A 54311-nucleotide genomic window follows, 5' to 3' on the forward strand; every position below is an offset into this window, starting at 1 on the left:
GACTCCCGCGCCACACCCTCGAGGGAGAGGTTCGCCAACGACCCCCCTGCGGCCCTCGGCTCCTCTGGCGCCACGGTCGCTTCCTCTTCTTCGTCCCACAGGTAGAATGGTGGGGGGCTCGCGCCCTCCCCGTCCCCCCTCGGAACGTGGTCCTCGGCGTCCGAGGCCTCCTCCTCATCCTCCTCCGAGGACTCGGGTGTGGCGGGCTGTGCCTTCCCCTCCGCGCGAGCAAGCTTGCACGCCTTGTCGTGCCCCGCCTTTCTCTTCCTTTTCCTTTCAACCTTCGCCTCCGCCGCGTCCTTCCGCCTCTTCATCTTCTCCGCGTGGAGGCGATTGATCAGGCGCTGCTCTGGGACCGGGGGCCTCGAGGCGCCGCACCTCAACCCCTGTAAAACACGCCCGAAGAGGGGGTCAGGAAAAAGGGAACTACACGACGCACGACGAGTTCGAAGCCAAAACTTACCAAGGAAATATACCCCGGCTCGGGGCGCATCTTGATCCTCCAAAGATCCGCGGGATCTTGGGGAAACTCCGCCACCGCGTACTTAGCCCTCCGGGCGGCGTTGGTGTGGGAGAGAAGCTTGCTCGACGTCCTTGAGCCTTCGACCTTGCTCCCGGGGGTGAGCTCGTAAATCGGCAGGGCCCTCTCCACGAGGGGGATCACCCTCTGCCGGTGAAAATTCGCGATAACGGCCGCCGCTGTCAGCCCCTTCCTCGCCAAGCGCGCCAGCGCGTCGGTAAGGACCTCGAGCCTGGCTTGTTGCGCTGGAGGCGACACCCCCCAGTCCCACTTCGGCGGTCGCTCCCGGAGAACTTTGTTGGTGAACTCCGGAAGCGCGCCCTTGTGGTTCCGGAGGTAGAACCACCCTCGGCTCCACCCGGAGTTGTTCGTCGTCATCTTGCTTGTGATATAAAAGTTCCTCCGGGTCGGGCGGATGTGGAACGTCAGGCCGCCGGCGCGCGCGTACCGCCTCGGCTGGTTCCGCGCGTTCTCGACGAAGAGCTCGCCGCGGAACAGATGAATCCAGAGGTCCCAGTGGACCTCGATGCCGAGGTACCCCTCGCAAACGGCGACGAAGACCGCCGCCTGCGAGATGGCATTCGGGCTGAAATTATGCAGCTCCACCTCGTAGTAGTCGCATAAGGCCCGCATGAACCTGCTGGCGGGAACGCCGAAGCCTCGCTCGTGGAGGCGCACGAAGCTCACGACATAGCCTTGCGGGGGCTTCGGCTCGGTCTCGTCCGGGCGCGGGGAAATCCACGCCGGCGCCCCCAAGTCCGGGTTCCGTGGCAACAGCCTGTCGGCGACCAGCTGCTCCAACACGGCCACGGTGGCGGAGGACTTCCCCCATGGCAAGGGCTCCTGGATGTCCGACATCTCCGAAAGTCAAGGGGGGATGGGAAAAGGAAGGCTCCGAAGTGGCTAAGTCTCTCTCTCCCTCTTTCCCCTTTCTCCTTCTCGCTCTTGGCTACGGGTTCAGGAAGCAACGGAGGCGGAGAAGGCGAAGGCGAAGGCGAAGCTGGATGGAGGCAAGTGGACAGGTGAACCCAAAACGCCCCCTTTCTCTTCATATTTATTTACCACGGGGGGCGCACCCACCGCCACGGCCTAAATCTACCGCATTCAGTGCGGTAGATTTTGCTATCACTGACGGGTGGGCCCCACGGCCGCGGAGTCTCCCACGCGCGCACGCAGCAATAAATGCGGCACGGTAACCGGCGGGCGCGGCGCGACTATTGCGCTATCCCATCCGTCAGCCGCCGCCCACGCCGCTTCGTCTGCCCGAGGCTGTCGCCTGAAAAGGCGCGCCCACACCGTGCCGCACAAATCGGGCCACGCCGCCCGCTACCGGCGGAAAACCCGCGCACACGCGTGGCTCAGGACTCTGCGACGTTTTCAGATCACGACAGAATATTCCTCCATGGGGTCTCTTTACCCTCGAAGGAATCGCATTTCGAGGCCTTACTGATCAGGGGGTCGAAGCCTGGCCCTTCAGGGGGTTCGACAGGCGCCCCAGATCACCAGAGTCAGGGACTGCTGGGGTGTGCCGTACAAGCTACCCTCGAACGCGGAGTTCGAGACATCCTACACAGTGTTCAAGGCCAGTCGAGGGTGCCTAGAAGGGGGATCCCATCGAGGGAGAGCATCGAGCCCTCGAACCCTACCAAATGGGTTCGAGCCCCGCCTAGCGAACCCTCGCGAGCGCTTTATGAGATGTGTCTACGGACCACGAGCCGACCCCTATCGAACGGGGCACGGACGTCCGCTTGAACAACCCGCTAATAGCTCACTGAAGCAGCCATAGCTCGCGGCCCGGGCATGGGTAGCATGGTGCGCTTCACCCCTCCTCCCTGCGAAAGGGCGACGAGGGTCGTAATCGAAGTCAAGGGTTCCCCCGAACGCCTTCACACGGGCCTGGGCTCGGGGGCTCCTCGCACACCCTGGTACAAAACCACACCTTCGAATAAATCGACAACCGTCACTTACAAAGATCCACGTGTAAGCCGAACCCGCTGCTATTAGCGTACGTTCCCTTGAACGGCTAAGCTGAACGCCGGGTCGCTGTACCAGCACTAAGAATGCCGATGCCGGCTGAAAAAAAATGCCGATGCCGGCTGAAAAAGACGCTGGACGGCCATCCCAGTAAAGCTACCAGCGGGACAACGTTTCTAGCCCTTGGATGATCACAATCTCTCCTCCAAGGCCTCGGGGGCTACACCCGCGGGTGCGCTGACGCGCCCCCGCGAAGATGACTTCACACATATTCGAGGGTCGAGACTCTATGTACACCCCTATACCCTCGGGGATCCACCCCGCAGAGAAGAAAGGGAACTTTATTGCTCAATGCCGATAAAGGTTACAAAGGGTCACCGGCGCGGAGCCATCGAAAGATACAAACACGTTGCCACCTACGTGGCAATTTTCCCTGTCTTGGGGAAAAACGCACGATGAAGAAAGGCACCGAGCCCCTAGCTGACGCAACAGCGAGGCTGCTAGGGATGCGAGGACCAGCCCCCAGACCACGCGGGTCCAACGGGATGCTTTCCTCGCAAGCCTTCTTCTAGCGTCTTCTCCACCAAAGACCACGCGGGGTGTCGAGCTGGCGGACAGCACCCTCCGCACCATCTCCCCGAGAGCAACCTTGTCGCCTGGGGGACGATGCGAAAGACGACTGCCAGACCTGGCACCAGCGCCACGGGCAGGCGCCTCCATCCCCCTTCAGGCTAGGGGACATCGCAGAAGCATGACCCCACGGGCCCAATGCTCTTCTGCTGATCCCACTGAGCCTGGGGGATGGAGCGCACGCCCACTCCGGTCTTCCCCTGCCGCTCGCAAGCATTCTTCTAGCACCAAAGGTCTAAAAAAACCAGGCCACCCCATCTGGGGGTCGGTCACGAAAAGGCAAAGGAAACATTACAAATTTTAGGCAATACTGGAAGAAAGAGTTAGGAGGCTGGAGAAGAAGGGGAAACCCCACGACCTCTATTTATAGCTGTGCCGGGCACCAAGCCCCAAGCTTGTCGGAAAGCAGAGGCTTGTGTCGCCCGTGACGACACGGCACTCCACGAGCAAAAGATACCCTCGGTCACCACGCCGAGACGCGACCGGACGAAATAAAGCGGAGCTGAGCCCCTGGACGCTGAGCGGCGCAGCATCGGCTCAGGCCGACCGCCCTCGAACGGCGCGCCACAAAGCAGCCAGGGAAGCCAGGGCCTCTGCCCTGAAGCGCGGGACAGCACAACAAAAGCACCAGCTGCCGAGCAGCAGGCGCCATCGTCGCCCTGGCCCCCATCAGCGCGCAGACACGTCTTGTCCTTCAAACAAACAAACAAAGAGGCGCGCGCCTCGAAGTACACCCCCCACGGGTGTACTATCCCGACCGACGTGTTGTCACACCTGCCGGGCCCGCGCTCAGGCACGCCCAGTGGGTGCACGACTTTGACTAGACACGTCAAGGGAGAAACTGCCGAATTACCCTTTGGACGAATCCCATGACTCGACCAAAGCCTCGGGGGCTACTATCGGGTGCCACAATTAGGGACACCCTAATTGGGGTACAAAAAACCACTTTCAAAAACACAAACACATGTTAAAGCAACTGGGCCCACGAAGGCCCCCGGTCTCCTTCCAAATCCGGAAGAAAGGGAAGGACTTAAAGAAGCCCAGCATGTGGCCCATTCGCACCCCTCTCAGGCCCACCGAACAATCTCCGCCTCGCTCGAGGGTAGCGGATCTACCCTCGAGCGGGTCACTCATCTCCGCCTCGCTCGAGGGCTCCCCCCGGGACCCTCGACCGCGTAAACACATCTCCGCCTCGCTCGAGGACAGCGGACCTGCCCTCGAGCGGGTGGCCAATCTCCGCCTCGCTCGAGGACAGCGGACCTGCCCTCGAGCGGGTGGCCAATCTCCGCCTCGCTCGAGGACAGCGGACCTGCCCTCGAGCGGGTGGCCAATCTCCGCCTCGCTCGAGGCCCTCTCTCGGCACAAGGGACAAACGGCCCCGCCGCCCAACCGACCGCCGTACGAAGGCATTAAAAGCCAGCCACTCCACCACGGCTCAAAGGGCAGGCAGCGTCAGACTGCCACTCCCGCAGTGGATGTGACCGGCGTCCCGTCCACCGACCCCGGTCACCGCTCTGCCACCCCAGTCGCTGTAGCAGTACTGTGGGCATTCAATGCGGCACAAGGCAAGTTGGCGCCGCCCCCGTTACTGTTCTGCCGACACACCCCATCCAGACCATCTCCCACCGAGGAAGGGGTCTGGCGATGTCACGTGCCCTTCCAAGAGGAGCACTCTGCATGCGCGGGCGGGACCCCGGACCTCCCTCTCGTGGGATCCGGGACTTCCACGCGTTCCCGGACCTTCTAATGTGCACGCTCGCACCCCGACCAGGGGGTCCGGGACCGTCCCACGCCATTACTGCCACCGGGACGCTGCAAGACGGCCGCCGCCATCTCCACGGGACCAAGGACGAAAATCCAGGATGACAGCGACGTGCGCCGCCTTCCCACAGTACACTTCCTACAGTGTTCAACCACTGTACCCGCGATTCAAGGGAGAACGACGACTTCCACGCCCCTACACTCATGTACACCGCCCCTCCTTACAACTATAAAAGGAGAGGGTGGGCTTCCTTTTGTAAGGGCGGACGGATCTCTCCAATCGAAGGGTGGAAGCAGGCTCCCTGAACTTCCCCTTTCAGAACTTTCAGCACGATTGAGTACTCATCTCAACTAACTCCACTTCTAGCAGAGACTTGGGAGCTTTCCTCCCACTCTCGCCCCGCTTGTATCCCCTACTGCAAGCACCCCGGGTGCAAGATAATACAGTGCCCTCGCACACCCCCTTTGCTGGACGTACGGCCCCACGGCCGGAACCAGGATAAACTGTGCGTTATTGTGATTGCCTCTTGCACCATCATCTGGGACGAGGAAACACGCAGCATTTACTAGTTGGGATCCAGGCCCCCGGGTCGGGACACCGACACCTGGGCACCGCGTCATGCCACATTCCGTTTGAAAGCGACACTTGCGCTGTGCACATTGACGTCGTATACTGATGTTGCTCTCTCGTTCCTGCTGTTGTATATCGTGTGGAATAAACGCCATTCGGTTGGGACTTGGAAGATGCCATGGAGAGCTCGCCGGTCGATGTTGGCCCTCCGCTACAGCGCGCGCAGCAACCATCTGCGGATGGGTGCTGGTGACTTGGTCACCGGAATAAGGGGGAAACAACTAGGAATTGCGTAGAAATGAGTTAGCGTTCATTCGTGACTCAATTTTGTGCTGACCCGGATTACTAATAATCTGCTAAGATTCTATCAATTACCCTCGTGCTCCGATCTAGCAGGTGAAGCATACGGCAAAGATGTGATCAGTGTTTGAGCTTCCCCGAACATGCTGGCAGAACATAGAAAACCACAAAAAGTAATGAAAATACCGAGTGCATCTGACATCAAATGTACAAGAAAATGATTTGGGCCAAACCAACTCCACATAATTTGATTGTTTGGGTATGGTACAAACATCAATATATCATGGGCACCCTTATTACCATCCATGGGAAAACATCTGCCGGATGAAGCTGCAAAAACCCCACTTCTGTCGGCTGTTTCCAACTTTTCTGCTCGAAATGCTGTATAGACAATCCGAAAGGTCTTCCATGGCATAATCAATGAAAAACCACGTCGAAGACTACAGTGAAGCCTGATTGCCAAAACTCAGGGGGGAAAAAGCTGATACATAATCTTTTCACCATCCTATGTACTTTATGCTCACACCTGCAAGATTAACCCACCTTTCCAGACCACCTAACTGCCAAAAAGTTTTGAACCAAATGCATCAATAGAAAAGGGATTTACATGAGAGGAAGGTATGCACCCCCATGGCCCTTCCTTAGGATCAGCGGGCCAGCATTCTCTGGGACTTTGTCTAAAACTCTATTGCATATATCAAGGACGTCAAGAAAGCCTGTCGCCAGGGTTGCTAACTGCAGCCTCAGCCTCATGTCCCTCGTTCTACGCAGCAGGCTCCTGAATGATCTGCCAAGATGTTTCACCCACTCTGCAGGCAAGCCTCCAGGTGAAAGCCATACAGAGAAGTGTGACTGCTCCCCCCTAGCAGCAACCTCTGCCCTGTAAAACCTTGCAAGCTCCACAAACATTGGTGGCTGCAGGGGCAGCACTGATACAAACTCAGCCACGAATTGCTCAATTAGATCCGGTTTCAGCATTTGATTCCAAAAGACTGGAGCCCATTCCATAGGCTGATTTATATTGTACGCTTCAGCAACAATAAGGGCTTCCTGAAATCTAGATTGTTCCACAAAAATCCGCCGGGCATTTGTTTCCGAAAGACCAATCCACATAAGATCAGGTATCCGAATCTGAAGTGACAGAAGAGAAGCACGGGCACAAGCACGATGTGTTCTTTGGCCGGCATCAATCGTTGAAAGAACCTCAGCTGTCTCTACAAGGTGACGCATAGCCTCAAGGAGTTCATCATTTCGCCGCTCCTTGTCGAATCGCGATAACCAGCTGTTCATGTATTGCTCGGCACACAACTCAAGGAGAGAAGCAGCCTCATGCTTCATGTCAAAGTGCCTATATACCTGAATCGGACACAGATGTTGTAGAGCACAAGGAGACAGAAGGTTAACATTCATAGTGGTAATAACCAAGCAGTAAAATTGTCAATAAATAAAAAAGGTATGAAGTAAACAAAAATCTCTAGTTATCACTTTTTCTTATTCTTTATGCAAGATTCCTTTGTAGCCAAAACAGGCTAATATTTTGATTAGTACATCTTCTATCAGTATGAATGCAAAACTTGCATGGCATGTGCTCAATCAGCAGAATAATTGCTCCAGAGCAGCATTAGGCCCTGAAATAATTTTTCTTTAACTTTACTAAATGTTTGATTATTTTCAACACCCATAATTGTGACAGAGGACCATTTAGTAGGCACCAGGCAAGAAATGCAAAAGTGCTCCTCTTTACTCGCTTAGTGTTTATAGTGATGGTCCCCTGGTCAATTTCGTTTGGTGACGTGCTAAACCTGCTCTTGGGCCTACTTTGGGTTGTTGGATAGTAAATAGATATGTAGTGTTCAAAGATTTTTGGGTAGTAAGTAGTAACAGAGGTGAGGGATGGGAGATACCATTGAGAGAGCGTCGTCGTCATTCGGATTAAACTGTTTCAGGGATGTAATAACAGCCATCCTAAATCCTCGAACCGATGCAAGCGTCCCAGTAGCTGTGTCAGTGGCAGAATACTTTTGAAGTAGCAACTCCAACTGGCCATTCTCTACAAGGATGGAAAGAATGAAGCTCAAGGAATGGAAATTGCTCACTCCAGTGATCAAGCGAGCTAAACAAGAAAAATCCCCCTCTAGAACATATGAGTCCACTCTATTTGCTGCAAATGTGACGAGAACATCCACTCCATCAAGGCAAGAAGATGACATGTAGAAGTGGTGAGACAATATTAGGAGTTCAACCTGCAATGACATTTTAAGATAACAACTTAGAGGCGGCAAAAGAACAACATAAATCAAAGCTTGATATTCTCTGTTGAAGTTTCTGTAAAACTACGTGAACAATAACACTGCAGGTTTGATGAGCATGCAAATCACTCCTCTGAAAAAACATACATCTGGGTATTCCATAACCAACTTCAGCAACTTTCACTTGTAAGTCAGTTCAATCAGAGAAAGAATGCGGGCAGTGATACATAAGTTACAATGAGTCCTGAGGCCAGCAACTTAAATTCGCAACCAGCAGGGAACTAGCCAGTACTGGCAATTTGTAGTAATCCTTGCTGTATTAGCAATATTCCACTTTCCTACCGCATTTATATGGTGCGTAGCAAAGTAAATAGAGATGCAAGAACGATGGGTACTTGTCAGTATGTAATGTTTTACAACTAGAACGAGCAGTTTCTGCTTATTTTAGGGACATACAGATCCATGTGGGATTGAAAATAGAAAATACAACCACTTTAGGGCTTCAGCTGAACTCCATCCATCCAGGTTGAATATTATATTGGTGCTTGTTAGGTATGATCCAGTAAAAAAATACAAAATATTTGGTTTCCCCCATCTTAGACTACCCATAGTTTGTAGTTGCTGTTCTGTGCTGCATAGCCTTTATCAATACCAATAGGAAGTTTCTCACTAAATTCTAGAAAGATGCTTCTAAAAAGCCACTGCAGTGCCAAACAAATCCTTAACCTAGACGCATCCATTAGCAAATTACCTTGTCTGATCCTAATAAAACCATCTTTTACAGAACCACCAAACATAATAAAGCACTCTTTCTGTAGTAAAGCATATGCTTAAATTCTGCTTCTAATTGTGGCGCAAGGTTCCCCTACTCGAGTCAAAAGGTGCTATCAGTTTACAGTCAAATCAAATGATCAAACAAATATATTTTCTGGTGCCTCTTAGCCAGCTCCAGCTGTTAAAATCCAGTGCAATTAAGGAAAATATGAATACTTGCAAATAGAAAAGAATATTCAAAAGCAAAACAAGAATCAGAAGACAACCTCACAAGCATGTGGTACTTCATGTCCAGTCATTACCAAACGCATTAAAGCATGGCCAATTTCTGGTTCTGATGGACATAGTTTTGCCCACTTTAAGAAGTCACTTGATCTCCACAAAAGAGGTGCAGGACCTTCTTCCTTTTGGGAATCCAGATAACCTCCACGATGTGCAGCTAAAAGCCCCTATCAAGGATTGAAAGTATATAATGTAACGTAGGACTGCAATAACTACCCAAGAAAAGCATGCTATTAAAAGCTGAGCAATGAACAAACCTTTAGAAACGAATCAGCGAGAATTCTTGCAACGCTAGATGCAGGCATGATGTGAGTCTCCACCAAAAATTTAGCTTCATCAAAAGAATCCTGAGCCTTCAGGGAAAGCAACTGTAGAAGTTCAATTGGCTGTTTCTCAAATGATTCGGAAAATGGGAGTCCCAATAATTTAGCAGTTCGAATGACTGCTATTATTCTCCTAATAAGAGCCCGTCCACGGCCCTCGCCACATTTCACAGCTAGTTTCTCCATAACCTGAGATAAAACAGCATTCTGATTTCTGGATCACAGTAACACTTGTAACAAATTTGTAACATACATGAATAATGACGAGCATGGACAAAATCAGTATCCATTCGCATCAATGGTTCAAATTGAATCACTACCTATACTAGTAATAATGAACAAATATGTAATCAATATTCAATAACCAAACCGCAGACCTAACAATAACTGCGGCATTATTATGGTTTACGTATCCCAAGGCTGATAAGAGATTTCAAGAATTATTATCCTAACAAGTTAACAAAAGTAATGAAGTTGCTTTGCTCGATATTAGATTGATAAAAACCAGGAAAAATGCAATAACTACCCAAAACTTCACAGCCGAGTATATTTTCATGATATAACCAGAAATACTTTGATGCACTAAGAAGCTTTGTTGTAACAGAATATACAAATAGAGATCAAAGATGAACAGGCACTTCACAAAATGTACAGAACGCTAGTTTCTACACCCATGACTCCTTAGCCAATAATGAACAGGAAAGGTGATGCAAATGTTGGATATAATTATACAATCGCCATTGTAAATAAAGCATTGTAAGATGTAAGCCACATAAATTAGAGAATTTATTTCTTTATACACATGTACCGTTTAATCTGTGTTCTCGCTTCGTAAGGATATGATTGCAGTAGTACAATGTTAGAAAAGTGTAGGTTCTATCTGGATAATTATAGAACAAGTGAACAAAAAATAAATAAGATGCACCACCCTGGAACCCTCAAGAGTGGAGATCACAGAAAACTAATTTCAAACAGAAACATGTCATAAAACGAACGGAACAAAATAATCAGACCTGTAATGGGTCAACCATATCGCTGCTACTTGCTACTCCCAGTGACTTAAGTATTGAAAGAGCCTCTGTGCCAAAGCATGACAAACTGATCTCTCCATCACAGCTGTTAGTGGCAATTCTTAAAGCAACATCAACAAGGACAAGTTCTTCTGGAATATATGATGGAGACAACTTTTGTTGGAGTTGCTTAGCAGCAGTTATTTGCCCAAATTCCAGTAACGAGAGCACAGCCTTCTCCACATCCACAGGCCTAACATTTTGTTCCCAACCAGATAAAGATGCTTCCATCTTTGCAAATTCTTCTTCAGAAAGTAAATTTCTAGCTTGTTCACCAATCTTTGAGCTATGAAAATTACTAGAATTGTTATCAAGATCATTAGTTCTACTTTCAAAATTATCATTGACCCCTCGTCTAAGTGGTAAATTTGTCTTCACCCTTCGCTTAGCTCTTGTGCTATTTGTTGTTGCTGAAGATGCTTCACTGTTAGACTCAAAGAGTTGCACAGGTTGGCACGATAAATTGTCCCTTATGCCATTCCTTTCTGTAGCTTTCATGTGTGGCGAACTCATGTTACTGTCTATTTTTGTGATGACATCAGCAGTCTGTTCTATAATACTGGTACAGTTTCCAACAGCTATGTTGTGAGCAACAGCACACGTGGCAAATTCACCATCAGCCTTGGACTGGCTCTCTGACTCAACGGCCAGGAGCCAAACCCTAGTCTCAATTTCCCGTAGAAGATGAAGAGGATAGACCCTGCAAAAGTCAAATACTAATCAGTAAGGGGATGAAAAGATTGAGTACAATGTGAACATGCAAGGAAGATGAAGCTTACGGAGAGGACTTGGTCATAGTTCCACTTAGCCATTGTAGAGATAGCAGTAGTATTTCATGAAGCTCTCGTGCTGGTATCTCTTTACCTACTGCTTCAGCATGCTTAAGGAAAAATAATCCAGCCTGAACATATGGTTGAACGAGCATAAAAATTGTTAGTTTAAAAGGCTAAGGGGAAAATATACTCCCTTCATTTTGATACGGCTGGAGGATTGAGGCACAGATAACAGATCGATAAGCCCTAGCTCGCCCTCGCTTGAGGCTCTGAGCACAAGGATTAACTTTACTGCCTAAAGAATCCTAATGAGCCGCAGCCCTTACAATTTATAGTCTCTCACAAATAAACAATAACTTCCTAAATTACAGCCAAATAAAAAGGAAACAAACTCCTATGCTGCGGCTTCCTTCTTCTTGCGTTGGTACTTCTTGCCAAAGAAAGTGTCCACAACACTCCCCCCCCCCCCCCCCCCCCCCCCACCCAAAAAGCTCGTCCTCGAGCTTGAATGAAGGATACTTCTCCTTGAATTATGTCAGTGGTTCCCAAGTTGCTTCAGCTGGACTGCGCCCCTCCCATTGAACCAACAAATCCCAAGAGTTACGAGCTGGAGTTGCACGAAGAATCTTAGCCGGTACTGGCAAGATCCGGCCATTAGCAATGGGAGGAAGGACAGCAATGGACGCCGGCGGATCACCATGGTACTTCTTCAAGAACACCACATGGAAGACATCATGAATACGCGCCTTAGGAGGAAGGCGCAGGCGATACGCCACTGACCCAATCCTTTCCAACACCTGAAAAGGGCCATAGAACCGTGGCGCTAGCTTCCCTTTGGAACCATCTGTAATGCCCACTGCGGAACGCTGATGCAGCCGTAACCATACCCAATCATCCACCTCAAAAGCCACTTCACGATGCAACTTGTCATGAGAAGTTTTCATATAATCTTGTGCTTGAAGTAGACGTTCCCTGATATCTGAAAGGAATGCATCACAGTGCTGCAACTATTTGTCTACCGCCACCACTCGTGCCAGACCCGGCTGATACGAAGCCAAGGCCGGAGGCTCACGGCCATACACCACCTAAAACGGCGTCGTGCGCAGCGCTGACTGATATGATGTGTTGAAGCAATACTCTGCCCAGGGAAGCCAACGAAGCCAGCTACGCGGATGATCACCGGCGAGGCAACGCAGGTACATGCCAAGGACACGGTTTGCCACTTCGGATTGGCCGTCGGTCTGCGGCCGAAATGCAGAACTAAGGCGCAACTTGACACCAGCCAACTTGAAGAGCTCCGTCCAAAGAGCACTGGTGAAAACCGGATCTCTGTCACTGACGATGGATGACGGAAATCCATGAAGCCTGACTATGTTATCAAAGAAAGCTTGGGCGACAGTAAGAGCCGTTTATGGATGACCAAGTGGTACAAAATGAGCCATCTTAGAGAAACGGTCGACGACCGTCAGCACCACTGATTTACCTCCAACTTTAGGAAACCCCTCCACGAAATCCATGGCGATGTCACTCCACACCATTGACGGAACATCGAGTGGCTGAAGCAAACCTCCTGGGTGCAAATGTTCTGTTTTGTTCCGCTGACAAACCAAGCAAACTTTGATGAACTCCCGTCCAAGTTTTGAAGCCCTTGGATTATAGAACGAGGAGCGTAAGCGAACCAACGTTTTCTGGACGCCCTTGTGCCCAGCGCCATGTGCATGTTTTAATAGTTGCGGCCAGAACATGGAGGAGTCAGGAACAAAAATTTTGCCTTGGTGCAGGACAAAATCATCCACCACAGACCACTCTGTGCCCGCATTACCCGCTTGGATCTCTTGCCGTTTAGAAACCACTTCAGGGAGAGAGAACGACTCTTGCTTGAATGCCTCAAACAGCTCAAACTCCGGGCTGGAGATCGCACAGGTTGCTGCGAGCGACCCATGCTCATCACGGCGCGACAGGGCATCAGCCGCGGCATTCAGTTTGCCCGGCTTGTACTCAACCTGAAAGCTGTAGCCAAATAGCTTGCTTACCCATGTATGCTGTGGAATGGTGGCCAGACGCTGGTCCAAGAGATGCTTGAGGCTGCAATGATCCGTCGGGATGATAAACTCCCTCGTCTAGAGATACGGCCTCCAATGACGCACGGCCTGCACGAGACCGATGAGTTCGCGCTCGTAGGCCGCCAGCTTGGCATGCTGAGGGGCGACCGAGCGGCTGAAGAAAGCGATCGGGGCGTCGCCTTGATGAAGCACAGCACCAAACCCCGTGCCGGAAGCATCGCAGTCGACGATGAAGGGCTTGTCGAAATCCGGCAGTTGGAGAACCGGCGCTGTCGTGAGCGCCTGTTTGAGCGCGTCGAAGGCCTCCGTCGCTGCCGATGACCACAGGAACGCCTCCCGCTTGAGGAGGGCTGTAAGGGGCGCCGCAATGACGCCGTAATTGTTGATGAAGCGGCGGTAGTAGCCCGTAAGCCCGAGGAAGCCTCGCAGCGCCTTGACCGAACGTGGACGAGGCCAAGCTTGTACCGCACTGACCATGTCAGTGTCCATCGCCACCACACCATCAGCGATGACGTGTCCCAAATAGTGGATCCGTTGCTCCCCGAAGGAGCACTTGAGGACAAGACCGTGCTCCATAAGGCAAGGAAGACAGCACAGACGTGTTGCAGATGCTCCGACCAGGTCCTGCTGAAAATGAGAATATCGTCGAAGAAAACAAGGACGCACCACCGAAGGAATGGCTGCAGCACTGCGTTCATCAACGCCTGGAAGGTCGACGGAGCGTTCGTGAGGCCGAATGGCATCACAAGGAACTCAAAGTGCCCGTGATGAGTTCTGAATGCGGTCTTGGCGATGTCATCAGGATGCATACGAACTTGGTGATACCCGATGCGCAAGTCGAGCTTGGTGAAGAAGACTGCACCCTTGAGCTCGTCCAACAATTCTTCGACAATGGGTATGGGGAACTTGTCGCGCACCGTCTTGCTGTTCAAGGCGCGGTAGTCCACACAGAATCGCCAAGAGCCATCGCTTTTGCGCACCAACAGGACCGGCGAGGAGAAGGCCGACGTGCTCTGTCGGATGATGCCTTGCGCCAACATCGCCTTGCATTGGGCTTCAATCTCATCTTTCAACAGCTGGGCGTAGCGGTAAGGACGCACCGCCACCGGTGGGGTTCCTGGAAGGAGATGAATCCGGTGGTTGAACGTGCGCGACGGCGGAAGACCCTTGGGTTCGGCAAACAGATCAGCAAACTCATCAAGTAATGAGGTCAGGAAGTCGTGTGCTGTAGTGGCCTAGACGCGCGGGCTGAGCTGGTTGTGGACGCCGTGCCATAGGACACGATGGTCATGCCTCCAGAACACCATAGTGAGGTTGGTGAAGTCCCAGAGTATCGGCCCAAGCGAGCGGAGCCAATCGCAGCCGAGCATGATGCCGAAACCGCCGAGAGGGATGACAAAGAGGTCCACAGTGAACTCTTTGTCGATGACGAGGCGTACGGCCTTGCATAGGCCCGATGAGGCCACACGATCACCATTGGCCACGCCAACGAAGAGGCCGGGCCGTGGATCCGGTATGAGGCCAAGACGGTGAGCCAGGGACTCGTCGATGAACGAATGAGTCGAGCCGGAGTCCACCAGGGCGGTAGCGGGCGCGTCGCAGATGTGGGCGACCAGCTGCAGAGTCGCGTTCGCCCGGATGCCGGTGATGGCCGCCAACGATATCTGCAGGTCATCGTCGGACTCACTGCCGGTCGGCGAGTCGTCGTCGGGAGACAACTCGAGGAGGTAGATGCCCTTGCCGGTGCAGTGCTTGAGATGGTCGCGGGAGAACTTCTCTGGGCAATTGAAACAAAGGCCGTCGATGCGGCGCTGGGCCATCTCCTCCGGGGATAGGCGTTTGAATCGCCCGTCCGGAGTGGTCGCCAGCTTGGACGGAACGCCGGACGATGCTGGTGTCGAGCCCGGCGCACCAGGCGGGGGCGGCGTCTTGGCGGGCGGCGTCGACGCACGCTGGGAGGCGCGCGCCGGGAGACGGCTGCTGGCGGCGGCCACCTCTGTGGAAGCTGCTTGACGGCATTCGAACGCACGCGCCAAGGCCATGGCGTCCTCCAGTGTAGTTGGCTTCGCGAGTTCCACGTCGGTGCTCAAGGGTTGTTGGAGCCCGGCCAAGAAAATTGCGATCTGATGTGCTTCCGTGACTCCTTCACAGCTCGCCAGGAGGACCAGGAACTTATCTTGGTATTCGTCGACGGTCGTGGTGCGGCACAGATGCGTGAGTTCGCCGAGCGGATTGCTGCGCAGCGGCGGGCTGAAGCGGTGATTGATGCCCTCAACGAACTGCGACCACGACGGGACGCCCTGGTTTTGCTCGAGGCGGTAGTACCATTGGCTTGCAACACCCTGGAGGTAGAACGCCGCCGTCGAGACCTTGAGATGGTCCGGCGTGCCGTAGGCATGAAAGAATTGCACCCATTTGTGTAGCCATGTAATAGGGTCGTCGGAGCCGTCGAACTTGGGGAAGCATAGCTTGTGGGTCGGTGCCGGCGAGGGTCTAGACGCCGAGGATGCGTCGGTGTCGAAGCGGCCTTGCCGATCCAAAACCTGAGTCTGGACGTTCTTGATGGACGTCGAGAGGAGACGGAGCTCCTGCCGAAAGTCCGCCATGTCGGTGTCCAGCTTCCGGCCATTGTCGCCGATGAGTTTGACAAGCTTGTCAACCACCTCGTCGAGAATCGCCTTGGTGATGGGGGTGTCGTCGTCTGCAGCCATGGCGGGGTTGCGATGGGGGTTAGCGGCGCGCAGGGGAAGGTGGGGTTGTGGTGGGCGGCGGAGTGCAGATCAGGCCAAGGAGGATCCCTAGACTGATACCAGAGCTGATATGGCTAGAGGATTGAGGCACATATAGCAGATCGATAAGCCCTAGCTCGCCCTCGCTTGAGGCTCTGAGTACAAGGATTAACTTTACTGCCTAAAGAATCCTAATGAGCCGCAGCCCTTACAATTTATAGTCTCACAAATAAACAATAACTTCCTAAATTACAGCCAAATAAAAAGGAAACAAACTCCTATGCTGCGGCTTCCTTCTTGCGTTGGTACTTCTTGCCAAAGAAAGTGTCCACAACACATTTCATAATACAAGGTGTTCTAGACTTTTAGCATGTGAGCCACAGAGCCATTTTTCATTATGCAAGGCGTACTACATTATGCAAGCATGTATCTATGACAGTGTTCCCAATCTTCCCTTACTGATGGGTTGGCTTTCACAGAAATTGAAAAGCTGGCAACAATACATGTGTCTAAGTCTATCTAACAAAGCACACAGCAAGGTTTTCTCCAAGCATGCAGCAGCTAGATGGCATTGGATCATTTCATGTTTATTTTTTTGGTTGGAAGAGCAGGGCAACTCTCATATTCTCTCACTGGCACCTACAGAGTTTTAATGCTCCTTGACCTATGTGTGCAAATCTAAGACACCTTACAGTACGAAATGGAGGGAGTATATTGTTCTGTGCATTTGACTTATCGAATAGAATACCTTTAAAGGAGGGAAAGAATATCTCATGAAGAGAGATTGGCAATGGCCCCACAAGGCTGCACGTTCTTGAGGGATATCCCAAAGAAACTCCTTCCATTCAGCAACCATGGCTTCTGCCTACACGTCCGGCAGCTGGATGTCAGCATAACATAGGGATATACTGAGAATGTCAAAATGTAGCTATGAATGTTGCCAATGTAATCCAAAATTGGTTTGGGGGTGGGGTGGGGTGGGGTGGGGTGGGGTGGGGTGGGGTGGGGTGGGGGGGTGGGGGGCACTTACCTGTGATTCCGTGACATGGTCAAGAGTAGACTCCCAGGCTATGTCACTCAACTCCAGCTGTCTTGCCCAAGGGCGAGCTTGCTCCCATTGACCATCCTTTTCTAATGATGTTAAAAGAGAAGCGTCATCCATCAAATCATTCCAGTCATAGATATCAGTGTCTTTATACAACGAAGGTTCGGACAGGTTAATCTTCCAATATCTTTTGCTAAAGTAAGATGATGAAGTGCTACTATCAGCAAAATCCACAGCAGAAAGAAGCTGCAGTAAACATCTCTTCTCATAAATTGATGGACAAGTTGAGAGTACAGCATCAGCAGCTTTTACAGCTGTAGCAGCCACCCATCCAGCTATAACTGACACTTCTTTGGAGTTTAGCTGAGTATGAGAAGCTTCATCTTTTATTCTCACTGAAAATGATGCCAAATGTGCAGAAGCCTCGAGCAGACGCATTTGAGAAAATGCCTTTCGAGGGTAACACAGAAACACTCAAGTTAGTTGAATACCATTTTGAACTAAATAAACTATTAGTTGAAAACCATTTTAAACTAAATAAACTATTACTTCTAACCTGGAGAGCACGGATGAAGGAAAGAAGGGAGCAGGAAGGTAGAAACATTTCAAAAGCTCTAAGCAATGGTAGAAACAGTTGTTGTTCACAAAGCACTGCTACCATGCTTGATAAAGATGCAAGCCTTTCATCAATATCAATTGACATTATGGTTTCTCCAGAGATTGGCTTTCCTCGTTCCTCATGAGCATCAATATCTGCAGGATAGGAAGTTCCGGCAGAATTTGGCCCATGTGAGCTATCCAACGAGAAACATATCGTGAACTTCTCCGATGAGGCTTCCAGAAACCGCCTTCGCTTTGGATTCTTCCTGTTGTAACGAAATTCAACATTCCTACTAGTGCCTGGCAATTTATTTGTGGCCTCAACAGCAGATCCAACATTCTTTGCAATTTTCGAAGAAATATCATCCACCTTGATCGAGGCCATCTCCCTTCAGATAACCAACAAATTCCAAGGCCACAAAATTACACAGTAATACAACAATGAAGCTTGAAAAATGTTGTTAGCATAAAACTTTCCTGCAATGCTCACATTATTACCTTGTGGCTGTAATCTCAAGCCAAACACTTAAGCATGAGAGAGGAGTTACATCTGGAAAGCATGAAGCAATCATGGCTAGCAAAGACCACTGCATTTGTTTTGCTTTATTCAGGAGTGCCTCCCCAGGGTTCTTTTGTTTTTCACAGAGTCCAAGAATGCAGAAAAGTTCCATAGGATTATTGCCATCAACAGCAGAGAAAGATAAATCACTACTTCCTGAAGGTATATTACCAGATGACTTTCTTCTAAGTGACATCATACTTTTTAGAACAGTCAATATGTGAGTCCTCAATCTTGAATCCCTAATCTCTCTAGCTGCCTGAACAGTGGACACAACACCAACTAGAACAAATTAGTACAGTGTAATCACAATTAAAGTTACTATAAGAAATCCTGTAAAATATGAAAAATTACCACTTCAATAACAACTTCAATTGGGAATCCAGCTATCTGAGCTTCCGTTAGAAAGCCAACCTGCCAAAGCACAATTACTATCAGTGTGGGGGCTTATCTAAATAGTGACCTTGCAGAAAAAACGAAACAACATAGTAACAAAGAGAATAAGGAAAAAAATAAATACCCAATCATTGTCATTGGCCAGTAAAGCAAGGTATTTTGAACTTAGTGGGAGATGGTGTGCCTGACAGAATTCAGTAACCAAATTCCAATGTTGACTTGCTTCATTCTGCTGTGATCGGTAAAGAGATGCATCACCAACGCCAGTCAAAAGCCAAAATCCACAAGTTTTACCTTCATCTAATGATGGCAAACTTGCTTTTTCAAGGTGCTGCAGAATAGCAATAAGAGGTTGTGGTGTTTGTTCCCTCTTGGGAGCCATCGAGGTTTGAGTCTGCTCCAATACATGCAGATGATCAGACTGGACATAATCTTCTGCTAGAGCTCGAGCTAGAGCAAGAGCTATGTCAGCTCCATGGGACTGCACATGGAGCTCTGGGGTCCTTGGTGAAGATAGATCAAAATGTTTATTTTGCTGAACTGACTTGTAGTAGGAAGAGATCCGCCGAAGCGCAGCAATATCTAAACGAAGCATGTTGGCACACAAGCCACAAAGTTCCAACAAGAATATACAGGAAGTAACTAGAGTCGAGTCCTCAAAGTTTGTAATAGCTAGTGGAGCCACCTGATGCGCAGAAGCAGGGAAAAATGATAAGATATAGGCACACATATAATGAACAAAAGCATAAAGGTTCATTACTGTTTCTCGCCATATAAATTTATGGCCTTATGCGAATTGTAACAAAAAAGAAATATGTCGGTAAAAAGCTAAAAATATGAAAATGAGGGGATTTCTCTATGAATAAAAAAAAAACTATACCAACCTAGGAGGAACTAGGTGGTTTTTATATTACGAAGAAAATAGGCACCCAAATTCGCTCGAGCACTTGAACTGGGGTACATCTACATCTACACCCACAACCAACTGAGCTAGGCTCATTTCCTTCTCTATGAATAACACAATAGTATTAATTTCATCAGTTCATCGATTGATAATCAAGATTTAAAACACTTGAAACAAATATTGTCCTAAAGCAACATACGTTTATTTATGGAAAAATTTAGTTCCGCGGCACTGAGATTTTGTATGGCTATGCCTATTTGTAAAGCAGAACTCAGTATTTCAGTAAAAATGTTTCAAATGCAATACAGAAACTTGATGGATACTGACAGCATGAGAGTTCAGTATAGAACCAATTCAGGAACATGGACATACCGATAGAAGAATTGATCGTTCAGCTTGACTTAAAGGAGCAAGTATCAATTGTACATCTGCCTGAACATTAGACTGTGCAGATATCACTTGACGTGCACTGGCTGATTTCAATTGTGAAGCTCTCTTAACAAGAAGATGCCTGAAAGCAGCTAGGGCTCGGCCACGGTGCAAATGATGCTCCACTCTCACATCTTTCTCCTGAAGAGAATAATAAAAATGCTAGTTTAGAAAGAAAAGTTACAATACTACAGCAAAGCACAATTCAACAGAGGGGAACAATGAAAATGGCAAGCCTCTCCGTTGGACCAGTTAGAGCTTTGAAACTCTTATCCCGAACTCTGATTGAAGGACAGCACCTTCTTAGAACAAAGCCCAGTAGGAGTCTCGCCCGTGATCGACTTCCTTTTTCAATTTAGAGAGAAGTCAATAGAACAAATTTTGTAGGATTTAGCTTCAGGAAAATGTTAGAGAGGGGAGTTTAATCTTATGTCCATCTACTGTAGGTAAGTTTATGATATATGTGCCTAGAAGCCAATCTTGAATTCCTGATTGTTGTCCCTAGTACACATACCAGCATATATCCAAGATGATCTAGAGCTAAGATTCAACTTTTAAAGAAGGTGATGCAAGATACAGAAACAAATAAAAAAGTTGCCAAGGATGTGCAATATGAATGTACCTCAAGGGAAGAGTACAGTTCTTCTTCGACACTTTTTTGGATCGCCGCTTCCAAGGACAGTGCGTTGGCTTCAGTATATCCGGTGGAATTGTATATATAATCAGTGACATTGTGAGTGAATAACTCTTCAGATGATGGTGCATTTGATAGCAGTTGCATTCCAAATGGGCCCTGACAGATTATGGTGAAGAAGAAAAAAGAAAAGGATTACCCTGCTAGAATTGCGAATGGATGATAGATGTGTGCGTATATACAAATTAGTAAGACAGAACTATAAGTGAACTTAGCCTAGCAACTCAATGCTTTTATAGTTTTTCTCGAACATGCAGGAGAGCTGCGCATCAATATATTAAGAAAGAAGGGTGTAGCACCCAGTCACCAGTACAAAGGTTTTTTTCATGGAAAAAAACCAAACACACGCACACACACTATATTACCCTTTTGAAGAATTCAACCCCTGACCAAGGAGACCTATCGGTCTAACCGTTAGGCTGCAGGGCGAGGAGATTAGTAATTCCTCGAGCCCCAGCCAATTCCCATAGATGCAGTACAACTCTAATGGCAGAAGAAGCTCATTCAGACTAGGCTGTAGACCATCAAAAACACAACGATTCCTGTGATTGCAGAGAGACCAAGCCACCAGAATTACAACTGAATTTAGGCCCTTTTTTGCTTGGTCAGCCACCCTCCTGCTCACCTGATCCCACCAGTCCTCGAAGGAGTGATCATCAGGTTGTGGAGTTAAAACTTGCATACCTAATCGTTGCATAACACTGAACCATATTTGGCGCGAGAAGACAAGATAGTAGCAGGTGATTGATTGTCTCCTCTTTTTTTTTTTGAGGGAAACACAGCAAGGGAGGCCCCTGCTGTTTGTCTCCTCTTGATCACATAGTGGACAAAGTTCAGGGTGCGGTAATCCTCTCTTAGCAAGCCTATCAGCCGTCCAACATTTGTTATCTGTGACCAACGACATGACGAATTTACATTTCCCGGGCGCCCAGCTCTTCCAGATCCTCTCCCAAGGTTTAAACTGAATGGCACTAATGAACATTGCCAGATATGCTGACTTAGCTGAATAAATATTTCCCTGTTGGTTCAATGCTTCTATAGTTCCCTTAATGGTTAGGCAATATTGTTAGAGTATATTAGGCAACTCCGAATATGGTTAGTTTAGGATTGATTGTAATCCCGGGATAACCTTCCTTATCTCTAGGAGAGGCTACTTACCCTCCAAGCCATGTACTCCTTTATAATCAGCCCAAGAGGCTCAAGCAATATAACTCACGCATTCTACATAATCTTACATGATATCACGAGACTAGGTTCTAACCCTAGGCCTCCGCATCCGCTGCCCACGCGCCATCCACAAGGAGATCGATCTCTGCCGGGGCGACGCCCTCGTAGGATGCGCGTCTGATCCATCTTATCGCCGCGCCGTCATGGTCAAGACACAGCAGAGGGGCATAACCCATCCTGTGGCCAATCCATGGCCGCGTTGTGCACTTTCCTCGACAGGCACCGCGGCACCATGGGGCCGCCACCAAGCTTGTCTTGCCTTCGCGTCATCATTCTTCCGCGCCACAGGCGAGGCGCCCCTCCTACCAATGCCACCGCAGCGCGGCCCTGAGCACGAGTGCGTGGCTGTGGAAATAGGGTCCCCAGGCCATCACGCCATTGGGGCCATCGGGCCACCACAACGCCGGACGACGTCGCCGACGAGCCACATTCTTGGAGGACTACGATGAGGCCTTTGGATGCTTCAGGCCCACATATAGCAAAATCAAGATTGGGGAAGAGAAGGTATACAGAACTTCTGATCCAAGGTACTTTGTCATATGTGCCTTGGCCACGCGTAAGACATCCCCTGCCTTTTGCCAAGAGAGGGGAGTACCAACCCTTTGTTAGATGTATATCCTTTGTGTATTTACTCACTAGTGTAGGATGCTTTGTACATCTCCATATCTGCCCTTTGGGCATGGCAATAGCCGAGTTGCACATTCCTAACATGGTATCACAGCCTAGGTTTAGGTTCTTCCATCCCGCCGTCGCCGGCGAGCCTCCGTCGGTGAGCCACCCCACCAGTCGGCGAAGGCAACTCCACCCCTTCTTCTCCCTCCCTCCCCTCCCTTTTCTACACATGCTCGCGGCCTGCACGCGGCCTTCCGCGGCCAGCCCGTGCCTACCGCGGCCTTGAGCCACCGGTGTGCCCCGCCGCGGCTCCTGCGACCGCGCCGGTCCGCACCTCCCACCGCTGGGCCGCGCCTCATGCGGTGCCCCACCGCCCACTTCGGGCCCGAGCGGCTGTACTACGCTACCACTCCAGCCCTGCTCGCCCACTTTCCACTACCCGCGTCTGTGCGTGCTCGCACAGTGGTTCCCCTCTCCTTTATTTTCTCTCTCTATTATCTTTATATTACTCCATCCATTTATCTCCTTCATCTAAGCAAAAATTTCTTTTCCAAAAGTCTCCTTCGTATTAGTCTGGGACCATGGGTTTGGCTTCTTGTACATGTTGCGCATTTGGTGCTCATTGGTTGCTCTTTGTCTGCATTTATTGCTCCTTGGTTGTTCATTAGCTGCGACTTCTTGGCTACTCCTTGCCTTAAATGCAAATTGGCGTCATTTTACTGCTCCTTGGTCATTGCACCGAAGGCTAGTACGATGGAGACTTATGGACGGAGAGAGTAAAAGAAGACACCAATAGAGACAGTCTGTTGCTGTGGCTTCCCTTGGTCGGCCAGGTGCTATACTCGTTCCTTGGTGTCCTGTTAGGCACCAATTGGAGCGAGTTGACCTTCCACACGGAAGTGCACATGGGCGGGCAGCAACTGTGGTGCTACCTCATGGATGAGCAGTCTTGTCCGCCTACTCCCCGTCTTCCCACGCTACCCACCTATGCACCGGACACGACCGATGTGGTCAAGAAGCCTCTCCTAGAGGCGTTTGAGGCCGAGATGGAGACTTACCAGTCAGATCTTGACATTCAAGCGACCTGGCTGCGTGAGGAGGCTTGTGTTAAGGCCATTCTGCTTGCGAGCATGGAGGTTGACATCTCCCTATCTCTCCGTGGCCTCTCCACATCTCACCTGATGTGGGCCCACCTTCATCACAGTTACGAGAAACGTAATGAGGCATTGAATCTTGCGGTGGTCGAAGAGGCTCAGTCGCTACGCCAGCATGAGTATACTGAGTTCCACTGCCAGTTGTCCGCCATCTGGCTTCATCTGGACAGCATTGGTGTGGATTTTTGTGTTGCCGGCACTTGCAAGTGTTGTGATCGGCACCGGAGACTCTACGTCTACATGAGTTCATGTCCCGCCTCCAGCCCGAGTTGAGGTTATCAGGTCCCAGCTCCTAACTCGTCGGCCTCATTCATCTCTCGATGAGGCGCTGCCGGAGCTGCGTGCTAAGGAGACTCGTCTTCGAGCGGGGGGTATGAGTGAGGCTTTGCAGTCCTCTGTTTTGGCTGCTTGACTCAAGGCTCTATGAACTAAGCTACAGTTCAGCAATCAAAGAAAATAAGTAACAGCGGGAAAGTTTCTTTGTCCCAAGTCAAGCTGGTGTAGGCCAGAACAAATTAGGAACATTTCCCTAAAGAAGTCCTTAGAAATTATTATAGAACTTACTCTGTTTTAACTTCACTATTGATATCTCTAGAAACCGTAATTAGAATTTCACTTATACGCACAATAATTTAGCATTGCAAATTCAAGATTTATGCATTAAAAACCTAAATTCAACTGATGCCATATGGGGCAGAACCACAACTGGGATTGAATAATACAGAACAAAACACAAATCAGAATTAAATTCTAGTGTGTTAACTGAAACATGGTTTGCAAAAGGACAAACCTGTTCAAATAGTTGAATTAATCTTCTAATAGACTTTGGGACCCAACATGGAAGCATTTGCAACAACGAAGTGTCTCCTCCAGCAGAGGAAAAAATGCTATAGCGCCATCGCAAGTACTCAGAAATTGATGATTTTCCAAACCCTGAAAAACATATATGTTCCTTTTCTTAGCACAAAGGAAATAATGTGTGTGGGTAACATCTCAAGAGCAGAGATTAACAATATGAACAGAAGGACGCAAAGTTTTCTGTTGATTACCATTGGCAGGTGAGTAGTTTAAGCACCCATATTCATCTTGCCCAAAACAAGCAGAAAAAAGGGTTTTCCATAACGTTGGAAATTGCTGGAGACAAGGACCCAGATTCTCTAATGTGCACTGAGATGACAAACCACGACTTCTATTCACACTTCCTGTACATATGGATTTCTGAATTGGTGCTGAAGCATACATTAAGGTAGCTAGTGCAGACATCTCACCAATTCGTTCAGCCATATCATCAACTGTATACAACATTTCATCTATCTCAATAGCAGTAAGGTTACTATTCTTAACCATTTTCTGTGACAAATTCCAACGGGCGTTAGAGAATGATGCCTCATACTCATGACCTTTGATCCTAGAGAAGAGTAACCATTGTGCCCACTTGCAATCACCCTGAAAATAACACAACATAACAACCAAGTCAAACTAAAAACACAGAGTTAAACTGGTTCGACAAGCTTGAACCTTCTGAGACTTCTCCAAAGGATATTTTAAGGCCCTGTTTGGCAGGGCTTCTAGAGGCTCCGGCTCCGGCCCTGGCTCCGACTTCTCCGGAGAAGCCCAACCAAACGTTTTGTAGGAGGAGGCATTTTTAGTGAAAAATAGAGGAGCCGGAGCCGTTTTGGAGGAGCCACACTCCTCCGGAGCCCCTCGGAAGTCGGAAGGAGCCCTGCCAAACGAGGCCTAAAAGAAAGTGTTTACATGTAGCAATTGAAGGGACCACACCAATCATAACTTGGCTCCGCAAAGCACATAAATTCCAACCATGTAATCGCAAACTTAGAAGTCCATGTTCTAAACAAAGAAAACTATAATATAAACCAGCTCCATGCTGCTAGAGGTCCGAGAGCTGAATATAAAGAATAATGCTGAATAGCAAGTATATTCTAAACTAAACTGCACCAGAACTTACTGTGGCATCTTTGAGTAAAGGGATACAATCCTTTTCAGGAGCCAAATTACAGTTGTCCAGATAGAGCTCCAGCAGGCATGGCAAATTATGTTGCACACAGAAACTTATGACTAACTTATGCAATGCGCCTTCACGACCTCTGTGATTTGCATCATCTGGTATCTCTGAAGCACAAAATTCCGTAGAACATTCTTTCTTTGGACCAACCTTTAGAAGCATGCCAGCACGAGCAAGCAAAGGTATAATTTCAGTAGTACTTTGCCAGTACTCTTTCACAAAGATGTGTTTCTTCGTTAATTCCTGCTGCATTAGCATTCTGATATACGATGTTGATTCATGATTGTACAAGGATCTAAATATCTTAACATGTGGTATCTCCATACAAACAGGTTCAAGCTCTTCTGAGTCACATATGTACATGTTGTAATCTGGGATTGTTAGATCAGAAACAGTGTTGTCAGCGGCTTGTAAACTGTCCACATTTACTCTAATAATCCCTTCTAAAAGTACACTGTTGGGAATCATGTCCAGAAGTTCACAGACTTTCCCCACATCATTATGACCAATAAAATACTCAAACTGAGATTCCCAAGGGATATGAGCATATATATGATTAGGCTGGTCCAGCAATATCTACATAATACAAAACAAAAATCATAAATCCATAAAAAATACAGGTAGTCCAGGACCTGAAACAGAATCTGGGGTGCTGTAATCTAGTTAACAAAAGCATCATAACAGAATTAAATCGCACACCAAGAGACATTTCCATGGAAAAAAATAACAAGGCCACTTATTTTGGCATACAAACTCCAGATCAGACATGCATCTGGAGTTGAGAGTTGGAGTCCTGCCAAGCAGGGCCTAAGGGCCTATTTGGCACAGCTCCAGCTCTAAGATTTCATGGAGCAGGCTACTTTTAGCTTTAAGATTTCATGGAGCTATAGCTGAGTGTATATTCAGGCTGTTTATGTGAATCCTTTTGATTCGAATAATCGAATTTGGATTAAAAATACATATTTAAACCATTTCATTTTAGATTTTAACTCTAAATCTAACCTGGAGCTAGGAACTGGAGCTGTGCCATGACTACAAGTAATCCAGGGCCTGATCAGAATTTATGTGCTAGAAACTAGTTAAGAAAAGTGTCATAAAAAAATTAAACCACACAGCAAGACATGCCTTCACGGAAAAGAAAATAGCGAAACCAAGAGAAATAAATTTGGTATTTGTTGTGATTGGGAAAAAAAGAACTGGTATTTGTAACATTAAATAGTTGTACATGCCTATGTGGTATCGAATGCCCCTGCAGTGAGTCAAAATATGCAGCAATCAATTGGGTAAAAAGAACTCATGTCTCACATCATTTTATGGCAGTTTGCACAGCTTTGGACAACTTTCTTACTTGAGGTCTACAACACATGGTTCTTGTCAGAAATAAGGTGTCACGCTTTTTTTATAAAAAAAAGGTGCTACCCTATCATTAATGTTAGCATGTTATGTATAGGCTGGCCCACGGGCCCTAGTTAGCCGGCCTAATGGCCTTTAGGGGCTGGGCGCCCACTGTGTCTAGGTGCGCCCCCCTCAGGATATCTCTGTTGATTAAGGATAGGCAAAGATCCCCCTGATAGGGTTGTTTCCATCTACTGCGTCATCCTTGCCTATATGTACTCGTACCGTGCTTTGCACCCTAATCAATCAATCATATTCCTGGCCATACTCGCTTTCATGGTATCACGAGTCCGGGTTTTGCCAACCCCGATTCATCTTCCGCTGCCCTAGCTAGCTATGGCAGGGACCGTCCTTCCCGATCCCGCCGCCGCTGGCAAGGATGCCGTCGACGCCGCCGCCAACGCTGAGCGCGAAGAACGCGCTCGCCAGGCCCAAGCCGCGCGCGACGCCGCCCTTCTAGAAGCCGAGGTCGCGGAGAAGGAGGCGGCCGCCGCCGGGAAGGAGCGCGACGACGCCGCTAATCGCGCGCGCGCCGCCCACGCCCGTGCCGCCGCCGCCCGTCAGAAGGCCGCGGCCGCCGTTCCCGATCCCGACGATGCCCTCGACGCCGCTCTTGACGGCAGCGACGTCGACACGCACGTCTCCGATCCGAACCGCGCCGCCCTCGACAACGCCATGCTTCTCCATGAAGCCGCGGCTCTCCTCAACCTCCACGCCCAGGCGGTCACCGCCAACATCCGGAGCGTCGTCCATGTCATCCTCGACGTTAACTCCGGCAGTTTCGCGCGGTGGCGCGAACAGTTCGTCCTCGCAGTCGGCAAGTACTCTCTCCAGGACCACATCTTCTCCGACGTCGCCTTGCCCGGGAATCCTGATTGGGCGCGCATGGACTGCGTGGTCCGGTCTTGGATCGCTGGCACGATCTCCCACGACCTCGTCGACGCCGTCCTCGAGAGCAACTCCACTGCGCGCTCGGCATGGCTCGCCGTCGAGACCCAGTTCCTTGGGAATCGCGAGACGCGTGCTCTCATCCTCGACGCCGAGTTCGGAACTTCGTTCAAGGTGATCTTTCCATTACAGATTACTGCAAGAAGTTCAAGAAGATGGCGGCCGAACTTCACGAGCTGGGCGAGCACGTCTCCGACCGCACGCTGGTGCTCAACGTGCTGCGCGGCCTCAACGAGCGCTACGCCGCCATCGGGATGCACCTCCGTCGCGGCCGGCCGTTCCCCTCCTTCCTGGAGGTCCGGAACGACCTCCTCCTGGAGTTCACTGTCGACACCCGCTCCTCCGCGCCCTCCACAGCCCTCGTCGCCACGGCTCCGACGGGCTCCCGCCCCCCTATGCCACCTCCACAACTGCCCAAATCGAGCAATCGCTCTCGGGGCGACGGATCTGGGGGCTCCTCCAAGCCTCAGCACAGCAAGCGGGACAAGGGCGCCGGCGGCAGCAGCGGTGGCGGCACCTCTACTTCTTCCAGCGGCGGCGGCGGCAGCAAAGGGTCGCCTGCGTCCTCTGGGACTCCGTCCCCCCTTGGGCCGTGGCCCCCTATGCTGAACCCCTAGACCGGGTCCATCCAGATGTGGCCCGGTCAGCAGGGGTTCGCGCCTCGACCCGGCCCGCAGCCGCAGCAGGCTCTGCTGGCCCAACAAGCGCATGTCCAGGCGCTGCAGGCCCAGCACGCCCAGCTGCAGGCGCAGGCTCTTCTCCAGGCCCAGGCGTACCAGCACGCCCAGCTCCAGGCAGCGCAGCAGCAGGCGCCGCAAGCCCCGCTGCCTCAGGCGGCTATGTGGGCCGCGCCGGCCATCTCAACTCGGCCACGGGCCTTCCTTCATGGGATCAGCAATCCCTGGCGTCCACCTTCAACACCGTGTCGCTCAACCCTCCGCCGCAAAACGAATGGTATTTCGAATCAAGTGCCTCCTCCCACATGACCTCCGACCCTTCCACCCTTACCTTTGCATCTTCCCCGCGGTATCCCTCTCCTTCATCAATTGTTGTTGGTAATGGTTCTCTTCTACCAGTTACCGCCTTCCAGGCCCTTTTTCTCTTAATAATGTTCTTGTTTCACCAAACCTTATTAAGAATCTCATTTATGTACGCCAGTTTACTTCTGACAACAATTGTTCCATTAAGTTTGATCCCGCTGGTTGTTCTGTGAAGGATCTTCAGTCCAGGAGAGTGATCGCCAGGTGCAATAGCTCCGATCCCCTCTACCCGCTGCAGCTGCCCACCGCCACCTCTCTTGTCGCTGGTGTTGATGCTACTCTTTGGCACCGCCGCCTAGGACATCCCGGTCATGAGGCTCTCGCCAAGCTTGCTCCCGCCATACCGTCATGTAATAAAAACAGTAGCAGCTCTTTGTGTCATGCGTGCCAGTTAGGTCGCCACATCAGGCTTCCTTTCCCTACATCCTCCTCTCGTGTGTCAAATAAATTTGATCTTATACATTGTGATCTTTGGACATCTCCTGTGGTTAGTGTCTCGGATCATAAATATTATTTGGTCATTTTGGATGATTTCTCGCACCACTTATGGACGTTCCCATTGTGGCTTAAGTCTGACACATTTTCCTCGCTCGCTAACTTCTTTGCTCATGTGACCACCCAGTATGGCGCCACTATCAAGGTGGTCCAGTGCGACAACGGCCATGAGTTCGACAACTCCAGTGCCCGCACGTTCCTCCTTGCTCATGGGGTTCATCTTCGTAAGTCGTGCCCCTACACTTCCTCCCAGAATGGTAAAGCTGAGCGCATTATTCATTCCATTAATAATATCGTTCGCTCTCTACTGTTCCAAGCGAGCATGCCTGCTTCATACTGGGCTGAAGCACTCGCCACCGCCACATACCTCCTTAACATTTTGCCTACCAAAACGCTGCAATTTGCCACGCCTCACTTTGCCCTTCATGGGTCACTACCGTCCTATGATCACCTTCGTGTTTTCGGTTGCAAATGTTACCCTAACCTTTCAGCCACTACTGCACACAAGCTGGCTCCACGTTCTGTCCTTTGCGTCTTCCTTGGCTACTCAGCTCATCATAAGGGATACCGCTGCCTTGACCTCGACTCCAACCGAGTGCTCATCTCGCGCCATGTCGTCTTCGACGAGGCTGCTTTCCCTTTCGCTGAGCGCTCCACTGGCTCCGCCAGCCTTGACTTCCTGGATGATTTCACTAATACTGAGCCGGCCCCCATTGGACCGACTCATGTTTTGTCTCGTGCAGGACCTCTTGGCGACATGGCGCCTCTCCCTGGACTGCCACGTGCGGCAGCCCACCCTGCACCAAGCGTGGCCAGCCAGGTTCCGAGCTCGGCCGGCCCGCTGCCACGTGCGGCCCTCCCCAGGACGGCGCCGATCGTCGCGCCGGGCTTCCAGTCCCTGCCGGCTGATTGGCATCCAGCGGCTGCCACCCCGACGTCCTCGTCCTCGGCTGCGCCGGGCTCTCAGCGGACGCCCCTGGTCCGCAGCCCTCCGGCCGGTGGTGCGTCACCTGCAGCCGCCTCGCTGCCAGTAGTCGCCGTGCCACCACCGCGCGAGCTGCGACACGTCTACTCCCGCCGGCGTGTGCCTCCACCTGCCGCACCGACTTCTACCCCGCTGACCGCTGCCCCGCTACCTCGTGGTGCGGTGCCTGTTCTTCCAGTGACGAACCAGCACCCCGTGACCACGCGGGCTAAGCGCGGCATTCGTCTTCCAGCAGTATACCATGCTGCGCCGCTGTCCCCGCTCCCGAAGACCTTCCGCAGCGCCCTTGCCGACCCAAATTGGCGGGCTGCTATGGAGGAACACGCCGCTCTTCTGCAAAACCATACCTGGGATTTAGTTCCGCGTCCGCCGCGGGCTAATATCGTTTCTGGCAAGTGGGTCTACAAGCATAAGTTCTAGTCTGACGGCAGCCTCGAGCGCTACAAGGCTCGATGGGTTCTTCGGGGTTTCACTCAGCGTCCTGGTGTGGATTTTGCTGAGACCTTCAGTCCGGTGGTCAAGCCTGCTACGGTGCGTATAGTGCTTTCTTTGGCTCTCTCCAGAGGTTGGCTTATTCATCAGCTCGACGTGAAGAATGCCTTCCTCCATGGCACCTTGTCCGAGACAGTCTACTGTGCTCAGCCTTCTGGTTTTGAGGATCCTGTTCACCCCGACTTTGTTTGCCGTCTGAACAAGTCGCTTAACGGTTTGAAGCAGGCCCCTCGTGCATGGTATAGTCGGTTCGCCACTTGCTGTCTCTCGGGTTCGTTGAGGCCAAGACTGATACCTCACTGTTCATCTTCCGGCGCGGGACCGACATGATTTACCTGCTGCTTTATGTTGATGATATTGTGCTCACAGCTTCCTCCCCGGCACTCCTCCGTCGCACCTTTCAGGCGCTACAGCTGGAGTTCTCCATGAAGGACCTTGGTGAGTTGCATCATTTTCTAGGCATGTGTGTGGAGTGCCACGGTTCTGGTCTTCTCCTCACTCAGCGGCAGTACATGTTGGAGATCTTGGATCGTGCAGGCATGGCCGAGTGCAAGCCCTGCTCCACTCCTGTTGACACCAACCCGAAGCTCTCAGTTGATGGTCCGCCTATTCAGGATGCCACAGATTTTCGCAGTCTGGCCGGCGCCCTTCAGTGGCTGACTTTCACCAGGCCTGATATTGCATATGCGGTGCAGCAGGTGTGTCTACATATGCATGATCCACGGGAGCCTCATCTTGCCGCCCTGAAGCGTATCCTTCGCTACATCCGGGGTACTCTTCATCTGGGACTTCTGATCCGTCCTTCTGCCCAGGCTGAGCTGACTGTGTACACTGATGCTGATTGGGCTGGCTGCCCCGACACCCGCAAATCCACCTCAGGTTATGCTGTCTTTCTTGGAGATAATCTTGTCTCCTGGTCGTCGAAGTGTCAAAAAACAGTGTCCCGGTCCAGTGCAGAGGCCGAATACAGGGCTGTAGCCAATGGTGTTGCAGAGGCTCCATGGCTCTGACAGCTGCTCCTCGAGCTTCATGCTCCACTCCGGCGCGCCTCGTTGGTCTATTGTGACAACATCAGCGCCGTTTACATGAGCTCCAACCCCATCCAGCATCAACGCACCAAGCACATTGAGATCGATCTCCACTTCGTGCGGGAGCGTGTTTCCATTGGTGAAGTCCGCGTCATGCATGTTCCGACTGCCTCCCAGTACGCCGACATCTTCACTAAGGGGCTCCCATCTTCTGTGTTTTCGGAGTTCAAGTCCAGTCTGAATATCCGCGGTGCCGATGATCAGACTGCGGGGGGTGTTAGCATGTTATGTATAGGCTGGCCCACGGGCCCTAGTTAGCCGGCCTAATGGCCTTTAGGGGCTGGGTGCCCACTATGTCTAGGTGCCCCCTCCCCCCTCAGGATATCTCTGTTGATTAGTATAGGCAAGGATCCCCCTGATAGGGTTGTTTCCATCTACTGCGGCATCCTTGCCTATATGTACTCGTACCGTGCTTTGCACCCTAATCAATCAATCATATTCCTGGCCATACTCGCTTTCAATTAAGTTAAAAGGACAAGTCATGACTTACACGGTCCACAGTTATCTGATCCCAAGCATCAGACCATACAGCAGCACAGGCCCAGTAGCCATCAGAAATGTTGCTCGCAGGGAACTCCTTAGAATCAGTGTAATCATTAATGTTCACCCAAGAACCAAGCACTGCTCCATCAACATCACCACATTCAACAAGGGGGTGGTCACGAATGTGCAGAACCAATACAGGTTTATCTTCTCCTGGCAGTGTAACAATATTTGCAGCATCACGGATGACATTCTCCCTACCAAAATATGTGTCCCAGAAGCTGCTGCTTGGGTAGAACCGCTTTTCCATAGAGAAAAAAAAATGTTGATCAGTATTAAGGTAATACTGAGGTAGTGCAATTTAAAATTAGCTAAAGCATGTATACAGTCAAACCTCAATCAGAGTTATAGTCTCTAGCATCTTCCACTCATCAGATCTTATGTACCCACGCTTCTTCATCTCATCAGCAATTTGGAGCCTTAATGACCTCCTGACGGTACCTTGCATAAGTTGTCTTAGGTCTGACTCTACATCATCTCCTAACCTTTCTAATGTTGCTACAGCCAATCCAGTTTCACCCTTCAAAGTACATATGTTAGACTTAGAAACAGGAACTGGCACACAAATACATTATTAAGCTAAGTTTACTAATTTACCTTCATCAACAGATCATATACAATGGATCTTCCTACTTCATGAACTTCAGAGAAAGCATCTTCTGGATCCTCATTGGAAACTAATTCCCTCTGGCGCAAAAGCTGCAGCTGAAGAACTGCCAAAGGTAGGCGACCAGACTGCAGTGCTTCTTTGACGACAGTTTTCAAGTCGAAGTTATTCATTTCCCATCTGTTAATCATTTCCTTAATGTTTCCTTGAATAATTTGTCTCCCAACTTGAGCAGTCCCTTTATTGGTATCAATATCAAGGAAATTCGAAGCACTAAGAGATGATTCAACTTGTGTTAGAGCTAACAGGCTGTTGCTATCAGGAACCAACACATGAGCTGATTCTTGCCTGTCATGAACATCTAAACCACCAGGCCCTGATGGAACACCATCCACTACAACAACTGGAAGCGAAGAATCATTTTGCAATACTTCTGTGCCTATTTTCAGTGAGTTCTTATCATCTCCCTGCCACAGCGTAAGCACAGCATTAAGAAAAATAGAAAACGGTCATTTGAAGATGACTATTAGCAAATAAGCAGTAGCATCATCACTTTACCATCCGAACAGAATTCTGATTCTTTGCAGAGACGCGGCTCTGGATACTCCTTATTACCATCAAAAAGTAAGCCATTTCGTGAAGCTTTGCTGAATTATCTGGCATATCTGAGCCATAAAGAGAATAAATCTCACATGTATAACAAAGAAATTAGTAGAATAAAAGGATTTAGTGATTTACCTGAGTTTTGCTTCTGTAGCCCATAACATTTGATCATTCTTGTTGCAAAGCGGACAGCTAAAACCATTAACCTGTTTTCACACTGTAAGGTGTAAGCTTACAAATTACATGAAGCTAAAAGTGTGACATAGAGCAGGCTACATTAACCCAAGAAAACTAGGACAAATAGAACGAGTCATGCCTCTTATAGTATGTATTTCTAATTGTATTGCACTGCAGCTTTGAGGATATTGATGGAGAGAATAATGGCTTGTATTCCTCCAAACCCTAGAAGGGTGGGATATATAGATCCTATACATGGGCCTCTATATGAGCCTCTATACATGGGCTCACATAAACACCAACACCCCCCGCAGTTTGAACTACCGGCGCTGCGGTGTTGAAGACTGGACAACAAGAAAGCCAACACCCCCCCCCGGCAGTCTGAACTACCGGCGCAGCGGTGTTCAAGACTGGACAAGAAGAGAGTACAAAGGGCAAATACCCCCCCCCCACCCCCCGGCATCCACAACTAGCCACCGGCTACGTTGAGGCTGTAGCGAAACTCCGAGAAGGTCGAGGAGGGCAGTCCCTTGGTGAAGATGTCAGCAAACTGGGAGGTAATCGGGACATGGAGTACCCGAATATCGCCGCTGGCGACTCTGTCGCGCACGAAGTGTAGGTCGATCTCCACATGCTTCGTTCGCTGATGCTGGACGGGGTTGGTGGAGAGATACACGGCGCTGACATTGTCGCAGTAGACGAGCGTGCTCTTGGCGAGCGGGCTGTGGAGCTCCACCAAGAGCTGTCGGAGCCAGGACGCCTCCGCCTCGCCGTTAGCAACAGCCCGATACTCCGCCTCAGCACTGGAGCAGAAGACAACCGGCTGCCGCTTGGACGACCAGGAGACCAGATTGCCGCCCAGGAAGACGGCGTAGCTGGAAGTGGAGCGTCGAGTGTCCGGGCAGCCAGCCCAGTCAGCGTCAGTGTTGACCACCAGCTCAGCAGAGGACGAGCAGTGAAGCACCAGGCCGAGGTCCACAGTGCCACGGACGTAGCGGAGGAGACACTTCAGCGCAGCAAGGTGTGACTCCCGGGGATCATGCATATGGAGACAGACCTGCTGAACAGCGTAGGTGAGGTCCGGCCTGGTGAAGGTGAGGTACTGCAACGCGCCAGCCAGACTCCGGTAGGCAGTAGGATCAGCCACCGGATCACCCAGATCAGCAGACAGCTTCGGCAGAGTGTCGACAGGAGTGGAGCAGGGCTTGCAATCAGTCATCCCAGCCCGCTCCAGAATATCAAGTGCGTACTGCCGCTGGTGAAGGAGAAGACCAGACGAGCGAGGCTCAACAGTGACGCCCAAGAACTAGTGGAGCTGACCCAGATCCTTCATAGCAAACTCCTGCTGCAAAGAGGAGATGACACTCTGAAGCAACTGCTGACTGGAGGCTATGAGCACAATGTCATCGACATAGAGCAGCAGATATGCAGTCTCATCCCCACGGAGGTAGATGAAGAGAGACGTGTCAGACTTGGCCTCGGTGAACCCCAATGTCAACAAGAACATGGCGAACCGAGAGTACCAAGCCCGAGGAGCCTGCTTCAGACCATAGAGAGACTTGTTGAGCCGGCAGACCATATCCGAACGACTCGAGTTCACAAATCCCGTTGGCTGAGAGCAGTAGACATTCTGTGACAGTGCCGTGAAGAAAAGCATTCTTCACGTCCAGCTGGTGCACAGGTCAAGAGCGCGAGAGCACAAGTGAGAGGACCGTGCGCACAGTAGCAGGCTTCACCACTGGGCTGAAGGTCTCATCATAGTCCACACCAAGCCGCTGAGTGAACCCCCGGAGAACCCAGCGAGGCTTGTAGCGCTCCAGTGTGCCATCAGCCCGACGCTTATGCGTCCAGATCCACTTGCCAGTCACCACATTGCAACCAGACGGACGCGGCACGAGGTCCCACGTCTGGTTGGCAAGAAGAGCCGCGTACTCCTCTTCCATCGCGCGATGCCAGTGAGGATCCGCCAAGGCGTCGCGGACAGAGGAGGGTACCGGAGAGACCTGCAGCTCTCCCTCGGTGGCGGAGAGTCGCGGCCTGAGACGCCATCCGCCGAGTCACCATGAGATGAATATGCCGAGGATCCCGATGGATGACTGGCGGGTGGTACACCTCCGGCTCGGCTCGAGAGCGAGTCGGCGGAGGCGGCGGCGGCGACGGCTCCGTTGTAGGCGCCGCAGGAGCCTCCGGAGCAGGAGGCGGCGCCGGTGTCGACGCCGAACGACGCCGGTACACCTGCACCGGCTGAGCGTACCGCGCAGGTGCAGGGGAAGGCACCGGGGCCACGGACACCGGGTGTGGCGTGGTGTGGAGTGGGAGCAGGGGAAGCAGTGGACAGAAGACGGTTGAGCAAGTAGGTGGCAGTGTGGAGGCTCTCAGCCCAGAAGCGCGTGGGCAGAGAGGCCTGGATCAGAAGGGTGCGCACGACGTCGTTCGTCGTGCGAATCATCCACTCAACCTTGCCGTTCTGAGGAGAGGTATACGGACAAGACATACGCAGCTGAACACCCCGAGAGAGGAAGAAGGAACGGGAGGTGGAGTTATCGAACTCCCGCCCGTTGTCGCACTGGACAGCCTTAACGGTGAGGCCGAACTGAGTGGACACCCAGGCAAAGAAGTGGAGGAGGGTGGGAAAAGTCTCAGACTTGGCGCGCAAAGGGAAAGTCCAAGAGTAATGAGAGAAATCATCCACCACGACCAGATAATATTTCTAGCCAGACATGCTGAGTACAAAAGATGTCCACGGGTCACAGTGAATACGATCAAAAGCATGCGCAGCATGCGAAGAAGAAAAAAACGAAAGTCTAACATGACGATCTAATTGGCACGCATGACAGAGGTGCTCAGCAGGAGCCCTAGTACATGGAACATCGGTACTACGACTGAGCTGAGCCAAAACATCGCGGCCGGGGTGTCCAAGCCGGCGGTGCCAGGTGGTGGAAGAAGGCATCACGGCAAAAGCAGTAGACGAAGAAGAAGTCGAAGACGGAGCAGCGGAAGCAGGAAGCCGAAGAGTGTAAAGGGGCCCCGGGCTGTCACATCGGAGGAGCGGACGCCGGGAAGCCGAATCCTTCACAGTAAGACCAGAAGAGTCAAATTCGATAGAACAGGAGTTGTCAGCAGTAAACTGGCGAATAGAAAGAAGGTTGTCAACCATCTGAGGAGCAACAAGAACATTAGTAAGACGAGTAGCAGAACCCACGGCGGTGACAGGAAGGCAAGACCCATCACCAACCATGATAGAAAAAGAACAAGAGGGTGTGGGGGTCGGACAGAAGAGAGGATACCGGCATCAGGAGTGGTGTCGAAGGAGGCACCCGAGTCAGCGATCCACTCGGTGCTGACCGGCTGCGTCAGTCCCATGGTACTGAAGGACTGCGCCAGAGCTGCCTGGTCCCACCCCCCAGGCCAGGTCGGCTGCTGGCTGGGCTGAGTGGGCGGGGTCCAGTACGGCGCGGAGAGGGGAGCAGCACCGGTGAACATGGCCGCCGGCTGGAGCTGAAGACGATGCCCCCCTCCCGGACCCTGAAACGGCCACATCGAGATGCGCCCTGACCATGGGTTACTGAAGGATGGCCAGATCGTACCTCCTGGGGCAGGGGCAGAAGCGGGAGTCGGAGCCGGAGCCGGCGTGCCCCAACGGCCCCCACCGGTACCGGTACCCCCAGAAGCAGGGCCACCAGTGCCACCACATCCCCCCCCCCGACAACGTCCACGCCCCCCCCCAACCTCCGGTCTGCCCGGCGGGAGCAGGACCAAGGAGAGAGGTGGCAGGGGCGGCGGAGGAAGCCGGTGGAGCAGTGACGAGCGCGGTGGAGGTGGGCGAGGACGATCCGGGCGCGAGACCCCTGGTGATCTCCTCGAGGGCGAGGTCGTCCCGGACCTGTAGGAAGGAGGGGAAAGGCCTCTGGCGGGCGATCCAGCTCTTCAGGTGGTTATAGGTGCTGCTCAGGCCCCGCAGGACATTGAGCACCAAGACCCGATCGGACACCGGATCCCCGAGGTCGTGAAGAGCATCGGCCATGCCCTTCATCCGCCGGCAGTACTCACCGACGGAGAGGTCCCCCTGCACGAAGGTGCGGAAGGTGGCGTCGAGCTGGAGGGCGCGGTACTCGGCGTTGCCGAGGAACTGCCCCTCGAGCGCCACCCAGGCCTGGCGCGCAGTGCCTCTGTAGGTCCTGACAAGGTCCTGAAGATCTAGGGAGATGTCCCGAAGATCCAGGACAGGGCGACGCTGTCGAGGCGCAGCCACGCCACATCTCGCGTCTCGATCGGCGAGTCGACGAGGACGTGGTCGTCGAGGGCGTAGCGGCGGAGAGCGGGCAGGACCTGGTCCCGCCAGCGTCCGTAGGAGGACGACGTCGGGTCGAGGACGGTGACCAGGGCCCTGATGTTCTGGACGCCGGCTGCCTGGAGGTGGAGCTGGGCGACCATGGAGTCGGTCGGGTCGTACCGGGCTCCAGATCCAGCGGGCCGGGCCTGGTGGAAGGAAGAAGCGCCGGACTCGAGGACAACGGGCTGGTCAGAGGAGACGCGGAGGGAGCGCTCCGCCTCGGCGACCCGGAGGGCGAGGGCGTCAGCCGCGGTGCGCTCGCGCTCCCAGGCGAGGGCAGCCACGCGGACCCACTCCTGGGCCGCCGAAGGCCTCCGACTTGGCGTCGAGGAGGGCCGCGGCGAGAGTGGCGTCGGCCTGCTGCCCGCGGAGGGCGGCGGCGGCGAGCGGCGCATCCTCGGGCGCCATCCCGAGAACGGTCCACGCGGGATCGGCGGCGGCGGCGTCGGCGGCAGGCCGCTTGCCCGCCGCGATAGCAGCGCGGTGGGCCGCAGCGGCCGCGGCGGCTGGATCGGCACCCGCGGCCTGCAGCGCGGCCTGCAGGGCAGCCGGATTGGCGCCCGCGGCCTACAGGGCAGCCAAATCGGCGCCCGCGACAGCAGGATCGGCGGCGGTGGCGGCCAGGGGCCCGCACGGGCGGCTGCACGCGCGTCGGGCCCTATACGAGCGGCTCCAGGACGGGCGGCAGGGGTGGGTTGGGCTGCTGCAGGGGCTGCGGCGACGCCTGCAGGGGCGGCGGCGGCTCCTGCAGCACAGCCCCAACAGCCCCCACGCCCCCTGCGCCCGCGGCCGCGGGATCCTGCAGCGGCAGGCCCTGCACGAGCCCCGCTCCGGCGTCCGGCGCAGGCTCGACGGCGGCCAGCACGGCGGCCGGGGCGCGCCAGGCCAGAGGCCAGGCGGCCGGAGCAGAGGAGGTAGACAGGGGAGGGAAAGAGGAAGGGGAGAGAGGAGGGGGCGCCGGCGGCCGGCCATGGCTGCCGGCGGCGGCGGCGCCTGGGAGGTGAGGGAGAGAGGAAACCCTAGCCCTAGGCTAATGATACCATGATGGAGAGAATAATGGCTTGTATTCGTCCAAACCCTAGAAGGGTGGGATATATAGATACTATACATGGGCCTCTAGATGGGCCTCTATACATGGGCTCACATATACACCAACAGATATCACAACATTCCCTATAGCACGGGTTTCTGTTTTGCGGGCTAAATCAACGAATGATGCCCTAAATAAGCATTGTGAAATGGCAGTATGTCAAAAAATGCTTATTTTACACATCTTACTAGCAGATGTCTGTATATCATCGATGCAAATCCATTGAGAACCCACCCTGTACAAATATTATCACATGTAATCATATCTAGTAGTGGCTTATGTTTGAAGTATTTAGTAGTTAGTATCTGTGAAGTTACAAGAACCAAATACAGTGGCTTAAATGGTGCAGCTGCAGCTGCATATGTTCTGCAAATGCATCTGCGGTCCCTAAGAAGGCTGCAACAGTTGAGCAGGTGTTCTACATAGGGTTGAGACTACTACAGATGCATTCAGCTTCCTCTTTGCATATCCATGTTTCCCACATGAAAAAACAATTTTCTCCTCTCACACTGCCATGGATCTTTGTAGCCATTCCTTCATGTCTCGACTTGATAACAACTTTCTTGTCTAAAATTTCTCACCTATTGTAAACCTCAAAAGCTAAGCACTGTTTAAATGAGAAGCAAAATTTTATCTTCATATAGTTGAATCTGTGATGAAAACAAAAAATCCATGTCAGCATGTTCTGCCTGCTAAATGTTTGCTATACATTTCTCTAATCTGCAGTATGAGACTGCACATAATTGTACCAAGTGTGGACTTCATGAAATTCCTTTTCATTGCTGGCTGAAACAGTGTGTGACAATTATGACAAAATGAATTGAACAGTTACATATATATATATTCTTGGAAGTGGATAAAATTCAATAAAAATAGGTGCAATGAATCTAAGTCTTGATGTTGTTTCAGATGTAGAAGAACATGACTATATGATCATTATAACAGTTATCAGCATTATGGTTCTTCTACGCCAGGCTAACCAACCTACTGAGTTTTTTTTCTCGAACACGCAGGAGAGCACCCTACTGAGTTATATACTCAAATTAAGTTTTCTGCACATTACAATTTAACAGATAAAAATGTAGGCAAAGAACTACATTTTTTCCATGAACAAACTGTATTTCAAAAGATAATCCTAACTTTTTAATGTAATTCATCACCATGACAAAGCTGTTACCAGGCAACAAAACATACTTGGATGACAATGTGACTTCATTATCGTTTCCAGTCCTACTAGATAACCGATGAATAGATGCCAATAGCAGTTGCAAGACACCTTCTTCTGCAAGATTGACCTCAGCGAGCATATTCAGTGACCTAGCAAGCCACTAGCGTTAGATATTCATGAATACAAAAGCTAATATTAACACAGAGCCCAATGATTTTTTAATAAAAAAGTATATACTAAAACGCAATAAAAGCATACTTGATTACTTAAAACAGATAGTACGAGCGTATTGATAAATTCAGAAGAAAGTATACACATCTACCATTTCAACCACATCCATAAAAGACAACATCATCTATTAATCTCCAAATAGATGGCAGTATTGAGGACAAATCTCTAATGATTAGAAACTACAAACAAAGATACAATTCAATCTTATTTCTAGAATACCACATCACTTACCAATTTACAAATAAAAGAAATCTGAATAACCAGCTCATATTCATGTATAAATATACTCCAATATCTAATAATCAGACATCATCCTGCAGTTATATACATCACACTCAACAAGACACACCGAAATAATAAACATTGCAAATAGTCCAAAAAGTTTAGGGAATAGGATTTGGAAATATGCATATAATATTAAAGCAAATAAAAACAATTCAGACAAAGTGCCAGGACAAGAAAATACAGGATCTTACTGCTCTAGATCACTAATCATTGAGTAATGCAGGGCCAACTGCAGCCAACGTAACCTAGAGACTTTCAAGTCCCAACCTGTCAATGCAATAACTTAAATTAGCACATATAGTATTCTAAAGAGCCATGTGTGTTGCACAGAATACTGAAGTCGTATCATCCATTCAAATTGGACAATGAAACATATATAATTGTATACCCATGTCATTGGATAAATAGTACTCAAAGAAATGGGGAAGTGCATTGTTGCCTGTTGGTTGGCTGTACAGAAGTTCATTACTTCATTGGGATTTGTTTTTCAAAAAATATGCATTAGTGAAAAGGATCTAACACCTGGAAAAATAGATGATTCAAGCAAATGGTGAATGGTAGTGACCGAGCATGACTAGTACCATCCATATGCTTTTAATGTATGCAGTTGCAAAGATTCACTGAATTCAAAGTAGGATGCAATTTATGGTACAGTATTTGATTTTAAGCTAAAAATAGAAAGGCAAGTTTAATTTAGTTAAGCCCGTTGAGGGTTTTGTTTAGTTTTGCATTTTGTTTCCTGGTGGCTCACGCCAAGAGTTTAGCATTGTAGCATGTACATTTTGTTTTTCCCTTTATTCCTTCTTATAAGATAATAATGGCCAGCTCTCCTTCCGGATCAAGAAAATGAGGTTATCATGGGACATTTTTGCAATATGCCACCGAATAACTCCATAGTTATGGTATATGATCGATTGGCATATTGTATATTTAAATTTAAAATCCCTGAGAGAAATTTTTTAGAGACATTGATTATCAAGGCATGGTTTCTTCACAAATTATGTTAATTAGATACTATCAAATTAGTAATAAACCTGATAGGCATAACCTTAATGGAAACAAATCCACGATAAAATGTTCAATAAAGTAAAGACAGACCACAGGATAAGAAAGGATGTTAAAATACTACAACAGGACCATCCATGTAACAGGATGTTCACACAAATAAAACGAAAAAGATATAGCCAGCTGAAATAAAACACACCATTCTCCCAGCAGAGCCTGTCTGCTAGTGAAGGCCCTTCATACAACAATGCTCTGTCCAAAACTTCTATTTGCCAGGTTTTCCACCTTGTTTCAGATCTGTCAACTGATAATAGGTTCAGAGCATTGCATGTACTACCAACAGCAAAACCCGATTGCCAAAATTTGATAGCATCACCATGAGATGAAAAAGATGAAATAGAAACTGGCGGAAGGACCACAGAAAGACCATACTGGGTGATTAGATACAGATACCCCTGGCAGGAGCAAACAACAGAATCTCCAACAAAAGCAGAATTTTTCTTAAATGGAGGCCTTCTGTCCATAAATCCAGCATCAATATCTCTTTCACCAAGAAAAGATGAACACATAAGCAACTCGGTATGAAAAAAATTGACATGCTCATTTCCATCTGCATTTGAACTTTTAAAAATCCTCATTAGTCCAAGCGGAGACAGGCTAATTACATCCTCTTGTGATCTGCATGGAGAAAGAAGTACTCTCCTTAAGGAACTAAAGGAATTCGCAGTGTCTGGATAAACTGCCCCAACTTTCATCTTCCCTGTAGCGATAAAACCACTTGGCCAGCTGTCCACTTCATTTTCATCGCATCTGCACTTTCTTCTTTTTCTAGGCCTGACAATACCAACATCATTTTTCCCTGTGACCTCAGGAACCGATTTGGCTGGATTAAGTGACCCTTGTCGTCTGGACTGATGAGTGCTAAATGATAGACTCCCTATCTCATGACCAGCGGCTTCCCAGGCAGACAAACAATCACCAAAATGATTCATAACACTCAGATCAAAGTTTTCACGCACATTAGCTTTGAAGTTTAAGGTGTCATCCGCATAGAACACATACACTACTCCAGCCTCATCTACGACAGCAAGAAGATGAGAATATGATGCCAAAACTAACCGCTTAAACATTCTACCAGCAAAGTTGTCAATAGAGATGTTCCCCGCATCCAAATTTGTCACATCGGGCGTAGAGCTCCTCAGGGGCATCTCCAGGCCTGTTCTGCACCGTTGAAGAGCACTGAATGACGTGGCAAGGCCACCAGTTTTCACATCCCAAATGGCAACAAAACCTGTGACATTGAGGCAGGCAAGAAACATATCTGACAACTGAAAATCAACCCATTTGGGACTGGGCTTAGTACCGGCTCGTGCATCCTGAAGGTTTGCCACAAAGTTCCACTGTATACCCCACTGGTTTAGCTCAAGTACAGCAACCAAAATACACTCGGTGTTGCATGTATGAGCCTCACAAGTTACTGATTCGTTAGGCGTCAAGACTAAGCCAATCAAATGACCTGAAGAGCTAGACAGAACTTTTAGACACTCCCACTGACAGCTGCATGATGATTCAGCTACAGGTAAAGAACTAAAGAAACTTTGTGACGATTCACGGTCAGTTTCCATCATAGTCTTTGGAGAACATTTGCTATACCAAAACTTCAAGAAAGACAGAGTAGTATCATATAAGTTAAAGGATACCACTTCTGCTGAATGAGGTAATAAAGATTTAATGGGGAATTTGGCTTGGTATTTTCCATTAGAAACAGATGCAGTGATTGTAGTCAGGAAAGAACAAAACCAGTTTTTTGGACCTGACTCATCATCCTCCAGCACTGAACACTCAGTAGGGTGCCACTCTTTCCATTCCCCATTCAACTCTTTAGGATCAGATGTGGAATTAACTGTTAGTGTGCTTTTGCGAGAACGGCAGAATGCATGAACTGTGATAGAGGCATCACTAGATACGACAAGAATTTCGTTAAAACTTGAGTCCTCAAACTGACTAGAAGCATCAGAACAGTACCCCCATGCTAAAGACTTTACTCTCGGAATAGAAGAAAATGTTTCAAAGACTGCCTGAGTACAGGTATCTGAGAGAGCTCTAGGTAATTCAACTTGTGATGGATTGACCTCCACAGTTGCGAGGACAAGATCTCCTGGATTGTAAAACCATAGTTAGAAAAAAAGAACTATAGAAGTAGCACAAGAACATAGGCTCCAACATGATTAAGGGAGAACAATGGAAAGTGATAAAGCCTCACCATAGTCTGAGAGCAACCCAAAAAGACGCCTTGTTGGAGATATAAAAGCCTCTCGAAATTTTGATAGTTTAAGATGGGTTTGTGACAACGTCCATCTGCATAACTGTAATACAGCAGGCCCATCATCTACCTGACGAGATGCGTCCATAGGTCATATGCTCCTCTTCAACTACTAATGATGGCAAATAGCAGCATTGCCTGAAAACAAAACAAGAAAATAGAAGGAATTAGCCAACAGCTAAACAGAACCAGGAAAGGTCATACAGAAAAGGCATGCAGATCACTATTCACTATTAAATATACCAACCAAACAAATGCTTCAAAATTGAGCACAAGAAAAACTTCAGAAATCTGGTCGTGCTTGGAGCATGACCGTGTTCTCCCTGACTGAGGAGAGGTTTTTCCCTATGTAATTAAGTGTATTGGGTGGGTGTGTTTGTGTTGTGTGGGTGTGGCTTTTGTAAGGGGTTTCTTTACCCCTTTTTTCATCTTCTTAATATAAAAATATACAGCTCTCTTGCATATTCAAGGAAAAAACTCATAAAGAGAAACTTACTTGGTTTTTTTTTTGAAAAAAAAACCACAGTATAATTAAGATTATGAACTAAATGGAATCACAATTAAAAATGTACATGATGATGGCTAACAACAATGCATATAAAATATGACAAAATGCAGTACATTATCAGCTTGGGGACAGCAAACATGCATAGTCAGGATACAGTAAAGAACACCAACATTAGTACGGAGTACTCTTAACAGTGTTCCAACGCATAACTAATTCAAGTGAAATTCCAATCCAATGTGAATAGTGTTTAGTCTATGTGCAAATTGAGCAGATGGACAAAATATTGGTGCACAAGGCAGCATATAGCTACAAAACGAACTGACAAAGTCTATAATCCGCAGCCAAAAGTACCTAGAGCACCTAGAGCTTAATGGGCAGATGAAAGGGTCTACCGTCAGCAGCAACAGCTCCCCAATTGAGACCTACAATTGAGGCAAATGAACTCCTTGGTTCAAACCCAAGTGGCAAAAACTTACACCTAAAAAGGAGTTGTAAACAAACGGCACACTACCCGAGACGAACCTAAACCTCGAACAGTCGAACCTTTGAATCCCGTGCCCAGCAATCCCAAGTCCATACGAACCATTCCAATTTTTGCGCACGCGAACAGCAAATAAGCGGGCGCGCCAAATGAGCCTAATTCGAACAGCAAATTGCAACGGTGCAGGTCTTGATCCAGCACCGACCAAAACCTCACAACCTGACCCTCCCACGAATTAACCCCCATGGCGACACGCTGGCACGCAGCGCGCGGGATGGGAAAAAAATGGGGTGGACACCGGGTCCAGGGGCGCTCGCGTGCGCCCCCGCGCGCGATGCCCAGCACGTACCCCTGAGCGAAATCTGACGGCGAGACCTCCCTACTGCGCAGCGGCTCCGTTTCCAGCTCCGTTCGTCTCAGCTCGCCTCCTTTTCCAGCTGCAGAACGCTCGGCTCAACTTCCTAGCGCCTGCGTGAGAAGGTTGCAGTTTCTCCCGCGCCGACTCATCTTCTCCCGATCACGCGGCCGTCGACTGATCTCCCAGATGGTGTGCATGAACAGCAAAAAGATGGTGTGCACGAACATTGCATACAGTTTAATTTGCAGGAAACAAAACTGAATCCCAGCACAACACAACTGGTTGCTACATGAATGGAACTAAAGCAATGGTAGACACTAGATCGACTTCACAGATTTAGGAGAACATGGATTCAGAAGAAGAGAATGAACGAATTCAAACCAAGAAGCAGTCAGTTTCGCCCCAATAACGGCGGAGGGGAGGCGCCCGCGGCCGCCGGCCGCGGGCGGGGCATCAGCGGGTGGGGGCGCGGCGGCCGGCAGCGAGGACTCGGGCGCGCGGGGGCGAGGGCACCGGCAGGGGCGAATGCGCGGCGGAGGGGAGGCGGCCGAGGGAGACGCGGGGACGGCTGGCCGGGCGTCCGGGCAGGGAGTCCTTCCTGGAGTCTGAGACGAGGCCGGAGGGCGCCGGGGCGGTTACGGCACGGCGGGGGCGGGGGCACCGGCGGGAGCGTGGGCGCGGCGGTCGTCAGATGGGGAGAGATGAGGCCTCGTCGAGCCGAGCAACGCTGCTGGCGGAGCCGTGCGCCCGCTGGAAAAGGAGCCGAGCCTTCTCTGCTTGACTGCTTCTGGCTTGAATCGATCCGGCGTATTCTGCGGACACGCGGCAGCGCGGGATTGCGCCGCCGCCGCGAGGAAAGGAGGAAGAGGGCGGTGAGTGCTCACCGCGGAGCCCGAGACGGCGAGTGCTCCCCTGCGATAGACGGACACTGCCGCGTCGCCGGCGCCGGTTACGAGGTGATGAGGTGGTGGCCGCCCAATCGCTCGCTGTCCGCGTGTGTGTCTCCGTGCGGCAGTTGCCCTCTCCTCTCTATGTTTGGTTAGAGTGTAGAAAAGTTTTGATGATGGAGAAATAAAGTTTTGACCACTAATTAGTGGTATTAAATAAAGTCTAATTACAAAATTACCTCCACAACTGTGGTACTGTAGCAGTTGCTCTAGCTAATGAGGCCTTTGACCATACGATTAGAGGATGATTGAGCGCGGTTACTGTAGCATCACTGTAGCCAATCATGATGAAACTTGGCTCATTAGATTCGTCTCGAAAAATTACACCCATTTCTAAAAAGGTTTTGCAAATAAACTTCGTTTAGTACTTCATGCATGCATTCGTCTTTTTGTGCAAAAGTTTTCGTGGTTTTAACCAAACATGGCCCTTGTCTTCGCTCCGCTGGTGGCTTCTCGTGGGACATATATGTCTGGGGCGTCTTTTTTATTTTTATATTTTTCAAAAAAAAATTATAAAAATATATTTTTGGTTTTAGATTTTACAATTCTATACCCCTACCGTATGGAGGCGGTAGGGACATATATGTAAATAAATATAAATTTTTTTTCACAGAAGTCCTTGGCGGGAGCCTGCTCACGCCCCAAATATAAAACTCCGCCCCTTCCCTTATATTGTGATACAAATTGTGACGGGACGCCTGTACCTTTAATTGCAATACTTATATGTTTGCTATATTTGATTGCAATGATTATATTTATGATACAATACCACATAAGATACAATGAACGAAATATAAATAGAACGTTAAACAAAATACCATATAACATATTACATTGAATGTTTCATTCGTTACAACCAAATTCGAGACAAATACGCACTACCAACTAATTATACAAGACATCTAGACATAGTATATACATAATATACTTAGTTTCGTACACACAAATACATTGCAAACTGTTATGTGCACAACTAGATGCGGCGAATTCTTGTAGGTGGAGCCGATCCATCAGTCGGATTCCCAGAAGGTCCAGCCTCGGCAACAGCAGTGGGTACTGAAAGCTGTGGGCACTTCTTGTAAGTGTGACCGTCCGCTCCACACAAGTTGCAACGTTTTTTCTTCTTTCCAGCCTCGGGCTCGTCCATTCCATTCCGGATACGACGTGTCTGCCGTCGGCCTATGCTCCGCTTCGTAGCTGCATCAGGGATGAGCATTGGATGGGGATTTTTTTTGAGTGAATGGGCCTAAAATACCGATGCTGCATATCTCATGACACCAACTCTGTGCTGCGGCTTCTTTTGTGAAATATTGAGAAACATATGATGCAGCATCTAACACAAATAAAGAACAAGCCGCGATGACATGGGAGCATGGTAAGTGATGCACCTTTGGCTTCTGACATCGGCAGAACACCCTCCCGTCAATGGTTATCAAGACTTCTTGAATTACCCTTTATCTGCGAAAACCCTGTCCGGTCCTGTCCCGGCATGATACCTCAAATCTTTGCTCCTTTGTGCCCATCGATATGACTGAGTGAAATCGAGCATTTTCATTTTTTTTCTCCATGTACTCATTTACCCTTCTACAAAAATGCACTCTTGGATCATTAAGTAAGGAAGCGGCTGATGCGTATCGCTCCCTAAAATACCTTATACATTCATACATGATGAACTCAACAATGCCAACAAGAGGAAATCCACGAACACGACGCATTACCATATTGTAACATTCAGCATGGTTGGTCGTCTCGATCCCACAATGTCTCCCATCTGTGTCATACAGAAGTGACCACTTCTCTTTAGGCGCACCATCAATCCACTGTGAAAATGGCTTAGTATGTCCAACTAATAAATCTGTAGAATGTCTCCTGCTGGATGATGAGGCCTGACTCTTAAACAATTCGGCGCTCATATCATCAATTATACCCCACAAAGCATCGAACTTCCTCTGCTGATTCTGAGTGCACAATCGTTTGAACAAATTCATCAGATCCTTGTTCTTGAACTGCTCATAAAAATTAGCAGTCATATGTCTCACACACCACCTACTGACAACATCTGGCCATATAGGAGGTGAAAATGGACTACCATCTTGTAGCTGTCTTATAGCTGCAAGGAGACCTGCATGTCTATCACTGATAAGACAAACATTAGGCCTTCCAACAACAACGTGATTCTTCAGATGTTCAAGAAACCAGTATCAGCTTTCTGTATTTTCATTCTCAACAAAGGCAAAGGCGATGGGAACTATCTGCTTGTTGCAATCAATTTCGATTGCCGTCAATATTGTTCCCTTATATTTCCCTGTCAGGAAAGTGTCGTCAATACACAGAACAAGAATGCAGTAAATGAATGCCCTCACACATGCTCCAATGCAGAAGAAAGCTCGCAGCAGAATGCTTGGCCCCCCTGACAAGCTCGGTACACTGTATGTATCAAAAGCACTTCCAGGATTTCTGTGCACAATTACTTCAAGCATACGAGGTAGGTTGTCATATGATGCTTCATAAGTGCCAAACCCCATCTCAAATACTTTTTGTTTAGCCCACCAAGCCTTTGCATAGCTGATCACATACTGGAAATTCTGTTCAATGTCCCTAATTATCAATGCAGGCTCGTAATTCATTTTGTCAAGAATCACCACATACATCTTCTTAGCCACGAAAGTTGATGTGATATTACGATGATGTCCCACAACACCTGTCAATCTACAAGTATGTGGTGTAACAATTGGACATTCCCAATGTGTCTTGAACTTTCCCTTGTATGCATGCACTCGCCATGTACAGTCTCTATCTGCAAACCTCACCTCGTATTCTTTGCTGCTAGATTTCAGTACTCTGAATTCCTTCCTCAGAGATACAGCCCAGAGCTTCACAGCATCCTTCACATCCTCAATGGTACGATACTTTGCCCCTTGTATAACCTCGTTCACTTTGTATTTAAACTCCGAACTCTTAATATCTTGTACCACTGGATTCCCAAAACCCTCTTCACGCCATTCACCTAGCACTGGGAAGCGCTCATCGTCCTCATCATCCGATGAGTCCCCACATTGCTCCATTATTAGCGCATCCTGGTCTTCTTTCTCCATTTCCTCCACAATTCCAGGTATCCGCTCGCCTTCATCTGCCAAATCTTGTGGTTCTGGTTCTGGAGCTTGCATGTTCTCTTCTTTTTTATCCTCTTCCATCTCTTCATTGCAGTCAAATGTTATGTGTGTTGACCCTTCACCTAAATCACCGGTCTTCTGGTGAATCTGAATTACCATTGCGAGAGGCCACCCACTTTCAAAAGCTGCGTGCATGTAATGTTGCCATTCTTCCGTACTACTTATATACGTCAACTCCCAGAAATCCCCATTAGTTTCCCAGGAAGTCAAGGTATGAACCGTAAGCAAATGGGTCTTTGGATTCACATTGAACATCCTATGAAGACATTTCCGTATGGACTCAAAACTCCTCTCTAGGGGTTTATCTAGACTGCACTATCTTCTTTCCAATGCTGATAGATTTACTCCATAGGAATCATGAGTAATTCTATAGAAGTCACCGTAATGAACTTGAAACGTCACTTTGCTCGACATATCTGGCCATCCAAAGACTCCATTTTAATTAATCTAATATCTAGAAATATGCTATGGCTTCAATTATAACCACTAATCCGAACTCTAAGTGCTTACAATAATAAAAAATACTAATCATAAAATTAAACATACAAAAATATTGGAATGACAAAGTTGAGAAATATTAGTTACCTACGGTTCGGATCCAAAATCTGACAGGGCTTCCCCGGTTTAATTACCTCCCTCATCCCTCCTCTCTCCCTCTCCCCTCACCAATCATGTGTTGAAGTTTATGGACTTTATGGTTGTAGCTCGCGAAGCTGCCTAAATTACTCTATGGATGCGACGGCAAATCTCCCTTTTGCTGGCAAAATCAAAAGAAATACCGGAAAAGAAATGGGGCAAAAAGTTTTGTCAGCATGAAATTAACCAAGTAGCACTCACATTGATGATGAGGTTCTTGTTCGTACCCCCAAGGTGAGCCCGCCATGTTCGAAGAATGTGGTCACATCGGCCGCGAGGGGGTACGGTGCCTCGACGGCGTCTTGGTGTGGGTCGACGGCATCTTGGTGTGGGTCGATGGTCTTGCATACTCAAAAAATGGGTTATTATACACCCCAACCCCATCCCTTGGAAAAAAAAAGGTAGCACCGAAGAAAGGAAAGAGCGAGATGGTGGTTTTTGTTGTTCCCGCGAAGCGAAGATCATTCGCTTGGCGTTTTCATGCAAAGCTACAAACGAAATGCAAGAACTGTAACGCAGAAGTCACACAGTATGCTGATCGTTCTGAAATGATAAAAAGTATGGGATTTCATAAGAGGCGATGGTCTTGAGCTTGGCGGCAGGTGCAGCGGCGGACGGGCGCGGTGCAGGCATCCGCAGAAGCAGGATAGGCGGGCAGCCGCGGCCGCGCCATGGGCCGGCGTGGGAGTGGCGTGGGGCTACGGCGGCCAGCGCGGGTACCCACGACCCACGGCATGCGCGCGGGGCAGCGGCGTTGGCGCAGGTGAGCAGCGGCGCGCCGGCGTGCGTGAGTCCTTCCTCCCCTCCAGATCCTGCTACGGTGGCGATGTGCAGCTCCTTCCTCCATTTCCTGCGCCACCGCAGCAAGGGCGTCCCTGGTCGGCGCACGGTGGCCGGGCCGGATGCTGGTGGCGGAGACCTTTGCCTCGCCCAGAAGGCAGCCGCCCGCGGCGCACGGCGGCCGGGTAGGACGCCGGGCGCGTAGGCTGTTGTCCCTCCCCAGAGGGCCGCGTGGCGGGCGCGGAGGCCTTTGCCCCGCCCCTGAGGGCAGATGCCCACGGCTCTCGGCGGCCGGTCCGCACGCCAGGCGCGGATGCCGGTGGCCCGCCCCTGAGCGCGAGCAGCACTCCGACCGCTGTGGGGATGGCGAAGCACCGCACGGCCCTCTTCGGGCGCGGCGTCGAAGGTTGGGCGGCAGGGCAGGGTGCGGCGGGGATCCCTGGACCGTAGCATGGGCGGCGTGGGCGCCGGGGTCAGGTCGTGGGGAAGGGATCAGGGATGGGGCTGCGGCCGTCGTGCATCGCAGGGGGGAGGAGGGGGGCGGCGCGCAGGGGGAGGAGGGGGGCGGCGCTTGGCAGAGGGGAGGGGGGCGACGCGCAGGGTTAATGGAAGGCAATCACGGTGATTTCGGTGATAACGACCAATCGCGTTGCCCCCCCTCTCACGGAGAGGCAGAGGAGGAACCCGCCCTTCCGTGATTGCTTGCTTCGCTTCCATAATTGCAGGACGGTGGGTAAGACGGCCAATAGGATCGCGGGTAAGGAGAAGTGGGTAGAGAACCCTACGGTGAAAAAAAAACGCGAGGGGGAGGGGGCGCCCGCGCGGTTGAACTGGCGAGGACGTGGTTTTTGGACTGCCATCCCCCTGTCAAACATTCGGTGTTTTTAGGTGGGTTCAAGAGTGGTGGTTTGTGAGGTAGGTATGAAGGTTAAATTTGGTGAGTAATATTTCAATTGTCATGGATTCTTATAGTATAGATTTAACCACTAATTAGAGGTATTAAATAAAATCTAATCACAAAATAATCTCCAAAATTATGGTACTGTAGTATGTGCTGTAGCTAATAAGACATTTGACCTCATGATTAGAGGATGATTAGGGGCGGTTATTGTAGCATCACTATAGCCAATCATGGTGGAACTTAGCTAATTAGATTCGGCTCGAAAAGTTACACTCATCTGTAAAAAGATTTCGCAAATAAATTTTGTTTAGTACTCCATGCATGTATTCGTCTTTTTGTGAAAAAAAATTCACGAAGAAACCAAACATGGCCACGACGAGCGTTTTGCTTCGGATAGTAGCTGGCGCAATCTGACATGAAAGGGAAAGAAATAGAGGCTGTGTTTAGATGAGGTGAAAAGAGGGAGAAAAAGTTACATCAGCCACTGTAGCACACTGTAGCACTTTTCATTTATTTGTGGTAAATATTGTCCTACCATGACCTAACTAGGCTCAAAAGATTCGTCTCGCAACGTACATCAAAACTATGCAATTAGTTTTTTATTTAACTACATTTAATACTCCATACATGAATTATTTACTATATTTAATGTTTCGATGTGATAGGAGATGTGATGGATGTGATGGAAAGTTTGGAAATTTGGTGGGAACTAAACACACCCAAAGAGAAAGCGAGACCGGCATCTCCCGACTCGCCCGCATGTAGCCGGCGAAGTCTGACCAAAAAGCGCTGCCGCGGCTAGGATTAGACAAGCTGACTCCGCTGCATTAAATGGCGGTAAGGTCCGTCACCACTCTGCTCCATATCACCCACACGAGACGCCGGCAACGAGCGAAACCATAAAACTTGCTTTTAGGTCTTCCACAATGTGTAGCTTCACTAGAAGCATCATATCACCGGTGATGCTTGTTTCGCTTGTAGTGTCGCAGTGCGTAGCATCACTTTCTTCCCATACCTGGAATCCAAAATAGAATTAAAAATTTCAAACTCATCTCTTCTCTCCTTACCTCCAAACGCATGCAGCAAGCACCGGGGGCACCTTCTTGCGCCGAAGTCAGAAAATTTTTATCAGGCAACAGGTGCTGCAGTGTTGGAGCACGGTAGGAGTAATACTTAAAAGTAGTTGATTCTCCGCGTTGCCGCGGAATTTAAAAGAGCTTTTCGATAAATTATGATAAAAGTTACAATAATTTTTTAAATAAAACTCTATGGAGAATACGCAGTAAGACAAATAAGCATTTAGATTGAGTTTGCTAAAAAATAAAAAAATGATAGATTTTTTCTAATGAAGAAAAACTCGTATAATTTTGGTTCAATTTGAAAATTTAAAGTGTAAAATCACCTTAATTAGAGAGTTGGAAAGGCGGATGTTTCTCGACCCCGACGATCCATTTTGTTGCCTTTGTGATAATTTATTTTGAGTGGAGCACTTGATGTAGGGCAAGAAGAAAGAAAGACATGAGAATTAATTTATTTTGAGTGGAGCATTTGTTGTAAGGAAATGAGATAGGAAAGACATGAGAATTAAATCAAAGTGATTATTTATTTTGAGTGGAGCACAGAAGATGTGTGTACTACGCACATAAATAAAATTGGTATAAGGATAGTGTGACGTGATGTTCATGTGTAAGCTAATTAAGATTTTATTTAGTTTGCTTTGCTTTCTACATGCATGCACGACAATACATGTGTGACTGTGAATAATCGGCGTGCAACTTTCGGGCTTGATTATATTAATTGCCGCGAGCTGGTGGAAAAAGTACATGAGTTTTGTGATTATTTATCTGAGTGGAAGCACTTGCTGTAGGGGAGGGAGATAGAAATACATGAGAATTAAAGCAGAGTGAACATTTATTTTGAGTGGAGAACAGAAAGTGAAAAGACATAAGCTAGAATGATGAATCAACGGTCATGATTAAACTTAGATTTAAGATCGAATGGACATAATTTTCTTAATAATTTAAGATCGAATGGACATAATTTTCTTAATAATGTGG

At 49.6% G+C, this 54311-nt stretch overlaps 1 protein-coding gene across 5 annotated transcripts; it reads right to left on the bottom strand.

Annotated features, from left to right (window-relative positions):
* Positions 1–5930: 5930 nt before the first annotated feature.
* On the bottom strand, positions 5931–46840 carry LOC120700489. 5 transcript variants are annotated; one of them, XM_039984750.1, is made up of 28 exons: positions 45330–45406; positions 44411–44608; positions 42347–44305; positions 41334–41409; positions 40653–40775; positions 33994–34064; positions 33814–33920; positions 33604–33722; positions 33246–33564; positions 32983–33168; positions 32596–32889; positions 25606–26238; positions 24689–25085; positions 24430–24572; positions 20575–20745; positions 19896–20093; positions 18744–19304; positions 18578–18637; positions 18163–18482; positions 17621–18053; positions 17050–17514; positions 16768–16884; positions 11234–11355; positions 10398–11154; positions 9319–9573; positions 9046–9228; positions 7661–7999; positions 5931–7112 (listed from the first exon to the last, which is right to left on the bottom strand). In XM_039984750.1, the coding sequence occupies exons 2-28, from the start codon at positions 44556–44558 to the stop codon at positions 6360–6362; spliced, it is 9309 nt and encodes a 3102-aa protein (XP_039840684.1). In that variant the 5' UTR covers positions 44559–44608; positions 45330–45406; the 3' UTR covers positions 5931–6359. The 5 variants fall into 5 exon arrangements, with proteins under 5 accessions (XP_039840684.1, XP_039840680.1, XP_039840683.1 ...); XM_039984746.1 differs by having other exon boundaries at positions 33246–33722; XM_039984749.1 differs by lacking the exon at positions 45330–45406 and adding an exon at positions 46702–46840 and having other exon boundaries at positions 6360–7112; positions 33246–33722.
* Between the last annotated feature and the right edge of the window lie 7471 nt (positions 46841–54311).

Source organism: Panicum virgatum, chromosome 3K (genome assembly GCF_016808335.1).
Source record: "Panicum virgatum strain AP13 chromosome 3K, P.virgatum_v5, whole genome shotgun sequence".
Taxonomy (NCBI): Eukaryota; Viridiplantae; Streptophyta; class Magnoliopsida; order Poales; family Poaceae; genus Panicum; species Panicum virgatum.

Bases quoted from the DNA above. Each gene is read 5' to 3' on its own strand.
- LOC120700489 (XM_039984746.1), bottom strand. From the start codon at position 44,558: ATGGACGCATCTCGTCAGGTAGATGATGGGCCTGCTGTATTACAGTTA. The intron at 25,086-25,605 runs GTAAGTTCTGGT...TGTTATTTTCAG, and splicing joins CTTTACTCAAAGATGCCACA to GGTGATTGCAAGTGGGCACA. The intron at 19,305-19,895 runs GTATGTCCATGT...TCTGCGCATCAG, and splicing joins AACGATCAATTCTTCTATCG to GTGGCTCCACTAGCTATTAC.